We start from the raw sequence: 70132 nt of genomic DNA on the forward strand, positions 1-70132 counted from the left end.
GGTGCACTTGTGCAGACACTCTCAAGAATCAAAAAAGATGTCTTTTGACTTCAGAGCCTGGGTGAAACACTTTCGTGGACACAAACGTGAAAAGAAAAGGTGGAGACCTCTAAGGCCCTACAGCTGAGGAGGCAGTCCATGTTAGACTAGCTATGGGCAAGCATCTTCCAGTTAGTGAGATGAGATGTCCATCTGTTGAAAAGGTCTGGGATCTGTGGCACCAGTCTGAGCTTTCTGTGGAAGAAAATCCACACATGACTGTGCTGGTGCTCACCTGCAAAAGATATCGTAGTGGACACCTGCGATGACTCCCAAGGAGCAGGGGAGGCTCAGCATCAGGCCAAGGCCCCAGTCTTTCATTTACAGAAGGCCTCAAAGATTACTGCATCATGGATGAATGCTGGAGAACTGTCAAACTTGATGAGGGGATCAAAAAGCCCCCACGGCTCAGAGGCCTGCTTAGTGCTTTGTAGGAACATGTCTTATTGGACCTGATTTCAGTCTCTAAATTCTGAAGCTTTTGTGTGTGTATGTGTGTGTGTGTGTAATTTGAATATTTGCGTCAGATTAGGTATTTGCATTTTCTCTCCGGAGTCGGACTTTTCTATAGCCTGACCTGTGATGGAGTCATTGGATTTCTTACAAATAACTTATTTGATTTTTGAAGAACCTGTTTTCTGTAATTGTGCCTCATCAGTTTTCTCTTAATTTTCAAGTCCTCTTGTTTTTACTTTTCTTTTCCCCTTAGAATCAACTTCTGGTGACAAATTGTGCTCCTTCCTTTTCTATAGTAACTACTCATAATGACAACCCACTACAGTATTCTTGCCTGGAGAATTCCAGGGACAGAAGATCCTGGCGGGCTATGGTCCACAGGGTCGCAGAGTTGGACACGACTGAACAACTAACATTTCACTTTCACTCATAATCTGACCCTATTCCAAGCACCCCCTTATTAAGTGGTGGTTTTTAAAATAATCTTCTACTTAAGCAGTGATGAGTGCCTTCATATCTTCCTCTTTATGAAAGCTCCAAAAATAAAATAGTAATGATTAACTCCAGAACACATTAAAGAATCTGCTCCACTGCCTCAGGCAGGGTAGCCATTTCAGTTACCGTCTTGCCAGTCTGCTCAGGGGCTCTGACTGAAAACTAATTTTCCTCGGGGTCCTGAGGGCCACCTTTAGCAATCTTGGGGCTTCTCAGCCTAAGAGAGAATCGGTTGAGCAACCCCAGGTCAACTTGCTAATCCCTCTCTAAACCCTGCCCTCGGAGCCGCCTTTATAGGTTTCCGGTGTTCTCGGTTCCCTCTTTCTTCATTCTCAGCAAGAAATAACTCTGTTTTCTTCTGTTGCCCTGGCCTTCAATCCAGGGGTCCTTTGGGCTCAATATTTGGGGGACTCTCCCAGTCAGTATCTATTGCGGCTCAAAAGGGCCCCACTAACCATCCTAGAGAGCTCGCCCCCTGCTCGTAGCTCCCCTCCCAGCAGCGCCCCGGCTCCGTACGCCCCTGCCCCGCCCTACTACTAGCTAGCCAATCCCTGGCTCCGCTCTGGGAGCGTCACAATGGCGCCCCCGCGGCTCCGCCCCCGGACGCCCGCCTTGGAGACCCCGCCCCTCCGCGGTCTTTGCGTCTTTCCGGCTCCGTCTGGGAAGTGAGACCGCGTCGCGTCTTGTTGGGAGAAGCAGGTGGGATTCTGAGGGGAAGCCGGCCAGCGGTTACACCGGGAGCCGGGAGCGGGGCGGGGGCGTGAGTTCCTGGGGCTCTTGTTCCTGGGAACTTGGACGTGGGGCCGAGGAGGGGTAGGGCACTCCGAGAGCTTTAGGGCTTCCGGAAGCGCCGAGTGCGCACAACGGGCGGGGGTTGTGGACTCGGGCCTGCCGCGTGCCTGAACCCGCCCCTCGGGGCCCCCTCCCGGGGCGCGCTGCCAGGGGTTTCCATGGTGATGGTAAACAAGCCTCAACTGCCTCAGCCACAACTGCCAAGTCCCTAGCGTTCCACCCTCCTCTAGGTACTTAGAGGGACGACCAAGGTGCCGGATGTGAAGAAAAGCGGGGGCGTGGAGACTCGGAGCCCGAGGTGAGGGGTGGGACAGGCAGCGTCCGAGGCTCGCACACCAGGGACCGGCTGGGGACTGGGCCACTTGGCATTGAGGGCCGAGGAACTGAGATTTGGGGGTCAGCGGAGGCGGGATCTGGGGTGAAGGCCCTCACACCCGGGACCGATTGGGGTCTGGGCCTACGGGGGGAGTTGTGAACCGCGGGGCTGAGGTTTGGAGTCGGAGGAAATGGGCCGTGTATTCGGGGACCGACAGGGTACTGAAAGGGGACCCGGCCCACTGAGGGTGGGGACCGCGGGACTGAGATTTGGGCTTGGGGGAGGTGGATTTGAGGTCAGGGGCCTTATATTCCCGGCACTAGACCGCGGGGCTGAGGTTTGGACTTGGGGAAGTAGAGAGCCTCGTGCGGACTCCAGAGGGAGCAGAGCCCTAGCGCCCCTGGCAGGAGTAGGGTGGGAAGACCAGGCAACCGCTCGAGGAGGGTCATTTTAAAATGAAAGCGGTACTTGCACGTGGCTGAACGCGTCCGCGAGTTGAACTAGACGGGTTGGGACCTGACTCCTCCCCCCTCCCACGTTCCCGCTCGCCGAGCCTCGACTTTGGAGCGTTGCCGCCTTTTCTTCCTGTCCGTGCGGCGTGTGTGCCCTAAGCCCCGTCTGCATTCGTCTCCTGCTCTTGAGGTATCCTGCCTGTATTTTGGTTGAAACTCTGGTTCTCGTTGTCTTGGCTTGGTGACCACACTTCTGCTGAGCTATCTTAATTTGGCCGTTTCTTTTTTTTGTTCTGTACTACTTTTCTTTTGAATGTACTTTGTGCCCGTTCTTGCCTGCGCCCGAGAAACTTCTGGACGCAGCTCGCGCTGCGCCTCCACCTCCCTGTTCCCGCGTGGCTCACGGAAGGCGGCGCTGGGCGACCCGGGGCGGGGCTCTGCGAGTCGCGGGGACCCGACCGGCCTTGGACCCCGGTCTTTTACCTGAATGGTTGGAGGGGCCGTGGGCCTCTCCCCTTGAATATGTACTCTAAAGGGGCTCTCAGAGGTTCCCAACAAATAACCCCAGGCCCTAGAGAGCCGCCCCACCCCCACCCCCACTTCGCCGGGCACCAGCGAGTCCCGCGTCCTTTGGGATGCCCTCGGCAGTTTTCTAACCCTGGATGTCCTAAGACGAACCACCATGCTTCACAACTGTTTTCGAGGTTGAGGGGAGAGGGCCTGTCTGCCACTGCGGAGGGTGTTCGAAGGGAGAGCGGCCCGCGAGCCGCCATACTCTGAGGGGGGCGGTGCGGCCGCGGCGGCTTCCGGAAACCGCCGGCTGGGAGGCCGGGGGCGGGCGGGGGGGGCCTCGGGTGGTCCGACCCTTGTGGAACTCTTAGGGTTGAAGGCGGCAAATCTTTTAGAAACATCTTCGAAACTATTGATTTTACTGTAATTGTCAGTATTTCGGTCACGTTTTTAAAAGTTGACTGTTTCTGAATTTCTAGTAAAAATGAAAATAATTTGGGGTTCTCCGGTCAGATAAAAACCTGTTAGGGCCTATCAGTGAAAAGTGATGTTTTCAGTGCTAATTTTTAGGCAATTTTTCTTTTTTCATTTTAATTCCTGCACTTAATGAATATTGAGAGAGATCGTTTTATTACAGGTGTTAAGCAGATTCATCCTTTGCCTTGAGGATCTCATCTTCCTGTGTGCATTCTCTGTAAGTTGATTCGGTTTTTTATTTCCGTTTTACGGTGTCTCTGTTTTTTAATGGTTTATTTTAGTAACGTTCTTTTTGTATTATTTGCTTTTTGTTGCTTTTCTCTTTAACTGGCAAGTGACTGGTTTTCACTTGAGTACTGTTGTTACAGAGCTCCCTTTAAACATAAAATATCTGAAAAATGTGAGTTGATTTGAGGAGAGTTAGTCCTTGTTGTGACCGAAACTGAGGGAGAGTGTGGAGACAAGGGGTGCGTGCCCTTTGGAGTCGGTGCCTGGAGAGACTACAGAAACGGGAGGGGGCCACCTTCCACAGAGCTGACTTTACCACCAACCTGCCTTCTCCAATCTGAGTTCTGGTTCTCAGATTCTTTGTAGAAACACATTAAGTGACCCTTAACTGGATCCACACACAGAGCTAGGTGTTTTTCCACATTTTCTAATCGCATGCTCATGACCAGTTTGCAGGAAAGTATTACTGTGTTGTCATCATAGAGATGTGTCTTAAGGGATATAGGTGGGACTGGGACGCAGGTCTGCTTGACGGCTTCAGTCTTCTACCAGGGCCCCTGCCCCTAATTAGCTGCCACAAAGGTTCTTGAGGAGGACAGAAAACGGGGCAGAGGAGAGCCAGGCTCATCCAAGACCAGCCTGGCTTATTTTACAACAAATCCCGGGCATAGTAAGATTTTTATTCATAACTTTGTATTTCTAAAGACTTTTAAAATATAACCGCAATACCATTACCACACCTAAAAAAATAATAATTCTTTGATATCATCTAATACTCAGTGTTCACATGTACCTGATTGTGTAATATTTTTATGTAGCTGGTTGGTTTGATTTGGAATCCAAACAAGTTCATTATATATTTGTTAGATAACTATCCTTTAAGTTTATGTTTTTTTTTTTTTAATTGTTTGGCTGTGCTGGGGTGCTGCATGCAGGATCTAGTTTTCTTACCAGTGATGGAACCTGGTCCCCCTGCATTGGTAGCACCACGTCTTAGCCACTGGACCACTAAGGAAGTTCCCTCTTAAGTTATATTTTAAGCTAGAACAGCACTGTCCAATAGAAATACAATGCAAGTCACATAATTTAACATTTTCTGATGAAAAGAAACATACAGTTCACTTTAGTAATTTAGTTTAATGTGATATATATGTACCTTAAATAGATCCAAAATATCACTTCATCGTGTAATAAATTTTCATGCTTTTTTCCTGAACTAAACTTTCAGAATCCAGTGCGTGCTTATTTTATAGCACATCTCAATTTGCACCAGCCACAGTTCAATTGTGACAAAGAGGCTCCCTTATTAGTGAGGATCTAAAGGTTTTCTATTCTTAAAGTTTCTTCTTATGTAGAAGTCAGGTTTTGTGTCTCATGTAGAATTCTTTTCCCACACTCTGGGTTTTTCTGACTACATTCCCATGGAGTTAGTTGTTTGAGTCTCTGTCCTCTGCATTTCCTTTTAAAATGTTAGTTAACCTCTATACGCTGTTCTGATTCCCTTGAAATTTTTAAAAATATTGCATTGGAGGTGTTTTGTACTCCTGCCAGGGGCACATACTGGTTGGTGTCCCTTGTGATGTTAGCAGCTATTGATTGTTCTCTAGATGCATTGTTAATTATTTCCATATCTGTGATATTTTAATTCAGTATTCCTCATTTATTAGCAGGAGTACTCCTATAAGGAAGAAATTTTCTTTATTATTTGATTACTCTAAGATGTACTTTTATAAAAGGTTAAGGTTTTGATTTCTTATTTATATTTATCAATACTAGTGTAATGAACTGAATCTTTAGTATGTGCCAAAATCAGTAATTTTTCTGGTATCATTATGAAGTCATGGATTTTATCATAGAGGATGTGTTTTAATCCATTGTAGCTTTTATTCTCTTTGATGCTCACATTATTCAATTTTTGGCTAATGGGAGTGCCCTTAAGATTGGTTCCTGAGTTTCTTGACTCAACTTCATGGTCTTTGGCTTATTGAGTTTAAGATATAATACTTTCTTAAGTGGATCCATCAAAGTTCATTCAACTGGACCTCTGCTACTGCTAAGTCGCTTCAGTCGTGTCAGACTCTGTGCAACCCCATAGACGGCAGCCCACCAGGCTCCCCCGTCCCTGGGATCCTCCAGGCAAGAACACTGGAGTGGATTGCCATTTCCTTCTCCAATGCATGAAAGTGAAAAGTGAAAGTGAAGTCGCTCAGTCGTGTCTGACTTTTCGAGACCCCATGGACTGCAGCCTACCAGGCTCCTCCGTCCATGGAATTTTCAGGCAAGAGTACTGGAGTGGGATGCCATTGCCTAGTGATGGGCAATTGGGTTGTTAGTCTTTTCCTATTAGAAATAGTGCTGCAGTGCTTCATTTACGATTCTAATTTATCTTACATGGTGATGAGCATCTTTTCATGTTTAAGGGCATTTCTTTTTCTATCAATTGTCAATATATCTAGCCTTTAAAAATTTTTTTGGACTGTTAGACTTGTGTTTCTCTTTTTAGAAGCTCTCTATATGTTTAAAGATATTAACACTCTTGGGAATAAATTGCAGATGTCTTTCCCATTTTATCAGTGATATTTTTGCATAGCTTATGCTATTTTTAGCCATGCATAAGATGTTTAGGTTGGGTTTTTGTTTTTTTTTTTTTGATGTGTGTATATTTGTAACCCTATATGTGAGTCATGATCAGGCATGTTCTCTACTTCCAGTGTGGAGGAATTTTGTAATTTAGGATATTTCTTAGCATTTCTTAGAAATACGAAAAATCCTTAGCTAACTCCTATTTTACCTTCATTAAGATGCTAATGTGACATCATCAGTGATTAACTTGGAAATGATGAATTACAGTGGGATTCTTGGAATAAATCCAACTTGATCATGACATATTAAGTAGCCTTGTGTATTGTTGGATTTGGTTGTCTTATGTTTATGTAGGAATTTTTCATGTGAGTTCTGGAGTGAAATTAGCCTGTGAAACTGGATAAACTAATTCTAAAACTCTTGAAAAAATCAATTCCAAGTTTATTGTAGATTAAAATGTTTAAAAATGTAGATGAAAACAACAGAGCCTTTAAGTTTAAAAACTGTCCATATGGCCTTGGGCCAAGAGAAAGATTTCTGAAATAACACAAAAATCGATATTCATTTAAGAGAAAAATGACAAGAATGAAAAAATTCTAAACTATTATGTTTCTCTTACAGTATGCCTTTTCAAAAGTCCTGACTATATAAATATTAGAAATTCCTACCACATTCTCTCCTTTTAAGTTTATCTGCATGCAGGGATGATCCACAATTCACATCTCCAGTCTTCATCTTCACCCTAATTGAGGTCTTTTCTGCATTACTACAAATATTTGGTTAGAATAGTGCTGTCCAATAGAATTATGATATAAATGCTTTTTTTTTTCCATTTTTATATAATTCACATACCATACAGTTCACCTTTTTAAAGAGTATGATTCAGAGGGTGTTTTTTTAATTCGCAAAGTTGTAAAAAGCCATCACCACTAATTCCAGTATATTTTTGTTTGGTTAAAGTATAGTTGATTTCTAATATATTAATTTCAGGTGTAAGCACAGTGATTCAGTTATTCATGTGTATATTCTTTTTCCTTCAAGGTGATTACAAAATACTGAGTATAGTTCCCTCTGCTATGTAGTTAGGTCCTTGTTTATCTATTTCATGTTATGTGTATGTTAATTCCAACCTCCTGATTTACACCCCCTCCTTTTGCTATAAGTTTATTTTCTGTCTGTGAGCCTTCTTTCTGCTTTGTAAGTAAGTGTGTTTTGTTTTTAGCGTCTACCTATAAGCAGTATCATATTTGTCTTTGGTTTCACTTAGTATGATAGTCTCTAGGTCTATCTATGTGGCAGCAAATGGCCCGGTACATATTATGTTGAAACATTCCTAGAGTAAATTCCAGTTCATTATGGTGTATAACCCTTTTTATAGGTTGCTAGATTCATTTTATTAGTATTTTGTTGGAATTTTGCATTTATGCTCTTAGGGGTTATCTTGTGATATCTGTCTGGTTTTGCCATCTACAAGTGTATTAATTTGCTAGGGCTGCCATAAGAAAGTCCTGCAGACTTGGTGGCTTAAATAGAAATTTATTGTGCCATAATACTGAAGGCTAGAAGTCCTGCATTATGATATCAGCAGGTTTGGTTCCCTCTTGAGAAGCTTGAGGAATATATGAAGGATATGTTCCAGACCTCTCTGGTTTTTAGGTGGGTGTCTTCCCTCTGCTTTCTGTGTCCAAATTGCCCCTTCTTCATTTTGGAATACAGACGACATTAATTATGTCATTTTTAATTTAGCTATCTCTATAAATATATCCAAGTCTGGTCACATTCTGAGGTACTGGGGGTATCTTTAACATAAGAATTTTGGGGGCATGATGTTCAGCCCATAACAGACATAATTAATACTGGTCTTGTAGAATGAATTGAGAAATTTTTTAATAGTTTATTTTAATATATTGTGATTAGTTCAAAACATCCAAAATATTACTTTAGTACATAATGAAAAAATTGAAAGTGAAGTTGTTCAGTCGTGTCTGATTCATTGTGACCCCATGGACTGTAGCCTGCCAGGCTCCTCTGTCCATGGGATTTTCCAGGCAAGAATACTGGAGTGGATTGCCGTTTGCTTCTCCAGGGGAATCTTCTCAACTCAGGGATCAAACCCGGGTCTCCCACATTGCAGAAATATTTAATAAGTATTTTAATTATTATTTTTTTCTTTTTTGGCTGCACTGCAAGACTTCTGAGATCTTAATTTTCCAACTAGTGATTGAACCCTCAGCAAGTGAGCAAGCAAGTGGGATCCTAACCACTGGACCACCGGGGAATTCCCTGCAATTCTTTTTTTTTTTTTTTTTTTAAATCAAATACATATTTAATTAAGAAACTAATAATGCAATATTACCCAAACAAAATGTAAGCACATGTTCAATTACCATGTTCCATATTTCAGAGAAGAGGCATTAAGGATTTATGCTGTAAGTTTATTTACAAACATATCTAGGATGCTGAATTCAAGGGATTGATCCTTTTAAGAGACTGCACCTCTTAATATGCTCCTCTTCCTATCTGTCTCATGGATTACTTTTTCAGCAGTTGGTGTCTTACTATAAAGAAAGGTGCAGCAAATCCAGACCCAAAGAACAAAGTCATCATAGCTAGTAATCTCCACTTGTTTTCCACTGAAAATGGTATATTCTTCCCTGGACCCTCCTCATAGTGGCTCCGACGAACCACTGAGGTTGTGAACCTCCGGATGCTCTGTCCCAACATAGCGCTGTTGGACGCTCTACAAAAGATCCAGAGACCGGAGGCGGAAGAAATGGCGGCTGCAAACCTACCGCTCCTTGCCTCACGACCTTGCTCCTCTAACTGCAAGGATCGAAAGGGAAGATGGGAAAAATCCCCTGCAATTCTTTGTATATGTACTAAATTTTATCACTTGGGGCACATCTCAATTTGTTCTTGGCACATTTCAAGCTCTATGGGCTACTCTTTTTTTTTTTTTTTGCTACTCTATTTTTATCCTTTGTACCTAACCTGTTCTTTTTTTCAAAGCAGTTTTCCTTTGTACTTTAAATTTAGTTTACCAGCATATGCTTGATTTTTGTGTTTTTAAAGTATCTGTGGGGAACTACACAACAGTGTTTATCTTAAGCCAGGAAGGTTTCCTTCTATTCTTTATCTGTTCTCCTGCCTCCGTTTTGTCTTTTTATTCTCGAATGCCTACCATTCACTTGTTTCTCCTGTCCTGTCTCTTATTATATGAGTCCTCTGAATTTCATCTCTTCCCCCTTGTTTTTTTTTTTTTTCCTCCTTTGTTTTGAGCTTATTTCTTCTACTTGGTTTTCCAAGCCACTAACCTTTCTTTCATTATTAACTATAAATCAAAACTCAGTTTTTAGCACTGGAAAATGTTTCATTCTGTAATCAGGTCTGTTAAAATATTTACTAAAGTTTAGTGCAGTATTTCTTTTTCCTAGAAAACTGTTGTGTGCTGTTGTCCGGCTTGTATTACTGTTGCTAGAGCCCCTCTCAAGTACATAGTCCTGTTCCTTTGCTGCTCTTGGCTCTGTTCTCCACTCCCCTGGCATAGTGTGCTTGTGGTCCTGAGCAGTGAACATTGAGCACCAGGAGCTATAACTGCCTCCATTCTTATGGCAGCTGCAGGTGATCTGACAAGGTGTCAGCTCTCCCCCTGGTCCCACGAGGAAGTTCCAGGCCTCCTGAATGGACTGGGCATTTGTTAATACAGGTGACAGATACTTCCCTCTGTTGAGAACAGATTTTTAGCACTAGAGATCTAGTGTTTCTATTTTATGAACTGCCACACCTGATATTTTTTCTGTTCTAACTTTAGACATTAATTCTTGAGTCACCAACAAAATGCAGTCAATATCATGGAACGACTTCTTGTTTTATGTTGGCTAAAAAATTGTTCCGTGTGTTCATTTCAAAACAGACATTATAGATATGATTATTTCAACACAAACTTTATAGATATGATTTACCTAACAGTATATTACAGTTTTTGCTTTTTAGTTAACACAGCTTTTGAGAAATGAACACTGGGGAAAACAGTGTATTATTCCCCCAGGCTTAGCTACAGTAAGGTAAAGAGCCTAATAGTCTAAAGATAATGGAAAACAGCCTTCCTGTTGCTTTCAGATTATGACATATCTTCTTTGACATATGAAAATATAATGGCAAACATTTAAAGTGTCAATGTATTTTAATCCTTCATCTATAGCTTTTCTCTTTTTTAATTGAAGTTAATTTACAATATTGTGTTAGTTTCTGGTGTATAGAAAAGTGATTCAGCTGTCTATATATACCTTTTCATATTCCTTCCTGTTATAATTTATTACAGAATATTGAGTGTACTTCCTTGTGCTGTACAGTAGGACCTTATTATTTCATATTAGTTTGTATCTTAAACATTTTTCTTATTTTTGAATTTAGTAAGAACTAAATATAGTGATTAAAAGGATTCACTACAAATTAAAAATATTTTTACAAAGCATATCCTAACAAATGACTACATTTTAAAGTCTTACCTGTATACCAGGGTAAAAACGTTTTAACATTTCCACCCCTGTTCATGCAGCTTCTGATGTGTTTAAATGTCACTTCCTCAGAATCCCTATATGAGTTAGCCCCCATTTTCTAATTTGGGGTTATTTCAGAATTTGTCATCACATGTTTATTCTTTATTGATTCCTAGTCCACTGTTCTGTGGACTTAGCACAGTACCTGCATTTTGTTAGTGCACAATATTTCTGGGTTAATGAATGACTTGAGATTGAGTAAATTTTATCCTGCTGCATATCACTCAAATCCTTTGACACGCTTGAGTTTCCACCACAATGTTTTTGTTGCAGAGTATCATCAGTTCTTCCAAAATTTGACTTATTTCTTCCCATCTAGTTTCCATGCATCTGTTCCCATCATTCATCTTCCAGAGAGCAGCTAGACTGTTCTGTTGGAAAGCAAAACTCGTTTCCATTGGTCTTAGAATAAATAAAGTCTAAAATACGGTATCAGGCCTTCAGGGCCTTGGGGGAATCTTGCTCTGCTTCCCTCATTGATCTCAGTCCTGGCTGCAGGCGTTTTTGGGTGTTTTCTGTCCCAATACTTTCCCCTGTGTATTCTGTACATGTTGTTCCTTCACTGGGCAGGAACCCTATCGTGACTGATCAATTATTAACACTAAGCTAGCCAGTGTCATCAACCAGTTAAGCCAAGAAAGCATATATAACGTTACTAAACTGAAACAAATACATTGAAAAAAGTGAGGAAACGGATGTCAGTCGTGTAGATTACCAAGAATATGTTTTGACAAGGTTTTTAGGAAGTGAGAAAAGTGAAATAAATGCTCAGGAAGCAGTCAGGGTACTCATTTCTGTAGATAACTCTTTCCCAAAACAAGCCAATTTCATGGCTTAATTTTTCTTCAGAATATTATTTCTTGAATGTATGAGTTTTTAGTGTCTTTGTCATTTCCGTGGGATAGCTGCATTTTAAATCCTATCACCCAGCTTCAATAGCTACCAGTTGTGGACAGTTTTTCTTTACATCCCCCATTTTTTGAGGCAGATCCCATCCCATCCATCACACCATTTCACCCACAAATATTTAAAAATGTATCTCTAAAAGCTAATGCCTTTCGTTTTAGGATAACTAATTTCGTTACTTAAGTAAATATAATACTTTAATATCAAATTTCTAGTCGATGTTCAGGTATTTCCTAAATTGTCCTATAAATGTTTACCAATTTGTTTGAATCAAGATCCATATATTTCCCATATATCGTGAATCCCTGATAATTCTTGTTATTTTTATTGAAGTGCTCCCTTGAAGCTATTTTGTTGAAGGACCGGCTATTGTGCTTGTCTAGTTTCCCAGGGTCTTTGCAGACTGCATTATTACATTCTCACTTAGTATGGTTCCTTTTCCCTATAAATTCTGTAATTAGATTCTTAGACTTTTCAAGATAAAAACTTTATTACTAAAAGTATTAAACATACACAAAAGTAAAGACAACAGTATAAAACTCCATGTACCCATCCCTCAGCTTCAGTAATTACTGAATCATGGCCCATGTACTGACTCCCACCACTCAAGATTATTTAGAAACAGATTCTAGATAATCATACGAATCTCTAACGACTTAAACACAGCAACAAAGCTACAACTAAAATTTTATAGTTTCTTCATATAAATTCAAGTCACTGCTAACATTACTGCAATTGCCTTATAATTGTTTTCCAGTTCATTTGAATTAATATTCAGGTGTTCATAAAATGTAATTGCTTGCTAGGTTGTAAAGTTAAAGAATTGCGAGTTTTAAAATTAATCCTTTTAAACTGAAAAAAGTTGTATGACTGCTCAAACCTACAAAACAAGGTACTGTATATACAAAGAGGATTCTGCCTTTTGTACATTAGTTTTCATTCGGAATTCTTTCCTGCCTTAAAGAGTTTGTTTGTTGTTGGGTTTTTTTTATTTTACGGTTTCTCCTTCCTTAAGAGTGGTGACGGCTAACTCCTCCCCTCCTCTCCGCCTGTACTCTGGACTTTTCTCTACCCTGGCACCTCTCCTGAGAGCTCACTCAGAACGGTCTTCCTCGTTGCTTTCCTTCCCTCCTCCCACTTCCTGCCTTGGCCGACCGCGCGGGCCGCACCTGCAGGGCGCGTTTCCATTGGTGACATCTTGGCGGGCCCGCCAGTGGCACTTCCTCCTTTACACCCCGTGACCCACGTCCGGCTCGCCGCCCTCCCAGTCACGCGGCCTCTGCCTCCGGGACGCAGCCCCGTGCGCCGGCCTTCCGCACTCCAGGCCCCGGACCCGTCGTGGTGAGCCGCCGCGAGCGGACGACCCCCGCCCGCACTTCCCCCAGCCCCCGTGGGTCCCTGGAACTCCCCTACCTCCTCCCGCGCAGCCGCCCCCTACCCCCAGGAACTCTTTCTGCCCCCTCTCGCTGCCCCAGGAACTCCCCCTCCCCCACCTACCCTGCGTCCCCAAGGAAGTCCCCCCGACCCGACCCGACCCGAGAGCTCCGCCCCCAGCCCCGGGAGCCGCCCGCCCCCCTCGGGTACCGGGAACTCTTCCTCACGGCTCCACGGAGCCCCTGGGATTCGGGAGCTCCGCCTTCCCTCCCCCGCGGCTCCGGGAAGCCCGGGCCTGAGAACTCTTGCCCACTTCGCTGCGAACACTTTCGCCTCTATCCGCGGCCTGAAAACTCTGCCACCCTAGTGAGTCCCCGCTGTCCTGGGAGCCCCCCCCGCCCCACCTCGGGCCCCGGGAGCCTACGTCGCGTGACCTTCCCCTCCCCCCAGCTCGCGCGGCCCGGGAAGCCTCTCCCTCCCCCACCCGTAGTTCGCCCCGCCCCGGAAGCTCCCGCTGACCCCGCCCAGGCCCGTGGATGGGGCCCCCTGTCGTCGGGCCTTCCTGTAGGGCTTTGCCGACCGAAGGCTGTCGGATCGGCGGTTGGAGGCCGAGCGAACCCCTTCACGTCCCAGTGCCCCCGCCAGGAGCCTAGCGTCCGGGACTGATACCGCGCTTCCCGCCGAAATCGCTCAGACGCGCCCCTGGCGGCCCGCGGCCGCGAGCTTGAGAGCGCACTTTGAAGCCTGGTACGAAGCGTTTGCCCCCAGCCAGTTGAGTTTCAATTTCAGGTTGATAACAAAAGGAGGTGCACCTGGCCTTTCCGCGGAATCTTCTGCGTTTTTAAGCTTCGGGTGGAGTTGGGGGTCCTTTGGCTGTAAACTGCGCTTGCTGGTTGAAAATAGAAATCGGTCCTGCTCTCTTCAGCGGTAAGTTTTAGGGCAGAGTCAACTGCGTAATCCTGAGGCGGCGTCTCCCGTGGACTGTGATTTAAGAGGTAGAACTTTCTGATTAATTAAGACAACCTACCAGTCTGTGCGTGCTGCCAGCTGTAGGTTAAAATTCATTTACAAGTAAGGGCGAAAATGCTTTTCAGGCCCCATTGGGACGCGGATAAAGCAGGGTGAAGCCAGGGAGCTGCTGAGTTCCAGTCCCTGAATAGAAACGGTGGGGGCGCAGTTTGAGCCGCCCTGTGTACTTCGTAGATAAACCTAATCAGTCGGGCGCTGGAGGTGCGCCCTTTTTATCTCGATGGGTCTACCTGGATCTCAACTAAATCTTGCCTAACCAGTATAGTAGAGTGAGGTCGAACTCGTTCTGGAATACCTCCTGGGAGCAGTTAGATATGTTGAATCTCGGCCCCGGCCCAGATCTATTGTTTTAGAATCTGCCTTTTAACAAGATCCTTGGGTGGTCCGTGTGCTCACTTACGTCATAGACCACTTGCGGGCAGGGGGGTGGAGTTGTGCAAAATGAGTCTACAGGTGCTGGACCCAAGAGGAGTGTTTTGTAACACTTGGCCCCAGTGGTGTCGACGGGCTGTCGGGGAGCCGGGTGGGAGACCAGTGTATATCCTTAACGCTTGAACATGTGTGCGCCATAGTTCAGCCACGTGGGAATCGGTTTCCTCATGTCTGACCGCCCCCGGGTTTGCGTGTCCGAGCAGGGGCTTTTGGTCTGCGGACCACACTGGAATGAGCATGTAGCAGAGTGATAAACCCAGGCAAAGAATTCGGACCACTAAGATGACCGGGCTCTCTACCCTTTAGATTCTACTCTTTTCTGAGGGTAGAGGAGAGGGACAGTTGAAGCTTCTTGAAAACCCTCGTCTAGAGAATTTGAAACTGTTAACTTCTTAAATTGTAGTACTTTATGTAGATTTTCCTCCCCAAAGTAGTATCTCATGTAAGAGAGGGTGCTAATAAGGCAAGACAGGTACTGTGTCTATGGCAACAGGCTCAGAGAAACTGACTTTTCTCAATTCTGTGGTTCTAAAACTAAGAATGTTCTTTAGTTCTCAAACGAATTCGCTGGACATACCAAAGTTTTCTGCTACAGCTTTATTCTGTGGCTGTGGTTGATGGTAGATTGATGTTTTTCCTATTTTAAAACATTTCAACACTACCTCCCCTCATTCTCAGTTAAAAGAGCAATGTTATATAAATACAAGTCTCAAGAAATGAAATTATTAAAAACAGGGAAGGAAAATCTTTTTAATATCTCCACCCAGACCTCCAGGGATGTTTGCAAATTGTAAATACTGTTAGGACAGTTTATAGCAAACTACTTTTGCCTGGAGCAAGTCTCTGTGAATACGGCCTGGTCTCCAGTGCCGATCAGCGGGTGCAACTCCTCTCCCCCCTGCTCGGCCTGCCTTCTGCTTCCGGGAACCGCTCCTCGACCCAGCCCCGCCCAAAAGGTGCGCCTCCCACTCTAGGTATTTAAATTTTCTTAACCACGGTTAGGGGTTTCTGTACAGAACGCGCCTTCTGAGTAAATCTTTCAGGGCAAGTGGGATGGTTCCAGGCTGTTATTCTCTGTATTACCCTATGAAAAAGGTAAACCTATCCAAAGCTGTTGGGGTGGGACGGGCGTGTACTTTCTTTAAGGCAACCTGGTGCTTGCCACGGCTCCGGAGAGGAGCTCAGAGCCGGTCCCAGTCAGGGGATTGCTGCCTCTTCTCGCTCCGGGAGTGCTGGGACATTAAGGTAAAATTTCCTTGTCGCTCTTTTTTAGGACGATTCGTTACCTACCTGGAGTGTCTTTGACTGTGGGCATCCCCCGGTGTTCTTTAAGGTGAGCTATTTTAAGAAAATTAATTTCTCAGTTTATAATTGATTTCTTGATACAGATAACTTCCTGAGTGAAAACTTTTTTTCACTAGCTGTAAATCTAACGTTGAGCAGAAAGCCAGCTTATTTTCACAAGTTTTAGTTAATGTACTGAAAGTCTGCGAAGAATCCAAATGTAGAGGATTCTGAGGTCAACAGAAAGGATATTGCTCTGTGTTTTAGAAGTACATATGTGTTTTGGGAAAGTGCTTTTTTCGCTTTATAATTTCTGTTTTGGGCACTTTAATTCTTACATGACATATTTGTTTTTTTATGCTTCCTGTCCCCCCCCCCCCCCCCTTCTGCTTGTCTTTTTTAACCTAACCAGAAGGTGGTGTTGGCCCCACGTGGCTGTCAGTTAATCTCTTGCTAATCTTGGGCCTGCTGTGCTGGGGGTGGGACTACAGTGACCTACAGAATAGATAAGTCTGTTGCCACTAGCCTTTCAATGCAGTTGCAAAGAGTTTTAAACAAATTATGGATTGTTTCCCTAGAATGCTCTGGGATCATAGAACTATAGATTTAATTTGTGGGGGGGGAGAAAGTCTTGTGGAAAAGTTGGTAAATTTAAGCTGAGACCGTAAGGATTAGTGGGATTTAGCTAGACAGATTGGGTGGGCTATCTTCAGACAGATAATTACTACGTGTGTCAATTCCAGTGGAACAGAGAGCCTGCCACATTTCGGCACAGAGAAATACGGGAATAAAGGTTTGTTTGCTTTCTAATGCAAGTGTGTTTCAGGTCAAAGTTTCAAGGCCTGAGCACCCCCTTGGCCCTATGATTTGTGTTCCAGACAGTGGGGAGCCACTGAGGTGTTGAAACACAAGTGACATAAAATTGCTCTTAAAACAGCTACAGGTTGGGCTGGTAGCAAGGATTGGAAAAGTTGTAGATGTGAATGTCTTGGAAAGGGCTTGTTGGTATTGGAAGTAGAAAGGGATGAAGGCGATGCACAAAGATGATGATGATGATTTGATATTCAAATCATAACGTCAAGCAGGTCTAAGGACCAAAGTAAGATATGAGAAACCTCTATACTTGTTGGAATCAAGAGTTGCTGAATAGAATTTAGGCATGGATTAGGAATAGGATTAGGGTGGAGAATGGGATCACCCCCCCAAAGAAATGATGAGCTCATTAGATTTAAGGGCTTATAAGTTGTTCAAAGATTGCTTCAGTTTCATTCTAGAGCCTTTGGATGACAGGTAAGGCCATTTATGCCGCACCCAGGGTACTGTAGAAGAGTTTCAGAAAAAAGCAGTGTAACCTGTGGAATGGAGTTTGTCTAGGCCAGTCTTGCCCTCGGGGAGTCTTAAGTCTAGGAGCCTGTGTGTCCTGAACCCAGAATTGGCCCTGGACATACAAGGATCAGGTAAGGTTGCCTGAAAAAAGGGGGCCAGTGATTATGTATTGTTAAACCTTGGGGAAGGACTTAAAGAGGCAGAGTACCTAAGGAATTAACAGGAAAACCAAGAGCCAAGAGGAGAAAGGATTTCCAGAGAGAATGGTTAAATCCTGAGGGCACAGAAGAGATGGAGATAAGAAAATGTTTCTTTTCTTGCCATAGAGATCCTTGGCAGAGTGAGATGTGCCCTAGTTTAATGGTGGGGTAGGGTAGGGCATGTAAGAAGTCTTTCTGAAGATGAGATTTCACTGAAAGGGAAAACAAAACCAAGTAGCTGGAGGCAAAGTTGGTATCAGAAAAGATACCTTAGGGGATACCTTATATCTTATAAAGATACCTTAGGGGATGATTAGAAATGAGAAAATCTCCTTAATTGATGGGGAAAAGTGTTCAGTGAAGTTTGTGTGAAGATGAAGATTGCTTGGGGTGGGTGGAGTTGACCAGGGCAGAGCCACAGATAAGAGCTCAGCTACAGAAGAAGCAACTCCCTTGTTTATAAAGTTCTAAAACTTGCTCTGATTTGCTTCACCAGGTCTCTGTTAAACCGATTTACTTTACTTTTCTTACCATTCATGCTTTCTAGTTTTAATCGTGGGGTTTTTAGAAATCTGTCCATGTTTTGCTCTAATCGTGTAAATATGCCATGCCATTTTAGATAGTTTTAGGATTGATCTGAGGTAAGATTCTGTTTTATCTTTTTCTGTGTGATAACGTGCCTAAATTTTTTTGAAAAGGCATCTTTACCACTGACTTAATAGCTACATCTGTTACACTTGTTATCAAATGACAATTCCATAAAACTTGTATATACTTGTGCCTGTTCTGAATATATTTTTGGCCCTATCTGTATTTTTATTGTCCGTGTTATTCATGTATTGCTATCTGACTCAGCTCCCGCTCTTCAGAATGCTGCCCTTCGACATGGATTTAACCTTTACTCTTTTTTAGCTTGGACTCTAGGTGTCAGATGCCACTTGCACTTCATGGCACTTTGTCAGGAGGGGCACCTGTCATGCCTCTTGTACAATGAAGAGTCCATTCCATTTCTAGTCCCTCAGTGAAACACAGTGATGTGTGTGTTACGTTGAACAACGTAATGTGTTTTATTTTGGTTTTTTGGGGGGGGGAGGGGGGTCATGCTGTGCTGCTTATGGGACTAGGGATTGAACCCAAGCCATGGCAGTGTGAAACTGAGAGGCATATAATTTGATTTCTATGTTTGCATCTCATATAACTGATACTCTGCTGATGTACTTACCTGTTTTAGATATGTCTTAATTTGACCTTGCACTTGATTGGGGTTTTGAATAGACAGTAGGACTTGCCACCTACTCTCTTGCGTTTTAGTGATGCAGTAATACAATCTGTTTTCCTTTAGTTTCATATTCTTGTTATACGTATTAAATGAAAATTTATGTAAAGTAGTTTTTGCTTTCTTTTCAGCCACAAAAGCTGCACCCAAGCTTGTTTGACGTCTGCTCTGTCGAGTGTCCATGATGTTGGGCCCTGAGGGAGGTGAAGGCTTTGTGGTCAAGCTCCGTGGCCTGCCCTGGTCCTGCTCTGTTGAGGATGTGCAGAATTTCCTCTCCGACTGCACGATCCATGACGGGGTCGCAGGTGTTCACTTTATCTACACTAGAGAAGGCAGGCAGAGTGGTGAGGCTTTTGTCGAACTTGAATCAGAAGATGACGTAAAATTGGCCCTTAAAAAAGACAGGGAAAGCATGGGACATCGGTACATTGAAGTGTTCAAGTCCCACAGAACCGAGATGGATTGGGTGTTGAAGCACAGTGGTCCAAACAGTGCTGACACTGCCAATGATGGTTTCGTACGACTTCGAGGACTCCCGTTTGGATGCACCAAGGAAGAGATCATTCAGTTTTTCTCAGGGTTGGAAATCGTGCCAAACGGGATCACATTGCCTGTGGACCCCGAGGGCAAGATTACAGGGGAAGCCTTTGTGCAGTTTGCCTCACAGGAGTTAGCAGAGAAGGCTCTAGGGAAGCACAAGGAGAGAATAGGGCACAGGTATATTGAGGTGTTCAAGAGCAGTCAGGAAGAAGTTAGGTCATACTCGGATCCCCCACTGAAGTTCATGTCAGTGCAGCGGCCAGGGCCCTATGACCGCCCTGGCACAGCCAGGAGGTATATTGGCATTGTCAAGCAGGCAGGTCTGGAGAGGATGAGGTCTGGTGCCTACAGTGCAGGCTATGGGGGGTATGAGGAGTACAGCGGCCTCAGTGATGGCTACGGCTTCACCACCGACCTGTTTGGGAGAGACCTCAGTTACTGTCTCTCTGGAATGTACGACCACAGGTATGGAGATGGTGAGTTCACTGTCCAGAGCACCACTGGACACTGCGTCCACATGAGAGGTCTGCCCTACAAAGCCACAGAGAACGACATTTACAACTTCTTCTCCCCGCTCAACCCTGTGAGAGTCCACATTGAGATCGGCCCTGATGGAAGAGTGACGGGCGAAGCTGATGTTGAGTTTGCCACTCATGAAGAAGCCGTGGCGGCCATGTCCAAAGACAGGGCCAATATGCAACATCGATACATAGAACTTTTCTTAAATTCCACAACAGGGGCCAGCAACGGGGCATATAGCAGCCAGATGATGCAAGGCATGGGGGTGTCAACCCAGTCCACTTACAGTGGCCTTGAGAGCCAGTCTGTGAGCGGCTGTTACGGGGCTGGCTATGGTGGCCAGAACAGCATGGGTGGATATGACTAGTTTTGTTAGTAGCTTTTGAGTTATTTCAGTCAAATTTTCACAGGCAGCCAACAAGCAGTGAAAAGCAGTTATTACTCTAGAGGAAGCTATGGGACCCAATTTGCACCATGAGTTTGTGAAATCTGGATTAAAAAATTACCTCTTCAGTGTTTTCTCATGCAAACTTTCTTCTAGCATGTGATATTGAGTAAACTAAAACTTTTCAGCTTTTCTCAATTAACATTTTGGTAGTGTACTTCTGGAGTGATGTTATCTGAGTTTAAAGTAGTTTTAAGTATGTTAAATGTGGATCTTTTACACCACATCATCGTGAATACATTGGGGAGGCGTGCTTTTTTGGAAAACTCAAGGTGCTAGATCCCTAATTCAAAGAGGACATTTCTCATGTTTGTTCATTCTAGTTTATTTTCATTTAAAATCTCTTAGGTTAAGTTTAAGCTTTTTAAAAGTTAGTTTTGAAAATTGAGACACATTACTAATACTGTAGGAATTGGTGAGGCCTTGACTTAAAAACTTTCTTTGTACTGTGATTTCCTTTCGGGTGTATTTTGCTAAGTGAAACTTGTTAAATTTTTTTGTTAACTAAATTTTTTTCTTAAAATAAAAAGACTTTTTCACAATGACTGGCACAGACTATATACTCACCAACAAATAGCAAAATGACTTGGGTGGTTGAATTTAATACTGCTGTGTTAAACAGTGTGAATTTTAAATTTAGCACTATGATTTCCCTTGTGTTCTTATAACAAGGCTAAATTAAAAACTTTAAAAACATTAAACACACGAGTGGAGATGGTGACTAGAAACTAGAATAGAAACATAGAGTTCCAGTTTTCCTGTGACTTTTTTTCTGTTCATCGGCCATTTGTAATATCCTGATGTTTCCTTTATACCAGGGTGGCACCTATTCATAGCTAGAGGTCTTTAGTTTTTGGTGCTACATACATTGAGTCATTAACCACAATTTATGGTTTTATATAAGATGTGCTGTTTGGAACAGTCTCCCATATTTATTATTTTGATAGGACACACTCAGGTTACAGTTATTGGTTATTGCAGGATATGCATATTCTGAAGTTTGAGACCTACATCCAAATTGTTGGTAGAAAATTGTTGATCTAGCAGTGGGAACAGCATTACAATCACATTAAACACTATCAAGACTTTAACATGAGAGAATTTCACTTCGTGGGTGTTCATTTTCCCACTTTAGAGTCCAATCAGTGTAGCCCAGATCTAATAAGTCTGTAGGTAGACGAGAGGGAGTCTTGGGCCTTTCCTAACTGTGTTGGACTTCATGGCCCCACCCTGTCATTCTTCCCACCAGTGGTCTGCTGACTCAGATGGCAAAGATACAGTGGCAGCATCACCCAGGAATGCCAGAGCTAGGATGCAATGAAAAGGCTAAGATTTAATTAGAGCAGTGAAGTTTCAGGGAGTATATTTATTCCCTGTAGATCTTGGCAAATTTAAAAGTTCAAATATGGAAGGAGTGGGCTTCCCTGGTGGCTCAGATGGTAAAGAATCCACCTGCAATGTGGAAGACCTGGGTTTGATCTCTGGGTTGGGAAGGCCCCATAGAGGAGGGCATGGCAACTCACCTGAAGAATTCCCATGGACGGAGTCTGGTGGGCTCCAGGCCATGGGGTCACAGAGACACAACTGACTTAATAAGCACAGCACATGGAGTGGGCTCTAAGAACCTGGGGTAGGAAATCAGGAATGTGCTGGATGACTAAATCCCACTGCAGCTGCAGTGGTTACCTGCCTCTTCCTAGACTTGGTCACCTCACCTGAGGTGTGTGGTTGATACAAAGGAAATTTGTGTATCAAAGTCTGCGCCAGGAATGAGGTAAAATGCTGGTAAGCCAAATCCAGCCTGCCCTGAAAATGGTTTCCATTTTGATGAATCAGTTTGATGGCAGGGGACCCAAGTTATGTCTCAAAATCTATTCCTAATAGACCTGCAGTACAAAATACTGCACTTATTTTCTAGTTTTGTCAAAAATTGTGAAAACTTCAAATGGGCCTTGGCCTTCAAATTTTTATTACACAACCTCGTGAAGGAAACTACACAAGTATTAGGACTGAGTGTGTAAGTTGTAAGCACTTCTGGAGCCCTTTTAATACAGAATTGAAGCTTGGAGACTGACTTATAAGACTGACCTATAGGAGGGAGAGATCCTGAGTGTTGAGAAGGATGGATATGCAATTCCAGAAGAGGAGAGGAAGTGGAAGCAATTGGATGAATGGGCAGCAAAGCCTGAAAGGCAGTTAAGGAGCCTGGACCCTGCTATATCTGTGGTGAGGCTAACACCTATGTGTCAGGGTCCTGCAGGTGCAGTTCTGAGGTGTCTGTCAGCTTTTGCTCCCAGCATTTGCTTCTCTTTGATTATGTGAGCAAAAAGCAGATTGAAAAATCAGAGTCTTCTATTTTCAGAACAGAGCCAGGTCTCAGGCCCAGAGACCATCAAATGAAGTGGGGGAAGGGCCTGGCAGCATTGTGACAATGTGTGTGTAGTAAAGATTAAATCTCTTAACATGTTGCATTGATAGTCTGAGTTAATACTGATCCCAGGCATCCAAAATGCCAACTTCTCTTATAGTGGGAGCATAAGAAGGCCAGGTGATATGGATTCACAGGCCCAAGTTCATGTCACTGGATTAAACAGGTGAAGACACCTCAGGTTATCTCCATGAGTGAGTAGGAAGGGGTATCTTTGGCAACTAATAGGTTTTCCCCCACCTGGAAACACGCTTGCGTCCTTGTAAGTCTTGGTGGTAGGTAAGGCCAAGAGGAACCTCTCAGAAAGCACTCCCCATCCAAGACAGTGAACAGAGGTTCTGTGATGTCTGCAACGTGTGGGGTTAGAGCCATACTCCAAGGCTTGAAGGGGTTAAGCCTAGCCCTTTTTATTTGCATGTCTGGTCCCCAGAAAGCAGATGGATTCTGGCAGATGGAAGCAAACACAGAACTGAACCATACATTAGCAAACAACCAGGAACTTAACTACACGGTTGCCCCAGTTGCAGCTCAGTGCTTAATGTGATGTTTGCTGGAAAGGTAAAGCCTCTGGAACTTGGGAAGCCCCTGACCCTAGTGAATACATTCTGAGTTAGCATCAAGCAAAAGATTTTTTTCTAATGACCTTGTAACCTGGACATTCTTGTCTGTCTTCTGGCTGGTAACTCCTGCCCTCTGGAGACTGATCACCTTGCCACATCCACTGTATTGATGATATGCTCATTGGTCTTGGCAAGGAGGAAGCAGTGAGTACTTGGGATGCCTTAGAAAGACACCTGTGTGCTAGCGAGTGGAAGAGTTCAGGGCTCTGCTGTGTCAAGGACGTTTTTAGGGTCTAGTATAATTGTCCTGGGCAGCAACTGGCAAACTAGGGCCCGTGACCCAAGTCTGGACCTGTTTTGTAAATAGTTGTTTTACTGGTACACAGCCATCTGCATTCATTTATTTTGTATAGGCTGCTCTTATGTTACCTCTGCCAAGAGATGAGTAGTTTCATCAGACCATGTGGCCCACAAAGCCTAGCAGATTTTACTCTGAGCCTTTATAGGAAGTATTTGCTGACTTCAGGCCTTGGGCAAAATGGACATTTCCTCCAATGGAAAAGTAAAGACACTGCCTCACCAAGAAGCATAGTTTTTGGCAGGACCTTTTGGATTTTGAAGAAATCCTACTTGACTTGAAAACAATGCTGCTACCCAACTACCAGGTGACTAGCAGGCTGCAGGGACAGCCTTTGCCCTGCTGCAAAGGACAGAGCAGGCTTCACCATCCAGGAATCACTGTTCTAGATGGTTTTGTGTGCTATCTCTGATGTCTCACTACATGGTGACTGCTCAGCCACTTGCGTGATGGGAATGAACACTTCCTCTGTAGCAGGGAGCCATTTACCATTCAAAAAACTACTGGAGCTACTGTGCTCACCCTGCACTAAGATCCCTCTCTTGCTGAGTGTTGGCATATGCATCTAATCCTGAGGCTTTTTTAATGGTTTTTAGACTTTGTGTAAAAATTCTTGGACATATTTTGTTAGACTTATTTCTAGGTATTTTATATTTTAAATGGTGCCTTTTTCTTTTGCTGAAAGTTTTGTTCCTGGGACTAGAAATAGCAGGATTAAAAAATATATATATATATTTTTTTAATGTTGACTTTTGTGATCTTGCTAAAATCACTTATGCTGATTTAAATGTAGATTCTTTGGATTTTCTTCTTTTCTTTATTTGGTTGTGAAGGGTCTTAGTTGCAGCATGTGGGATCTAGTTCTCTGACCAGGGATCCAGCCCAGGCCCTTGCATTGTTAGTGCAGAGTCTTTGCCACTGGATCATTACAGAGGTCCTGATTCTTTGAATTTTCTATGTACAAAGTCCTGCCATTTACAAATAATGGCAGTTTGAATAATTTCTTTCTAATCCTTAGGTACTTTTTTTCTTTTCTTAGCCTTGTTGCTTACATAGGTACGTTCATTTTTTTATCATTAGAAAACATGGTGATGAACAAAGTTGGGATCAGGGGGCATCTTACTGCCAATTTCAGAGAAAGCTTTCAATAATATTTCTCTATTAAAAGATTGATTTTTGTTGTTGTTGGATACTATTAGAATTTGCAGTTACTTCAGGTTTAGTATTAATTTATTTTTTAATCACTGGTAAATTGGATTTTATTTAATACTCTTTCCTTATATGTCTTTATTCCTTTTATCTATCTTCCAGTCATTCTCTTCAGCTAAGTCTAATTGGCTGTTAAACATCAGTTACTGTGAGTTGTAAAGTTTCCATGTAACTTTTTTACATAATGTAGAAAAATTAATTTTTTCACAGTTTTGGTGGTGAGAAGTAGGAATTAAGGCGTTGGCAAAGCCCTTCTCACTCTGAGGAAGAATCCTTGCCTCTTCCAGCCTAGGCGACTGCTGGCAGTTCTTGGTGTTCCTTGGCCTCTTTGTTCTTCCCTCTCTCCGTGTCCAAATTTTCCTCAAACTCATGTCTGTCGCATCGGTGATGCCATCTAACTATCTCATCCTCTGTCATCCCCATCTCCTGCCTTCAATCTTTCCCAGCATCAGAGTCTTTTCCAGTGACTCAGTTCTTTGCATCAGGTGGCCAAAGTATTGGAGCTTCAGCTTCAGCTGAAGGGGTTTTTTGTAAGATAATACTCCTTTGATGGCTGGGTTGAGACTTGAGTGATAAACCCCTTTATAGGATCTGGCAGAGGATCTAACCATTGGCCAACCAAGATAACGGGATCATGCTCCCTCATGTTAGCTGTTAGCCCTCACTTCTTACCCTGAGCTTTATAGTATTTACATGTAGCTCAGATGGTAAAGAATCTTCCTGCAATGGAAGAGACACAGGTTCAATCCCTGGATTGGGAAGATCCCCTAGAGAACAGAGTAGCAACCCGCTCCAGTATTCTTACCTGGAAAATTCCATGGGCAGAGGAGCCTTTTGGGCTACAGTCCATGGAGTCGCAGATTCAGACACAACTGAAGGACTAACACACAGAAATTGAGGGTAAAAGACTGCTACCTTCTGTGGAACAGAAATACCAATGTTTTCAAATGACTAGTCTTAGAATAAACCGTATTAATTCTCTTTAAGTTAGTAGGCCCTCCCTTATTTTAAGAGGACTGCCTGGGACTACTCAGCAATACAAAGTAATGACCTACTGGTTCATGCAACAACCTGGAGCTCCAGAGAATTAGAGAATACTGTCATTATATATCAAAACATACCCTTTATTATTTCTGAGTGCTGAGTAAGAAATTGGTTTCTCTTCTGAGGTATCTCTGTACTATTCAGTTTTCTGGATAATCATGAAAAATGCTTGCAATCAGAAAATCAGATTGTTTAAATAAAGTGTGTGTGTATATGTATAATATATATAGTCCCCCGGCAGGTACAGAACCTGGATTCTCTTTCAGATAGTGAATACCAGAAAGGCAGTGTAACCTAGTCCTTCAGAAACGGCTCAGTGAGTAAGATGACCTGTGAGAACCTTGGTGTCCTCTTAAGAACAGAGGGCGTAATATGAAATCCCCATCACATAGGTTGTTAGGAAGTGTTTATAACGGTGCCCATAATGACCCAAGTGTTCAGTTAAGTGGAAATGACCCTTCGCTTTCTCTGGTTCTTTCCTGGGCAGCCCTCATCTAGGAGATGACAAAAGGCAGGAATGGTGACATAAACCCAGCCTCCTCCCAATCCCCAACCCCCTGTTGCCTCGGTCGGTGGGTGGGGTTGGGGGGGGGGTGTGTGTGGAAGGGGCTTGAGGGAGAGGTCTCTAAGGCACAGCGAGTAATTCCACACAGTGAAGCCTGGGCAGAGACGCCTCTCGTCCTATGACTGACTGACCTTCGCCACTTGCTACTCCCTCCTTCCTACTGGGAGGGAAAAAGGAGAGCTAGCTTCTCTTGGGAATCAGCACCAGGCGCCAGCCACACCAGGCTAACATCAACTCTGTCCTGCATGGCCCTCTCCCCCAACCTTCTCATCGCAGTCAGTGACTTTTCCCACCCACTATCAACCCAGGCTCCCAGATGTTCTCCATGAACCCTGTGCCTCAGCCTTGGACAGGTAGAATCAACCTAAACCACCAGGTGGGACCCTGTAATTGGTCAAAGCCAGGTTCACTGACTAGGCCATGAGGGAGCTGCACAGCAAGGGTGTATGGGGATATAGTGCCTTTCAGTGGATTATGGGGCGTGAGAAAAACTGGAGTTTGTTTAGGTGAAATTAGGCTGTTTGGCGGGGTGAAAGCAGATTAAAACTGTGTAACTGGTCTCCACCGCGAATCGGAGCTGGGGAATCAAAACGTTAAGATGGTAGGGAACACTGCGTCCAGAAACGCCTCTTCCGGAGCTGGGCGCCCCGGTGGCAATCGAGGTTGAATCTCTTGCCAGAGTGACTCAGGTTCCCCTGGCAGCGATGGGCTTTCCTTCATAATGACTGAATTTCAGACAGAAGAACACCTCACCCTTTGCGATGGTAGAGACCTAATTTTCTCAGAGAACGGTTGCCGGTCACCCAGAAGAGGGCGTTCTGACAATACTGCGTCCGCGTCTGCCACTCTAGCCCCGTGTGAGGCCACAGACTTGCTTTTTTTTCTTTTTTAGGCGGAGCTAATTTTACTCTCCAATGCAGTTATTCACATCAGCAGCCTCCCGTGTTCAGGGAGCAGCCCCCTCCCCAAGACGGAAAGGCGGGGCCGGAAACCGCCTTTGGGCAGATGATGCTGCGTGTTGCGTCAGGGCTGCGCCCTCCCCTGGGCGCGCCTGTTCCCTGCCTTCTTCCTGGTCTCGCTCCCTGCGCAGCTGCCGGTGTCTTATAATTCCTACTCAGGATTTGGCAGGGGTTCTCGCCTATGTACCAGTCACGGTGACTTTCCTCTGGCCCTCAAAAAAGCAAAAGGCCAAAGTTCCTTCTACCAGGAAAGATGTTTGCGCGACTGGCCCCTCTCCACTTTGACCTTTGAGGATTCATCTCAGATATTATGTCACTTCATGACTTGACCATATCACCCATCGCTAACCAGGCACTCGCGCCGCTGCAGCACACTCATTTTACTTTTTTCATGATATCTATCCGACTCCTAATGGCATAGCCGTCCACGCCCATAGCACCCTGCTAGGGCTCCCCTACTCACCTTGGACAGTGAATGGCTCCAATTTCAGCCAGGTATTCCGAGTTCCACTCAGGTTCTTGGAGTAATGGCTGTAGCTCTGGGCCAGCCTTCGAACCATCCTCTCACCCTGCTTATATATCCTGATCAAGGGCCCTAAACAGATCTATGACCCTCATTTTTAGACCTCACGACCTGGGAGGGCTGAAGACCAGAAGGCAGGCTCCTCAGCCTCTAGAATCTCTTGTGCTGGCCTCCTAACCCCAGCCCACAGGTCTTGGACACAGTATACTTTCCAGAGGATCTGGTACCAACACCCTGGAAATGGATGGAAGGTTTGGAGCAGGACACCAGTAGAGGTGGGGCTTCCCAGGTGGTTCAGTGCCTGCCAAAGCAAAAGCCACAAGAGACTTGGGTTGGATCACTGGGTTGGCAAGATCCCCAGGAGGAGGAAATGGTAACCCACTCCAGATATTCTTGCCCGAAAAATCCCTTGGACAGAGGAGCCTGGCGGGCTACAGTCCACTTCAGACACAATAGCATATGCTCCACGCTGCCAGTAGAGGTGGCTTGAAGCAACATTAAGGCAGGTGGCTGCCCCGTCAGCCCAGATTCAGACCCAGGTTGTGAGCCACTGCCTGGCAGGGACAGGGCAGACCACTGCTGCCCTGACCTGTCTCCACCCCAGGGTCTCTGCCAGGAGCAGGGGCTGGGCAGGGTAGGCCTCAGCTCCTTCCACCTTAGGGTATGGAGGTCGGCAAGAGGGGTGAGGCTCCAGACGAACAGGCTGCCAAGTGGAAGAGCCATTTCCACAGACCTATGCCATGCATGCTGGGGCCTCTCAATGAGGTATTCCAGGAATGGACTTAGGACATCCTGAGACCCAGAGTGGCATGTATGGTTTTGGGTTCTGAAATGCACTCTGCAGGGCTTCTTGGGACGTTGCTCATAGTAGGGTCTCACAGGACATTACCCGGAGTAAGAGGAAGGGTCCATGGATTGCTCTAAGGGTTACAATAGTTTTACTGGGCTGAGTCTGTGAAGGAAGAACTGCATTTCCTGGATTGTGTGAACACTCACTGGGTGAGCTGGGGTCTTAGCAGAGGGCAAACCACTGAGGATCATTCTGGGTTACAGGAAGTCATGGGGATCTGGGTCACAGGGACTTCAAGGTCTTCAGGAAAGGTGTGGAAATTGTAATGTTCTTTGATATAATGTTGAGGTGTCTTGTGTGGTGCATGGATGAGGCAGGAGATCAATTATCAATTATCAGGAGGCCCTCAAAGGGAGGGGGGTGCTGGGAATGGGCTTCAGGACAAACATGCGGCCACAAGGTGCATCAGCCATCCATGGGACATCCCCCGCCCCACCCCGGCTGAGGAGCCTGGACTTTCCTGAGCAAGACTTTATCGTCTCGTCCCAAACTACCCATCCCCAACCAGACCCACAGAAGGTCATAAGTCCATCAGAGGGGGAGATAAATTTAATTTAGAAATAATCTCTGGACAGCCTTTTGATCAGAAGAGAGCCTCAGGGCCCACCAACAGAGAGAAAAGCCATCCTGAGGGGTAAGGCCCCCAAAGGGAAGGGGACAGCATGGGAGCCAGTGCAGGGAGGGTCATGAAACCAATCCTGTGCTCAGCAGGTACTGGCAGAGCCTGTGGAGAGAATGTGGGGTCAGGTCTTCACAAACTCCATATACACATCCTCAGCCTCAGGCATCCCCAAGGCTGACTGGTTCAGGACAGTCCTGCCTTACACACAGCACAACATGTATTAATCCTCAAATTATACAGCTCTACTGCCTGAGTGCCAGGAAGGCTCTCAAGTCCATCTCACCTGGAGTGAGGAGTGGTACAGCTTTCTCAGGTAAGGAGCTGCGAAAGGAACATACCAGATTAGCATCCTCGAACTTTCTGTCCTTTTCCCCCACCAAGATTCCTGGTACCAATTTAAACAGTACAAAGGGTCAGAGGTTTCTCTGACAGAGGCCCCCTCAGGGTTGATTATCTGTGAATAACAAATTCTACTGCAAACCCAGGGACAGCCAGGACTCTGTCCTCCTTTTCCAAATTGTAGGACATTATGCCCAAATTGCTCTGCTCAGCTCAAAGGACACACAATAGGAGTCTCACCCGTGCTTCTGCTTGTTCTTGCATTTGCATTTGCCACCTGTGAAGGAAGACACAGCCAGTACAAAGAGCCCGGAAAGCCTGGGCCACCCTCCTCCCATCCGCTCCCCGCCTCCACCCGACCCTGCTAGTCCCACTGCTCACTCAGGGCAAACAAGAGTCCAGCGATGCACATGAGGCCCGCACAGATCATCCCGCCCAGCTGCAGGCCTTCCCAGTCTAAAGGAATGGAGAGTGGGCTAGCATCAGCCTGGCTCCACCCCACTCATTCAACAGATAGTTATGCGCACCTGCTTATACAGACGCACTTACATTCCAGGCAACAAGCAGGACAAACTCATAAATACATCATGTTATATCTGGTGGGAACAAGTACTAGGAAGAAAAATCAAGCAGAAATGCACAGAAAAAGAAGAGGCTTTGAAGAATGATCAAGGAAGGCTTTGCTGAAAGGTGACATTTGAGCTGAGACCCGGGGAAGATGAGGGTGTGTGGGGGACAGTGGCAGGCAGAAGGAGAGGACACCTCCTTGCAGGGATTGTAGGGCAGCAAGGAGCTGGTCCTGGGGAAGGCAAGAGAAGAGAGAGTGAATGGAAGAAAGGAGATCAGCCAGCTGCCTCCAGCCACTTTCCCAGGAGTCTTCCTAAACATTCTGCAGGCCCCTTACCTCCTTGCTGGAGGGAAGTTCCCCCAAAGACGACGTTACATGTTGGCCTGTCGTTCTTTTGATCCACCATGCTGATTCTTTAATTCCCAGTCTCATCCTCATTCTGCCCCTCCTTGCCCACTCCCTCAAGCCCCCGTCTGTCTACACTGGGCTCCACATCACCCCTTACCAACTCTAGCAAAGGGGTCTAGCATAGGCAAGGGTAGGGGTCAGGGGCAAGGGATATCAGCTCTTACCATAGTAGAAGGGACTGTCTTTATCTGCAGGAAAGGAAAAAAAAAAATTAACAACCGGAACCAGGAGGCAAGATGTGGGGTCTTAGAGAGAAAACTTGGGGGCAGGGCCAGCAGAGCAGTTTAGGGCCTCACTCACCAATCACGTCATTGGCTTCCAAGACAGGCAGTCCTGGGTGAGAGAAGCAGAGGGACTGTGTGTTAATTCATGATACTGGTCTCAAAATGAATCAGCAGGCAGGACATCAGCCCAGAGGCAAAAGATCAACCAGCCCTGCTTGGGGCACCAGAGTGGGGGGTGGAGGGGGACCCTGAGGTCACTGGTTCCCCTCCTCATACCTTTTCAACCCAAACAGACCTAGGATTTTGTCTCCTATTTTCTGGCCTTTGTGCCCCGCTCCCCCATTCCAGCCCGTCCTGCTATTTCTCAGGCTTCTTGTTATTCTTTCTTATATTCAAAATGGGATGGTGTGTTGGTATCTTTACCCTCTCCTGAAAAGCTTCCTACCCAGATCCTGGCTAATGGTCTGCCTCCTAAAGAAGCTGGGAACACTGGTCTCTTCTTGCTAACAGGTGATTACAGTTTCCCAAAATTCCATGATTCAGGATAATGTTGGGAACATCTACCTCACTGTAATCAGGTTGGCCAAAAAGTTCGTTCGGGTTATAAGATCTACGGAAAATCCAAACAAACCTTTTGGCCAACTCAACACTTCCTTTATGTTTATCTTTAAGTTAATAGTCTAAATGAAAACCCATTTATTCAACATCAGGCGCTCTTTATGAGATGCTGTCCTGGTTTTCACAGCCTTGGTAGGTGAGTGAGTGGCAGCAGGGTCGCCTCTGGGAGGACTCACCAGCCAACAGGAGGAGAAGGGCCCGGGTCACTCCCTCCATGACACAGCGGCACGCAGGACCGGTCTGCAGGAGAAGAGGGCAGGCTGGGGTCAGACAGTCCCAACCAGCTCCACACTCACAGAGGCCAGTGGCACAAATCTCAAGGCTGCTTGTGGGGTAGACATGAGAAAGTTACTAATTTCTGTGTCCTTTCTAGAGTTAATAATAGTAGTACCTCTAATACTTACAGCGATGCCTGCACATATTGGGTTGCCCAAGAAATTTGTTCAGGTTTTTCTGTATCATCTGATGGAAAAACTCGAACAAACTTTCTGGCCAACCCAATAGTAAGTGCCATATGAGGTTCTGTTAAAATCTGGTAATCAGATGCCTGACACACCTTCAGGAGGAGGGCTACTGCTCTAAATCAGGCTTTGGTGCCTGCCTTCCTGACCCCCAGCTCAAAGGACTTGAGGTATTGTTTTCAAAGATCTGGGCCTGGGGCACTACCAGGCTGAAGTCCAAGACAGCCTCCAGCTAGGGCATGCCCAGACTTCCCAGGGAGTGCAGTGGTAAAGAACCCTCCTGCCAATGCAGAAGATGTGGATTTGATCCCTTGGTTGGGAAGATCTCCTGGAGAAGGAAATGGCAATCCACTCCAGTATTCTTGCCTGGGAAATCCCATGGACTGAGGAGCCTGGGAAGCTACAGTCCATGTGGTCGCAAAGAGTCAGACACGACTGAGTGCGCACACACAGGGCAAGCCCAGAACTCCTCTGAGTGAGCAGTGGGACAGGGTAAGTGGAAGAGTTGGGGGCAGATGCTGGGTGCAGGCAAATGCCTCCCACTCCAGCCCCGGCCAAGGACCATGCTCCAGGTAGCCTCGAATTCTACTCTCAGAGTACAGACTGCTGTTAGCAGAAAAGTGCCTGGTGGCTGGGACATGGCCCATTCTTTCTCCTTAGGGTGGGAACTATTTCTGTCTTCATTTATTAGTCCCTAGGGTGGCTGTGTCCTTGAGATAAGACGCTCCCAGCTTTCTGCCTATTATTAGCCTCAGGCAGGCATAGGGATTGTCAGTGTTCCAAATTGCAACCCCAGTTATTACATGTTGGGCCCAGCTAGCCGGAGAATTCCTCTCTCAGCACTTAATAGCTGTGTGAGTCAGCTAGGTTACTTAACCTGTCTGTGCTTCAGTGCCCCATAAAAATGAGGATAATAAGAACAACCTCCTAAGGTTGTGTTTGAATTGAATGAGTTACTATATGTTGAGCCTAAGAATAGTGCCAAGCACATAATAAGTACTGAAACATGTTACAGTAAGTAAATACACAAGTACATGGATCCTTTTGCAGTAGGAAGTCAGAACTATTAAGCTGCTCCTTCAGAACATGGGGGTCTTTTGGCTTTGAGCAATTTGTAAACCGGGCCCTCCATTGGCCTCTGTTTCTCCCTGCCCCTTCTATCACCCTGGAACTCCTGGATCATGAGGGGCGCAACTCCCCATTATTCTTTAGCCAAAGACTGCTTCCTGTTTCCTCCAGCCCCCAGTCCACCTTCCGCATGATGGTGCTCACAGGGCAGGCAGCTTCCAGTCCTCCAAACCCCCAAACACATCTGTTACTGGGAATACTTAGGCAGGTACCATACCCTTCCTCAGACTGGTACCCCAGACCACCGCTCCACCTCCACCCCTCTGCCTAGGAGTCCTGAAGTCCTAGCAGAAACCTGCTCACCTGAGAGGCTTCTCCTGAGCTCACCTGAGAGCCGGCTGGGTGCAGAGAGCTGGTTTGAGGAGGCTTCTAGGGCTGCGTCCAGCCCAGGTGGGTTCCGGTTTTTTAAGCCCGCGGCCCCGCCTGCCCAGGGCAACAATACTATCAGGCAGAAGGAACTGGTCAGATTCCTTGAGAATCTGGAAGGATTCCTGCAGCTCCCTCTCCCCAGTGTGCTCTTAAAGGAGACTGCCACACCCGGCGGACAGTGGAGTGAGAGACCTAGGCCCGCTGAGTCTAAGGCAATGGTGGGGAGCGGGCTGGGCCCCAGACCCTTCTCATGAGGAGAAGGTGGGCTTTCTGCTTCTTTAGTTCACCTGGACCCTAAAAGAGAGGTCCAGAAAGGTGCTGGAGGGAACCAGGATGTTTCTGGGTACTTATACCAAAAGTAGGGGTTCCAGGACTTCTGTAGGGGAGTGTCCCAGAAACATGGTGTCAACGAGAGTCAGGGTCTGGCCTTGAGGCTCCATTTGCTCAGTGGTCTCATTGCTTTTCCTTGGACTGGTTTCATCGAGGTGAAGAAATGGGGTTGATGGGCACCCCTTAAGATGGCCCACCCTCTGACCAGCCCTGAGAACCACTTAGCTGTGGGTGGAGGCAGGCAGAAGCTGGAATCAGAACCACCCCCCAGGTCCTCAGTTCCTGCCTACTGCCTGGGGGCAGGGGTGTAAGATAGGGTGGTGGGGCCAGGTGGGGGGCAGGAGGAGGACCACCAGCCCCAAGATGAGGAATGGGCCACCTCCCTCTGTGGACCCTATGCCTGGCCAAATTCTCTTCCTGTCCCTCACCCCCCACGTGCCTTCTACCTGTGCTCTTGACCTTGGATGACTCCAGGCCTATCTATTATCCTGTCCCCCCTCCCTAATTCCTCTCTCTTCACCCTCTTCTCCAATGCATGGTGACCAACAGGACTGTTGCCTCCCTATTCCCTCCCAATGCCCAGTCATGGATACTGATAGATTTTGATTGAATTGTTGAGTCATTGAGGACAGGAAGCCATCAGTGGATCACAGTGCTAAGGGTCAGAGGGCAGGACAGAGCCCTGAAAGACAGGGGTGGAGAGGATTCCGAGAGGATCTTCCTAGTGCAAACATGTGGCACCTCCTCATGAAAACCTTCCATGGTGCTTCCTATTCTTGATTCAGTTTGTACAGAGTTTAAATTAGGGCCTCTGGGGCCAGAAAGAGCTGGCCCCAGCTTGCCAGTAGCTCACTGAGTGATCTCAATCAGCTCCTTCATTCCAAGCCTCAGTTCCCTCTCCTCTAAACTGCAGAAACAACAGGACTTACCTGAGGTTTGGGGTGGAGATGTTGCAGGGGCAAGGGGCTGACCCATGGCTGGTCCTCAATTTGTGGAATGAATGCCTCCCAGGCCCCATGTAAGGAGAGTCTGTGAAACTCAAGATTCAGAAAAATCATTAATAGTGCATGCCTTGAAGTCAACCCCAGGCTCTGTTAGTTACTTGCTATATGCACTTGAACAACTTACCTCTTCCAGCCTGTTTGCTCATCCATGAAGTGGGAACTATGACCGAGCTGACTCTGAGTATGTGCTGTGATGATGACATCTGATTATGCTGCTCAGTTCACAGGAGCTATTTGTGTAGCTGGGAATGGCCCTTGTATACACACAGTGAGCCCTGCAGCATGAGAGAAACTGTGGTCCAGAGAAGATAAAAGTCTTGCTCAAGGTCACATTGCATGCCATGGTAGCAGAGTGGAAACTCAGCTCAAGTTTTCCCACTCCACATGTGAGAAATAAACAGCAAGAAAGCAAGCATTTGTAGGAAGAGGACTGTTTAAGTCCCAAGTGCTTGGAAAGATCTCCAGGAAGTATGAAAAAGGCCTCAGATCCACTTCTCCAGAAGGTTCTAGCACTTTTACTCCATCCTGAAGCTGCTGCCCACTTGAAGGATCCTCCATTCCCATCCCTATCACCATGAGATATTATCACCTTTAACAGGTAGAAGGAAAACTTCACCTGTGTCAGGTGTTACTGCCACTGGTTGAAGGTAGAGGACAGGTTGAGCCCAGGACAGAACCAGGGAGAGGGAGCCCAGCTACCTGTGTGTAACTTCTGTGAGCACACAGTGAGTTACCACCTCATCTCCCGCTTTTGCCAGAGTTCAGTGTAGGTGCATTAAGACTGAGTGTTGCTTCTGTCCCCTCCGAGAGGCCCCAAAGGCTGGCCACACACTCAGTGGTGGGCAACAATGCTTTCCACACTGGAAGCAGCATAAATCAGTTCCCAAGCTAATGAATTTAGCTTCTTAGATATATTAAACTCAGTGATTATAAGTGATCACGAAGGTGCATGTAGAAAACTTTACAAGCTTTGTATATTAAGAATTGTCCCTGGTGGTCCACTGGCTAAGATTCCAAGCTCCCAATGCAAGGGGCCCAGGTTCGATCCCTGGTTGGGGAACTAAGATCTCCCAGTTCAGTTCAGTTCAGTTCAGTCACTCAGTCATGTCCGATTCTTTGTAACCCCATGAATTGCAGCACGCCAGGCCTACCTGTCCGTCACCAACTCCCGGAGTTCACTCAAACTCGAATCCATTGAGTCAGTGATGCCATCCAGCCATCTCATCCTCTGTCGTCCCCTTCTCCTCCTGCCCCCAATCCCTCCCAGCATCAGAGTCTTTTCCAATGAGTCAACTGTTCGCATGAGGTGGCCAAAGTACTGGAGTTTCAGCTTTAGCATCACTCCTTCCAATGAACACGCAGGGCTGATCTCCTTCAGAGTGGACTGGTTGGATCTCCTTGCAGTCCAATGGACTCTCAAGAGTCTTCTCCAACACCATAGTTCAAAAGCATCAATTCTTCGGTGCTCAGCCTTCTTCACAGTCCAACTCTCACATCCATACATGACCACTGGAAAAACCATAGCCTTGACTAGACGGACCTTTGTTGGCAAAGTAATGTCTCTGCTTTTGAATATGCTATCTAGGTTGGTCATAACTTTCTTTCCAAGGAGTAAACATCTTTTAATTTCATGGCTGCAATCACCATCTGCAGTGATTTTGGAGCCCCCAAAAATAAAGTCTGACACTGTTTCCCCATCTATTTCCCATGAAGTGATGGGACCAGATGCCATTATCTTCGTTTTCTGAATGTTGAGCTTTAAGCCAACTTTTTCACTCTCCTCTTTCACTTTCATCAAGAGGCTTTTGAGTTCCTCTTCACTTTCTGCCATAAGGGTGGTGTCATCTGCATATCTGAGGTTATTGCTATTTCTCCCGGCAATCTTGACTCCAGCTTGTGCTTCTTCCAGCCCAGCGTTTCTCATGATGAACTCTGCATATAAGTTAAATAAGCAGGGTGACAATATACAGGCTTGATGTACTCCTTTTCCTATTTGGAACCAGTCTGTTGTTTCATGTCCAGTTCTAACTGTTGCTTCCTGACCTGCATATAGGTTTCTCAAGAGGCAGGTCAGGTGGTCTGGTATTCCCATCTCTTGAAGAATTTTCTACAGTTTATTGTGATCCACACAGTCAAAGGCTTTGGCATAGTCAATAAAGCAGAAATAGATGTTTTTCTGGAACTCTCTTGCTTTTTCCATGATCCAGCGGATGTTGGCAATTTGATCTCTGGTTCCTCTGCCTTTTCTAAAACCAGCTTGAACATCTGGAAGTTCACGGTTCACATATTGCTGAAGCCTGGCTTGGAGAATTTTGAGCATTACTTTACTAGCGTGTGAGATGAGTGCAATTGTGCGGTAGTTTGAGCATTCTTTTGCATTGCCTTTCTTTGGGATTGGAATGAAAACTGACCTTTTCCAGTCCTGTGGCCAGGTCCAAACAAATGAGACACTTTTTTTTTTTTTTTATGAGGTTTGGGAGAAATTTGGAAAAGATCTACCAAACCTCATGCAAAAAAAAAAAAAAAAAAAGGTGCCTCATTTGTTTGTAGTATTTAGGATGAACAGTTGCTCTCTCAAGATGTGATTCCTGAGGGGCTGGACTGGCAGTGAAGGCTGTTTTCAGGAAGTCATTTTCAAGGAGATCTGGCCACTTGCCCAGCTTCTTGGGCATGCATTCCTTATCAGAATTTCTGGAATCATCCATTTGGGCCTGATTTCTTATCTACCAGATGGGGAGCTTGGTGAGAGGAACTGACACCTACAGGGAAATCAAATCTCTGATGATGAAAGGTTCAGAGGAGTGGGTGATGGAGAGCCAGCCTCAGTCAGATGGATGCAGATGAGAGCCTAGAGGTATCAGAAGTCAAAAGAGAGAATGTAGCAAGATCCAGCTCTGAACTCTCCCTTCCCCTTCAGGACTTCAGTGCTGCAAATGATACAAAGGACCTTGTGTGAAACAAGGGAAGTCTGTTGCCAAGAGTGGCCACCTGAAAATCAGCACTCACACCAGGACTCTCTCTTCTACTCATGTCAATCACTGCCAAAGCTCTTCATACTCCCAACTTATACTTTTCCCCTTCCCAAAGCATTACCAGTTAGTTACTCTGTGGAGAACATAGATGCATCCTCAAAGTCATTAATTTTTCTGAAGAAAGATACTAAAACAGGAATTAGCTAAGGTTGGCCAGAGATAAAAGGGAAGTGGCTAGTATTAATGCCTGGCGCAGAGTGGAAGTGTTTTTTTCCTGCCTTCGAAGATAGACTGAATGTCACAGGCGTCAGTAGAAAGCTGAGATTGTCTATTTTGATGAATCTGGTAGAGGAGAGAAAAAACCTCATTCATGACAGAACAAGGACAAAGGAAATCTCTGAGGCTTCTCCTGGTTGTCAGAAATACTGTACTCCCACCTGGACCCCTTCTGTGCTGTCTCCCTCAGGAGACCCCTGTTCTTATTCCCGTCTCTTTAGCATCTGGGTATGTATTTAACTTCATTGGCTGATATGTTCCGCAGGTCCCTTTCTGTGTGCTCAGGATGCTGGGCTCCTTGCCCACAGACCTGGGTCTCACTTTGAGGACCGTGTGGAGGGAGGAAGCCTGACTTCGCTCGCCTGCCTACCAGTGCGAGAGCAGGAGGCGAATGGGTGTAAGACAAGGAGGTGAATGAGTGCAGGGAAAGCCATTTGAAGGGAAGCGGCAGTTTGAGGGCTTTTCCCTGGATCTAGGTCTAGGCTGACTCCTGCGCATTTGGGAGGCGGCAGGATGGGCCCGTCACGTTGCGCGATCTAAGAGCCTTCCAGACGAGGGGATACTGAAACGATGTGGGGGAGTGTCTCAAGAATGGGGATATGGAGGTCTCTGCGACAGTCAGTGACTGCCTGGCTCTCTTCGGGCAACTTCGGCCAAAAAGACGTCATTGACTTTTAGGATGTCCTTCCAAGAAGCCATCCGTACCCACTACACCTCGTGCAGGGGGCCGAGAAAAGAGCCACCCGGAGCGGGACTATGATGACTTCCAGCCAATCGGCACCAAGGAAAGGGAGTTGAGGCGGGGCCTTGGGCAAGCCGCTTGTGAGGCGCAGGCGCGGGCCCAGGCCGTGTGGGCGGGGCTTTTCTGGCGTGGAAGCAGTCCCGCTCATCCCGGTGCGGATTGGCCCTACGTGGGTTCTCGAGAGTGGCTGTCAAGCAGCCGTCCTATTACGCATGCGCAGTTTTCCTTTCACCGCTGCGTCAGCCTGTAACGGTCGGGGTTCTGGTTGTTTCTGGGGCCTTTGTTCACCCGTTTATCCGTTTCTGCCGCGAGATGGCCGTAGTCTTCCGGACTTGGGTCCTTAGAGGCTGTGAGGGATAGCTGAGGTGAAGAGACAGAGCATCGGATGAGCTCAGGAGGCCAAGGAGGAGGGGGAAGAGCCGTGGAGGCGGACCGCAGGGAGTGAGGCCAGAAAGCCGGCAGTGGACCTTGGGAGGGAGGACTTAAAGCAGGGGAGAGATATTGTTAGATTTGCATTTGAGAAGGCCCTTCGAAGAGTGAGGATGAAAACCTGTGCGAGAGGAGAGAAGCGCAAGGGTTCCCAAAACAGATACCGGGAGATGTCATTTCTCATCGACCCTTCATTCCGCTTCTGTTAGAGCTCCTCCAGGGGTCTCTCGTCCAACTGCTGCTCATGTCTCTCAACCGTACTCCTCAGCCCTCGACCGTATTATTGAAGTACCTCCTGGACACACTGCCCAGTCAACCACTTCTGAAATAAACCTTTCCATTGTGTCACCTGCCCCATAGCCAACCCTGTCTCATTTCAGAATTCCCTGAAAAGTCACTCCTTTATCCACCTGGTCACACAGGCCACCACTGAGCACACCATAATGGGGATTATCTATTGATATGTGTCACCCCCTCAGATGATGACCTTCGTAAGGGTAAGGGAACTAGCACCCCTCACTCTGGGTGTATCCACAGTGGCAGCCTTGGTGAGTGCTTGCTACCTGGCAGGCTGCTTTCCTCATGTTAATTCATGTCATCATCGCAACCTTTCCAGAGAAGGCTCTCACCTTGTTTCAGGATGAGGAAACTAGGTGAAGAGAGATTAAGAGAAGCATGCTGGGAAGTTGCTGTATAACACAGAGACCTCAGCGTTCTGACAACCTAGAGGGGTGGGCTGGGGTCAGGGGTGGGAGAGAAGTTCACAGGGGAGGGGACGTATGTATACGTATGGCTGATTGAAGTTGTTTATGGCAGAAGCCAACACAATATTATAAAGCAATTATTTTCCAATTAAAAATAAATTTTAAAAAAATAAAAAAGAAGCATCCAACCTCACAACTGGAAATGACAGCTCCAGAACCAGTTCTTTTAACCACCACTCTCCACGTTAAACTGCATGTGATTTTATTTTGAATGTGATTTAAAAAACAGCTTTGATTTCACATACCAAACAATTCTCCCATTTAAATTGTACAATTTCAGTGTTTTTTAGATTGTATATTGGAGAGATATATATGTGTGTGTGAGTGTGTGTATTTCTCTTTGGTGTGCATGCATATGTGAATTTTAGGCTGATGCCTATCTGTTTAGATATTTTGTGTCCATAAATATGTATTTTCACTAACATGCCAATTGTGGGAAAGTTGGTATTACTATATATGTACTGGGCTTCCCAGGTGTCACTAGTGGTAAAGAATCTGCCTGCCAGTGCAGGAGATGTGGGTTAGATCCCTGGACTGGGAAAATCCCCTGGAGGAGGGCATGGCAACCGCCCCAGTATTCTTGCCTGGAGAATCCCGTGGACAGAGTAGTCTGCCCAGCTATAGTCCATAGGGTCACAAAGAGTTTCAGACATGACTGAAGCAACTTAGCATGCATGTACATACACGTACTATGTGTATTGTGCTTTTTTTAAAAAAACTGAAGTATGTGCTTATTTATGTATTTATTTTTGGCCTCGCCACACAGCATGTGGGATCTTAGTTCCCCAACCAAGGATTGATCCCGTGTCCCTTGCATTGGAAAGGTAGTCTTAACCACACTGGATAACCAGGGAAGTCCCTACGATGTTTTTTAAATTTAATGTTATAATTTGATCTTACATCTTTCAAAGTATTTTCATTCTAATATAATTACTTGATATGTATTCACTGATTCAATGTCTGTCTTGAATTTTACTACTGTTCTGGCACTTTTTCCAGGAACTGAGGGTTCCAACTGGGTAATGCAAAGCTTCTGCCTTGAACAGCTGACATGATGAGGATGAGTAGGAAAGAGAAAAAAGCTGGTATAATATTTCAAGTATTGATTGACATTGATGAGTGTGGTGAAGACACATAAAGCAGCTGAGTTATATAGTGATGGAGGAGAGAGACTGCCTTCTTAGAAGGTTAGAGTTGGCCAGTGTTCGAAATACAGATTTAAAAATATTTGTGTTGACATAGTCGTAAATTTCCCTTGGCCCATTTCACCCTTGTTAAACTGGGCCAATGAGGTCAAATACATACCCAGATTGCAGATTAGAGCATAATTTATGAAAAGGGTCTCTTATCTAGATCAAGTTGCTCTCATTCCAAAAAATGTCTCCTTCAAACTTGTTTATCCACATCTTTGTATAAGTTAGTTATAATAAGATTAAGTGTCTGATAAAGAGCATTACTTACTTATTTGGCAATAATAGAATAAAAGAATGTTTTTACTGGCATTGAATGTTACTGTTGAAAAGCTGAAAACATTAGCTCAACAGACCAAAGACACTAGGCTTGGAAGGGGTTTTAACTCTGTGTTTGTTAGCGTTGAATATGACTGTGAATGTCAGTAGTTTCTAGAACCTTGCCTGGAGGATAAAGAATGCATTGAATTTGTGGCCACCTGGATTCAATGCAATCTGGATTCAAAAGCAATCAAAGCTTGACAAAGCCTTTGTTGTCTCCACTACAGTAGCTCATCTAAAAGTCCCCTAAGGTTCTGCAGTTATATGTTAGGCAGTGTTACCAATAAACAAAGAGAGCTACTGTTCTGTTCTACTCCAGTCAGACGACCCAACAGGATGACAAGTTCCTCCCAGAAATGTTTACCAAATTAAAATGACTACTGAAGTTGAAGATTAGTAAACAATAGGAAATCATATTTTAAAAGTTGTGTAGCACTTTTTCCTCCTGTAGAAAGTCTTGTAGTTTCATGGATAAAGTCCTTAAGTTCTTAATATACTAGTAAAATATTCATATATTAACTTCTAATGATCAACAGTGGCATTTTCCATAGTGAGGGTCTGAAGCCATCCCTGCTCCCTGGTCCGCGCTTTCATTGCACGCAGCACTTGGAGAATCAATTTTGCCACTAGAACTGGGTGGAGTTTGCTGTATTCTACTTTTTCATCCATGGTGACTAAGACCTTCAAAGCTCCTAGGCTTGGGCAGAGTGGGGTGCACAGGATCTCAGTTTGATTTCTAAATTGGCATACCTGCCTTGGGAAACAAGAGTCATTGCTTCTGAGAACTGGAATAGTGCAAACGTGGTGCCCAGCAGCAATGCCCCACGTAAGGCCCTCAGAGCACAAACATACCAGCCCCAGAAGAGAGGCAAGGGCAGATCTTGGAAGTGGGAGCTGAAACCAGCTCAGTGCTGAAAGTTCTAGGAAAAAGAACACAAAGTATGAACATAATATGTTTGTGTGAAAGTTCATATGTATTTAGAATAACAGAACAATTGCTTTTTTTTTTTTTTACTGCATGGCTGTGGGATCTTATTTCTTGGACTAGGGATTGAACCTGGGCCCAGGGCAGTGAAAGCACTGAGTCTTAACCACTGGACTTCCAGGGTTAATATTGCAAAGTGTGTGCCCATTTTACAGATTAGAAATGGAAGTTTGGAAGGATTAAATGAATTCTCCAAGGCCAGACTGACTCCAAAGTCCCAAGTTTTAACTCTGTTCAGTGCCACACTTTGCAGTATTAACTGAATCCTCACGACAATGTTATAAAGTGGATCCTATTAGTATTCTGTCTTATATTTGGAGAAGTGGAAGCAAGGAGAGCCAGATGGTAAGTGGTAGGATCAGAATTAGAATCCAGGGGACTTCCCTGGCAGTCCTGTGGTTAAGACTCTGCGCTTTCATTGCAGGGGGGTGCAAGTTCCACCCCTGACTGAGAAACTAAAATCCTGTGTGCTGCGTGGCATGGCCAAAAAAGTTAAAAAGAAAGAATTAGAATCCAGAAGGTCATAATCTAGGCTTCTAGGCCATAGACAGTGGCCTCAGGGTGAGACTAGTTGGGGAAGGTGAGAAGAGAATGCAGGAGAACTGAAGTTGGAGTTGACATTTCCTACCTTCCCAAGTCCCTCCGCTGTTAACTCACCCCACATTCTCCAGGAGCTTGCTAAGTGCCAGCAAGGAGGTGGTCCTGGAACACAACACAAAAATAAGCAGACTGCATGGGGCAGATGAAGCCATGAGGTCTCCACGGTGGGTTAAAACAGATCCTGTTTTCCATCAGCCAGTCAGGGATCTTTAGCAAGCCAGGAGAGATCCCTGGACCCTCCAAATTCACAGCTGTTTATGCCTCAGCAAAACAGAGTCAGTTGGGAAGAAACCCATAGTCAGTTTTGTTTTCTCCAGGCAAAGTGCTACAGAATTTTTTTTTTTTTTTTAACTTTTCAGCCCAACCACACAACTTGTGGAATCTTAGTTTCCTGACCGAGGATGGAACCTGTGCCCCCTGCAGTGGAAGCACAGATCCTTAACCACTGGACTGCCAGGGAAGTCCCTACTGGCATTTTAAAAATATTTATTTATTTATTTGGCTGTTCTGGGTCTTGGTTGTGGCATGCGGAACCTTCAGTTGTAGCATATGGGATTTAGTTCCCTGGTCCCCAGGCCCCCTGTGCTGGGAGCATGGAGTTTTAGCCACTGGACCATCAGGGAAGTCCCTACAGAGATTTTTATGTATAAGAAAATATACATTATGTATATGAAGGAGACCTGAGAAATACACTCACCAGGAGAAAGAGAAGGGCAAAGAGACAATGGCTGCCGGGTTTCTGAAGCTGTGAATCTGGACCTGCCACAGCAGAGGTGGCGCCTCAGCCTGTCCCAGGGAAAGCCCTGAAATAAGCTAATTTGTACCAACGAGTCTCAGAAAGGACTAGGAATTAGAGTGCCAGGACCTTCTGAAAGGTGTATTTGGATGGGGCTGGAGGACTACCTGGAAGTCCGTGGGAACAACGGGGCTTTTCCTGTTTGGCAGGCCCTCCCACCTGCCGGCAGCCTTCTGTGAGTCTGCGTCTCCTAATGTTGCTTGGTGTTGCTTTCTGAATTTGTCTGAGACTTTCTTTCTGTCTCTCTCTCTCATCCCTCTGGGTCTCTTAAGTTGTTGGCATCTTTATTTCTTTATCTTTGCTATATCCACGTATCTCTCAATGCCTCCCTGCCTTAGTTTCTCTGTGACATTACTGTCCCTCCAGGCCAGGCCCAGAAACTGCCCCCTCAGGCCACAGCCCCACCAGGCATGAAGCCAGTGGTCAGGTCCTCATTTCACTTACCCAGGGCCTTTTCTGTGGCCTGGCCTCTGAGTCAGGCAAAAAACGGTGTGGGATCCCAAGGTGGTTTTCATCTGGGGAGACAGGGAGGAGTCCACCCAGAATAGCCACTAGGTGGCAGTCAAGGACTGCTTCAGCATTGGTTCTTCCTCTATGGGTCAGTGCTCCCACTGGTACTCTTGATACAGGACTTGACAGGACTGTCCTTGGCTTGACCTGGCTGAAGTTTTTAGTGGGAAAAGCTTGTCTTCATAACATTCAGGTGCCTTAACAACTAAACTTAACTAACCATTAAGTATCTGATTATATGTTTATTGAATCACTCTATACACCTTGTTTATCAAGAAATGTGAAAAATATATTTTCCTATGTATATAGTGTCAACTTAGACATATTTATCTAACTACTGGATATGCAAATGGCTATCTTTACCAGTCTACAGAGATAAATCTGTATATTGACTATGCATGGGCCTCCCTGGTGGCACAGTGGTAAAGAATCCACCTGTCAATGCAGGAGACATAAGGGATGTGGGTTCAATCCCTGGGTTGGGAAAATCCCCTGGAGGAGGAAATAGCAACCCACTTCAGTATACTTGCCTAGGAAATACCATGGACAGAGGAGCCTGGCGGGCTAGTCCATGGGGTTGCAAAGAGTCGAACACGACTGAATGACTGAGCGTGCACATACTGTGCACATGTATACCATTTCTCCACTTAGAATTAATTTAAGCACTATTCTACACCTCTTCATTTTTAAAAATATTTATGTAACCACTATATTTGTCTAACCACATAATTTTTATTACAGTAGTCTTCATTTCTGTCCATAGGGAGATAGATGTAATACATTTCTTGTATAGATGGCAGATTCTTTCTCTGTTTTATGAAATGTTTTATATACTGCATGCTTCATATCGCTGACATGTGTGTGCATTTCCAGTGCTCTTCATGAGAACCTATTCCGTCCAGGCTGTTGTTGTTGATCATTATGAACCTGCGTCTTTGAGGCCTTCAAAGCCCTGGCAGTCCAGTGGCTAAGACTCCGCACTCCCAATGCAGCCTAAATTATCATCCTATATCACATGTCTTTATTTAGCACTTATGTATGCATGTCCCCATTGTGTTCCATGTTCTTACCAAAGGTCCCTGTCCTCCCTGCCCTTCTTATGCAGGATAGACTCTTAGATGATGTGGCCTTTGGTGGCAGCAGCTCAGCAGGCCAGCGTATCATCCGCATGGCTCATGGCAGCTCCAAGGACACCACATGCAGTCGAATAACACCCCTTCCAAAGCTTACCTGTACTTCTCACTTTTCACTGCCCTATCCTTTTCTTTGGGAAGGTTTTCTCTCATGGTGGGAGGAGGAGCGGTGTCCCAAGGCAGGTTACAAAGGTCACACATCATCTGGGGGCTGTCGGAGAACATAATTCACCACTCCAAAACGTCTCTCTGGTATGTGGATTATTTCCAGCTGAAAATAGTCAAGGACCGAAAGACTCCAGAAGAAACTTTGGCCCTGCCCTTCACCTCCCCAGTCCACGTTCAGCCTGTTCTAGCATGAACAGGAATTCAGGGTGAGGTAGACCAACAAAAATGAGAGTTCATGGGGAACAGGTCAATAACCATCTCAGGACTTTCCTGGCGGTCCAGTGGCTAAGACTCCACACTCCCAATGCAGGGAGCCTGGGTTAGATTCCTGCTTATGGAACTACATCCCACATGCTGCAACTAAAGATCCTGCGTGCCTGTATTTGCCTCACAGTTATGGGGGTCAGGAGTCCAGGTGTGCCAGGCAGCGTTCTCTGGCAGGGTCCCAGGGGCCAAGTCAAGGTGTGGGCCAGCTAGTTTCTTATCTGGAGGCTCTGAGCAGGAATATTTCTAAGCCCAGTTGAGTTATTGGCAGAATCCAGTTCTTTGGGTTTATAGGACTTGCAACGCAGGGGCAGGGAGAGGTCCTTGAGGGTAGTGGTCAGTGGAGCCCCAGAGCCCATCTCTCTCCCAGGAGCCTCAGCCCCTAAGCCCCACCCACACACAGCAGACCACCGTGGTCTCCATGGTAAACAAACCCCAGCTTTCATCTGGCTACCCTTTTCATCTCTTAAGTATAACCCAGGGAGATGGAATTGGAGGTGAGATGAGGTCTGGTGCCCAGGGCAGCAGGCACTGGGAGGACAGGGTGGGGCTAAGAGCCTAGACGGAAATGGAGGGATATGGGGAGGGGGCCTTGAGGGTCTGGGTCCCAGAGCAGAGTTTAGAGCTCAGATCAGTACACCCTGGTCCTTCACTGATGTCACTGCCTGCATCCACCTTGGCCTCCTTCCTTCTCTGGGTCTTTGATCGTTACGTTCTGCCCCCTAGTATTCCATGCCTGTCCATGGATTAATAGCCCAGGGAGAGGGACCTCTACAACCACCCTGATGATTTACACATGACTGAGCTTGGAACTGACCTTGGCACTGCCGTTCATGCTCCTACTCCATGTGTGTTAGTTGTTCAGTCGTGTCCAACTCTTCTGGACCCCGTGGACCGTAGCCTGCCAAGCCCTCCAGACTCCCCTGGCCATGGAACTTTTCAGGCAAGAATACTGGAGTGGGTTGCCATTTCTGCTGTTGGCCAATTCACTCTCCCAAGACATCTTCCTTGCCCTGACTCTCCGAGAAAACTTGGTTTCATTTTGACTAACTTGACAGAAGCAGTCAGGAGGGAACCTCTGGGCTGCCCTCCAGGGTGAACTCTTCTGCTCTTCCAAGTGACCTCATTGCCTCTCCTTGCTCAAGGACATGTTCCTCCACTTCTGCACTTCCTCTGTCCTCCACTGAAACATTCCCATCCGTAGGAAAGCATGACCCCACTGGTCTTTCTTGACCTAGCAGATATTTCATGGAGGATAATTTCTTTCTCTTTGAAGTATTCATAGTTTTTTCCTTGGCCTCCAGCACCACTGTCCCATGGTTCTCTTACCCGACTGGCTGGTCCTTCTTGGACTCCTTTGCTGGTTGCTGCTCACCATCCTGACCTTTTAAAGTTGAAATGCCCAGGGATCAGTCTTTGGAATTCTTCTCTAAAACATCCAGTACCTGGGGGTCCTTATCCTTCCTCACTGAAAGATCATGATTCCAAATTTATCTTCTTGGACCAAGGATAAAATCCATGTCCCCTGCATTGGCAGGCAGATTCTTATCCAGTGGGCCACCAGGGAAGTCCCACACACAGCTCTTTGCAGAGCTCATTGCCCCCTCTTCCCCTCCAGCCTCCACTGGCCTCTTCAGCATGGCCTCTCTCCCAGCTCCTGTAACAGAGTCTATTAGATACTGCCAGGCCCTCAAGCTGCGACTGGGATTCTTCTTCCCTTTCTGAAAAATGTCCTAGGCATGTCTGTTCCCATCACACCACTCCCTTTCTGTCCGCCCCCAGCCCCAGCGTTCCTGGGAGCCACTTTGTCAAGGCTGTTCCTGGCCCTTTCATCTCTTTTTTTTTTTGGCTGCGCAACGCAGTTTGCAGATTAGTTCCCTGACCAGGGATCGAACTTAGGGCCGCTGCAATAGAAGGTTGAAGTCCTAACCACTGGGCTGCCAGGGAAGTCCTGGCCTTCTTCATTCTTGACCTCCTGAAGCCTCACAATGGGCAGAGTAGCTTGGCATCTAGGGTCATGGGTTCAGGTGCCAACTCGGGTTCAGGTCCTGACCCAAGCACTTCCAAGCTGCATTGTTTTGGGCCCGTTACTTCCCTTGGGAGGAGATTCCTTTCCTGAGAGAGGGAGATGAGGGCACATCACCCTCCTCAGGATGAGCTGAGGTGGAGGTGCCTGGCAGCTGGCACTCAATACGTGAGTGTTTTACTGGAGGACTTTGTCTCCTGCCTGACAGCCTCACTGCTGGGCCTCCGATGGCCTGACTTTGGCTTAGTCCCAGAATTTCTGGTGGCTCCTTCCCTGAGAAAATACAGCAGGATCTATTTTTTTTTAAGTATTTATTTGTCTTGGGTCTTAGTTGAGGCATGCACACTCTTAATTGCAGCGTGTGGGATTTAGTTCCTTGTTCAGTCGCCAAGTTGTGTCCGATTCTTTGCAACCCCGTGAACTGCAGTACACCAGGCTTCCCTGTCTTTTCACTGTCACCCAGAGTTCGCTCACATTCATGTCCATTCAGTTGGTGATGCCAATCCAAACATCTCGTCCTGTGTTGTCGCCTTCTCCTCCTGCCCTCAATCTTTCCCAGCATCAGGGGCTTTTACAATGAGTCTGCTTGTCCTATCAGGTGGCCAAAGTATTGGAGCTTCAGCTTCAGCATCAGTCCTTCCAGTGAATATTCAGGTTCTTTGACTAGGGATTGAACCTGGGTTCCCTGCATTTAGAATGCAGAGTCTTAGCCACTGGACTACCAGGGATGTCCCTAGTAGGAGCTATTTTTGTACCTTTGCTCAGACTGTAAGGAAACCACCTGCAATGCAGGAGCCGCAGGACACAGGGGTTCGATCCGTGGGTAAGGAAGATCCCCTGGTGGAGAGCATGGCAACCCATTCCATTATTCTTGCCTGGAGAATTCCAGGAACAGAGGAGCCCAGCAGGCTACAGTCTATGGGGTTGCAAAGAGTCGTGTATGACTGAAGTGATTAACATTAATACACTGATCAGTGGAGGCACTGAGAGCCCTGGGCCATGGCCAGGGCCACACAGCTTGATTTCAGATACACACAGCAATAGGTGGCAGCTTGTGGCAAGCAGCATGAGCAGTAGCAGGGAGCAAGATCTTAGTTCCCAGCCTGGGAACTAAAAGCCTTTTACAACTACTAGACCACAGGACCAGTGACGAGGGCCTAGACCCCTAGTTCTTGCCTGCCTTGTCAAGAAAGAATTCAGGCAAGGAGGCAGAAAGTAAAGAGAAAAGTAAGTTTATTAGAAAAGAAAAGTATACATGCAACAATGCATGGGCAAATTCAGAGAGAGAGTTGCACCTTTGGGAAGTTTAAATTCTTTATAAGAGAGAAGTTTTTCAGGTCTTTGTCTTCCTTCAGGCCAATCATTTCATTTTGCTCCCCCTGACTAGTTAATCTCAGGACCCTCCCCTTAGCTGTGCATGCACCCCCTCAGCCAAGATGGATCTTGATATGAAGGCATCCGGGAAAAGTAAGACTCATTATGGCCTGACATTGTCCCCTGACCCTTGACCTTCAAGGACCCTTTCTTCGAATTTGTAGTGTCTCCCTTGTCTTGAGAGGGTAGGGAGGGGAGATCCCTTAATCCGTTACTCAAACAGGGTTTTGTTCTTCATTCTTACCATGACTGTTTATCTTAAGGTGTTTGCAAGAGACAAAGCTTGGCTATTTACCCTGTTTCTACTGTTACTTCCATTTCAGAGGGCAAATAGAAGGTTGATTGTAAATGCCTTACCTGGAATCCACCTATCTCCTATCTCAGGAAATGCAAACAGGAGGCCAGTTGTAAATGTCTAACCTGAAGCCTGTCTCCTGCCTCAAGCTGACAGCAGTAGATCTTATATCAAAAACTGACCCCTTGATTCAAGGGCACCACTTCTCTGCTCTGCTTCTGACTCAATCCAGGTACACAGCCCTCTCTCTAGCCCTCATTTAGCATCCAGGAGCTGTGTAGACATAGCCCGGGCTCCACCCTGCCCCTGGGTCTGGGCCTTCAGGACACATTCGTCCAAAGCCCTGTGGGTGCCCTCCACCAGCCCTGCCTTGGCCTCCCCAGGTGCTGCTCCTCTCACATTCCTTTCTCCCTTGTGCATTCCAGCTTCCTCATTCTGATGCTCCTGGAGGTTGTGAAAGCAGTCTTTTGGGCACCTTGCACAGCCCCAGGAAATTTGTGCTTCTACCCACCTCTGGTCTACCTCCTGCCCTTGCTCTTCTGGTCTTTCTGGCTGAACTGGGTGCAAAACTGTACTGCTGCCTCACCCCCACTCTCCATCCAGTTTCCAGGCTGGCTGCCACCAGTTGTCTCTCAGATCCCTCTGTCCCCTCGTTGCCCTGGGGACTTACCCTCCTCCCACACCTTATCCTTTCCCAGACTTGCTTGGCCGCCCTCCCCTCCACATCAGATGGAGTTTTCTCAAGCGTTGCTCTAACCATGCCTGGTCTCTGCTGGAAACCTCCCGGGGCTTCCTCCTTCCTCCCCAATCACGCCCAGCTCCTCAGCTCCAGCTTCAGCATCTCCCTGCCGGCTTGATCACTCCCTGCCTATTCCACCCCTTCTCCAGCTTCTCCCCAACCCCCAGCGTTTGCTCCAGGCTGTCAGATGCCTCTTCAGACTCACCGTATGCTCAGGCCAACTGTCTGTCCCCTTCCGTCGTCCACATCTCCATTGCTGGCAATCAGCCTGGCCCTCCTGGCATTGGGAATTGGAGGTGGAGGTGTGTCCACCTCCAGTTGTGCAGTGCAGGGTGGAATGTGCTGGAAGGGACATTCACAGGCATGTGGTATGCTGGACCATGGAGCACTGCAGGGCAGGATTGAGGCAGGAGATAGATGGGCTCCAGGCTTGGTATTTACAACTAGCCTCCTGGTTACATTTCCAGGGATAAGAGGCAAGTGGGCTCCAAGGTAGATATTTATGACCAGCCTTCTGCCTACACTTAGAGATAAAACTAGCAAGAACAGGGTAAATAGCTGGATTTTGTTTCCTGTGGATTCTTTAAGTAAACAGGGAGGGACGTGCGTGTGTGCTCAGTTACTCAGTCGTGTCCTACTCTGGGAACTCATGGACTGTAGCCTGTCAGTCTCCTCTGTCCATGGTATTTTCCAGGTGAGAATCCTGGAGTGGGTTGCCATTTCCTACTCTAGGGATCTTCCTGACCCAGGGATTGAACCCATGTCTGACAGAGAGGGGCTAAACCCTGTTTGACTAAAAGATCAGGAGGTTACATATTCCCCGTCACTGGGGCAAGAGATATACTACACATGTGCGGAAAAGTCTCCTGCAGGGGTGTGTCAAAAGGCAGAGGGCGACAGACCATAATGAGTCATGTCAACCTCCTCCTCCCCCAAGCCCTTGGGCTAAAATCCATCTTGGCTGAAAGGTGTGCGTTCACATAGGAGAGGGTCCTGAGGCAAATCAGCCATGGGGTCAAAGCAAGACAACTGGTCAGAAGGAAAGCAAAGATTTGGAAAATTGCCCCTTTTTATTTAAACCTCCCAACGTCTCAACTCTCACGCTGACTCATCAGTGCGTCTGTGTGTACTCTGCTTTTCTACTAAACACTTAACTTGCACACTGCAGCACGCTTTCCTCTCTATCTTCCATCTCCTTGTCAGAATTTTTTCTTTTCAAGGCAGACAAGAACCAGGACCCAAACTCTAGCAACTGGCTCTCACGGTCTAGTGGTTAGAATTTGATACTCTCACCACCACAACTAGGGTTTTGTTTTTTTTTTAACTATTTATTTTTGGCTATGCTGGATCTTCATTGCTGTGCGTGGCCTTTCTCTTGTTGCAGTGAGCAGGGGCTACTCTCTCGTTGTGGTGCGTGGGTTTCTCATTGAGGCGGCTTCCCTTGTTGTGGAGCACCGGCTCTAGCGTGCAGGCCTCAGTAGCTCTGGCTCCCGAGCTCTAGAATACACACTCAGTAGTGGTGGTACATGCGCTTAGTTACTCTGGGGCATGTGGGATCTTCCCAGACTAGCCGTCAAAACTGTCCCCTGCATTGGCAGGTAGATTCCTAACCACTGCACCGCCTGGGAAGCCCTGCAACCAGGGTTTGATCCTTGGTCAGGGAACTAAGATCTCTCTTCAGGTTGCTGCTCACTGCTAGCTACCATTCAAGTAGTGGCTGCTGTTGACTCCCAACTGAGTCCTGCTCCAGGAACTGCCTTTGGCCCAAGGCCACATCCCCTCCCTGGGGGCAGTCCACCTCCAGTGACAGGCAAGGCAATGCACAGGCAAAAAAGCTCCCCTGCCTCAAGGCAGGACATCCCTGACCAGCCAGCCAAGCTCCAGAGCTTCTCTGTGGGCTTGAATGAGGCCTCTGGTGGCCTGGGTCACTCCTCCTCTGCCCATCCTGCTTTAAGCCATGTCTCATGGGTATTGTTCCCAAGAACATTTGCCAATAAACTTCCTGCATGCACATGGCCAGATCAGTCTGCTGGCCAGTTCAGTCTTCTGGCCAGGGATCGTGACCTAAGGCAGTTGGTTCCAGGGTGGGTCAAGGTAGGTGGGACCCTAAATGGGATTATGGAGTTTCATTGCTGAGTGGTTGCCTAGTGAAAACCTCCTGCCCCGATCACTGATGGTGGGTATGTGTTGATGCCATGGCATGCTGAGAATAGGTGAAATTGTTAACACTTTTGCTACTGGTAAATTGGAATGGGAAAAAAAAAAAATGCACTGGGGACACAGTATCTCAGGCTTCTGAGAGGTAACAGGGCAGGACTAATTAAAAGGTCTGGAACTGGATGGCTGCTATTGAGACCACTGACTAGGAAAAGACAGTGAGAAACTAAGTATGACTCATCACCAACAGGTAGTGAAATGTCAGAGTCAGAGGCTTTCCACGCTGTGTTTAAACAGACACTTTTTCCCTGCTGCTAGAGCACTGAAAATGCTGAGAATTGGGCCCAGGGCTTAATTAGACCTAGAGCAAATGAGGAACTCTCAGCCTTAGCAAGTTTCCCTTCCCGCGGTGGGACAGAAGTTCCCTGAGGCTTAGCACGGGGACATCTGAGCAGACAGTTGTACTGTCAGATTTCCAGGAACCCTCTGCACCTGCAGAAGTGCCTTCCCTCCCTCTCAGGATCCCCCCTCCTCTAACCTGGTAATAACACCAAGTACTTGGGCTTCTCTGATAGCTCAGTTGGTAAAGAATCTGCCTGCAACGCAGGAGACCCTGGTTCAATTCCTGGGTCAGGAAGATCTGCTGGAGAAGGGGTAGGCAACCCACTCCAGAATTCTTGGGCTTCCCTTGTGGCTCAGCTGGTAAAGAATCCACCTGCAATATGGGAGATCTGGGTTTGATCCCTGGGTTGGGAAGATCCCCTGGAGAAAGGAAAGGCTACCCACTCAAGTTTTCTGGCCTGGAGAATTTCATGGACTGTATAGTCCATGGGGTCACAAAGAGGTGAACATGACTGAGTGACTTTCACTTTTGGGCAGTGAAAATGCTGAGTTCTAACCACTGGATTACCAGGGAATTCCAAGAAAATGTGGACACTTTTCTTGCTCCATGAGTGTGTCACTGGGGTTACTCAGTTTTCAGCTAGTGACTGGGGTGATCTGGGGCCCATGATGGCTTCATTCATGTGCCTGGTACTTTTGTTATGACCGGAAGCTAGGCTCAGCAAGTTCTCTCTCTATGCAGTTTCATGGGCTCTCAATATGGTATCTTTAGAAAGGTAGCAGAAATTCTTACCTTGCAGCTAAGAACTCCAAGGCTGAGTGTTCTGAGAGACATAAAGTGGAAGCTTCTAAAATCCTGAGCTCCAAATTGGCCTAGCATCACTTCCTCTATATTTTGTTGGTCAAACCAGCTGAAGAGCCTGCCAGATTTAATGTGAGGGGACATAGACCCCACTTCAGCATGGGAGAAGATCCAAAAAATTCATGGCCATCTTTGAACTACCACCGTGGCACAGCAAGAACCCTCTTAGAAAGGAGAGTCCATACTCAGACTAAGTGTCTATTCCAGTAAGATCAAAGTGATTTTTCTTCCATGATGTAAGCTGTCCAGCAGAATCAACTTGGCACTGTGGCCACTTTGCTCATGATCCCATTGGGTGATGACGGGGTGGCTGAGGAAAAAGGCTGAATAGTAACCACAGAAGGGATCATCCTATCCCCTTGATTATTAAAATTCTCCTCTGCTGCAATCACACTTGGGTGAGCATTCACACAAGACACAAATGGTTTGGTTTTTGTTTTGCCTATTCAGAGAAGCAGATCCACGTACTTCTTCCCCAAACTTCACTGTCACCAATATTGCAATTGTGTTCCTTGTTATATTCCTAAACACAGGTTCACTGTCATTCTCCAAGACCTACCTGTCTTTCACATATGCCAAAAGAGTGAGTTGAATGGGTTTGTGGGTGGGAATCACTGCCACTCCAGTATCCTTCAGATCCCTGATGGTGACACTAATCTGAATGGTGATCTTCAGAAATTACTTCAGAACCAATGTGCAGAAGTTTCTGAAAAGTATGATTATCTTTACCCATTGCACCGTAATGACGCTGGCAAACAGCTTTTAGTCTTTTGGGGGAAGGCTGAGAGAAAGATTAACAATATCCGTGGTTGTTTTTGGCTCTCTGCTTCTGAGTTTCACGTGTCCTACAGAAAAAAGTTGCGGGGGTGTGGGGCATCAGGAGCGGCCAGCACGAGGATATTTTTGTTCCTGTGGAGGTCCCTTAAAGTGATAAGGGGCGAACATCTCCCTCTATGACTTTGCCAGGCCCCAGAAATGAGGTTGCTGCTGCTGCTGCTAAGCCACTTCAGTCGTGTCCGACTCTGTGTGACCCCATAGACAGCAGCCCACCAGGCTCCCCCGTCCCTGGGATTCTCCAGGCAAGAACACTGGAGTGGGTTGCCATTTCCTCCAATGCATGAAAGTGAAAAGTGAAAGTGAAGTCGCTCAGTCGTGTCCAACTCTTAGCGACCCCATGGACTGCAGCCTACCAGGCTCCTCTGTCCATGGGATTTTCCAGGCAAGAGTACTGGAGTGGGGTGCCATTGCCTTCTCCAGAAATGAGGTTTCTACCTGTTAAATCCACGGCCCGTCCCTGCCACTACCCACCTGGCGCCTCCAGGCTCTCAGCTCATCCCCAGCCGGCCCCGCCCCGCACCCTACCGACCAATCCAAGGCTCCGATCCGGGAGCGTCACAATGACGGCTTCGCAGCCCCGCCCATGGTGTTCCCATGGTGACAGTAGGTAGCTGGAGTGTATAGAGAAGCTCACTTCCTTAGAGCTAGCAACCTCAGGCAGGGAGACCCGCACAGGTACATTAGGAGCAGGTGAACGGCGGAGACCGCGGGGAAAACAGTTTATTCAGAGGGCCCCTCACCTCCCCCGCAGCCCTCCTTGTTGGTTAGTGAAAATTTTGGATTCACCTAGCGTGTGTTCTGGTTCCCTCATCTTCTCACGGGTACTCTGGCCTCTTCTTGTCTCCGAAACCAAAGCTGTAGTAACATTCGTGGGGTGCTCTGAGCAAAGTGCGCGGAGCCTCCTGAGGACCGGTCTTTTGTGTCAGGGATGGGGCAGCCTGCCTCAGTGTTGACCATATCCGGAGATTTGGGACAGGGGGCGGGGAGAGGGGGCGGGTGTGTGGTTTCGGCGAGTTTTGTTCTGGGTAAATGGTGTATGGAACTGTGGTGCTGCCTGTGACCATGAAGGGCAGGAAGAGCTTCTTGGGAAGTGGACTTAGTTACGGTGGGTAAGAGGCTGAACTAACGAAGCCCAGCACCGGTAATACCCATTTCAGCTTCTCACTCCAACCTTTCTTCCAGTTTACCTTACCTTCGCTCTTCTTTGAAGCCCTTGTCCACTAAAGAAATTATTCACCACCTTAAAGTTGAGGGTTTACTACAGGAGCCTAAGAAGGGATCCCCCTATTGCTGCTCTGGATCCCAATCTACTCTCCCCACATATTGGAGCATGTCACCTTGAACTTTACCCCCACCCCATCCCTGTTCCTGAACTTCCCTGACCTCCTCACTCTGGCCCCTTGCAGTTCTCCTGGCTTTGAAAACTGTTCCTTCTGCATGACTCACCTTCGCTGATCATTATATCTAAACCTGCCCCCTAGTCCAAGAAACTCCCAAATAGGTAATACTACAAAGTGAGGAATACCACTAATAAGCATGTAAGGTAGTGTTCAGCTTCACAGTTCTGGTGGAATTACTAGTCTGGATGTTTCACTTTCCTGCAGTAAGGACCATCAGCCACCATGACATCATGGTGAGAGGCATGGACTTCCTGTCCCTTGACACTGGGCTTGGCAGGGACTTGTTTTGAAACTCTTGTGGCTATGATGTGAGCAGAGACTTTTTCTCCTGTGTTTCTGAAGCACACAGGATGTATGCTGTTTCTGCAGCAGAAGAATGTATGTGAGTTGTCATTGGTCCCAGGAGAATTAGAGACCCAGGGAGCAGACCTGAGCATACCGTGTTGGCTGAAGTCCAGCCACCCCATGGGTGCATAAATGTGGAACAAAGTCTTTTATGTCATGGAAACTTTGTGGCTGTTTGTACACAGTATTCTGGCAATAACCAACCAATATACTTTTACAGGAACTTTTATACTTCAGAGAATTTTTCATCTATGAAACTAGCAGTGATATATAGAGATACAGACTATGTAATGTGTTTGGGGACTTCCCTTGCAGTCCAGTGGTTAAGACTCCATGCGCTTCCAATTCAGGGGGTGTGCATTCGATCCCTGGTTGGGGAACTAAGATCCCACATGCCTCTTGGTGTGGCCAAAAAATAAAATTTAAAAAACCCCAAAACTATGAAATGTGTTTTTGGTAAGGGCTCAGGAAACAGGAATGCCAATTTGTGGCCGTATGTGTTAAAATTATTACACTAACCCATTACTTCTGTTAGTAAAAACTTATTTTAAGAAACACTTAAGGGCCTTCCTGGTAGTCCAGTGGTTAAGAGTCTGCTAATGTAGGAGACGTAGGTTCAATCCCTGGTCTGGGAAAACTCCACATGCCTCAAGGCAACTAAGCCCATGCAGCATGACTACTGAGCCTGCGCGCTAGGGCCTGCACGCTCTAACTACAGACTGTCTGTGCCACAACAACTGAAGCCCAAGTGCCCTAGAGCCCGTGCTCTGCGACAAGAGAAGCTGCTGCAATGAGAAGCACACACACTGCAACCTGAGAAAACACACGCACAGCAACCAAGACCCAGTACAGCCAAGAAAAGGGGGGGCATGCACAGAGAATTATCATTATTATTGACAAGGATATTCACTGAAATGTTATTTCAAATGGTGCACGTGTACTAAGTCCCTTCAGTTGTGTACAACTCTTTGCGACCTATGGACAGGGTTGATAAATATTCCCCTGACAGCCTGACAGGCTCCTCTGTCCATGGAAATCCCAGGCAAGAACACTGGAGTGGGTTGCCATCTCTTATATCTTCTGCATTAGGAGGCAGGTTCTTTACCACCTGCGCTACCCGGAAAGCCCATAAGTGAAAGTGTTAGTCGTTCTGTCTTATCCAGCCCTTTGCAATCCCATGAACTGTAGCCCACCAGGCTCCTCTGTCCATGGAATTCTCCATGCAAGAATACTGGAGTGGGGATTCCCTTCCCCAGGAGATCTTCCCAACCCAAGGATTGAACCTGGGTCTCTTGCACTGCAGGTGGCTTACTGTCTGAGCCACCAGGGAAGTCCATTTCAAAGGGTAGTAAATGTAAATGTTAGTAGGGGAAATTGTTGTTTTATAACCCTCCAGTGATAAGCACTGGAGCACTTCTGACATAGGCCTCAGTTATAGGGAATGTTTATCAATGTGCCAGGCAAATATTAATAGCTCTCTGTGTGAGGACTGGGACCCACTTTCATCCTATGGCCCAGACCTCACTCTCAGGCCTAACAATATGGAGTGAAGCTTGCCCACAGCCATTTGCTTGCCCACCCTGCTCCTGCCCTAAAGAACTGGAGACAAAAACTGAGATAGGAATGTCAGGTTCTTCAGCAGGGAGGGGCCCACAGAGGGCTCCAGCAGGAGGCAGGAGCACAGGACTGCAAGGGGAAGGGCACACCATTGTTTTAGGGAAGCTGCAGAAATGTGCCATAGTGACTTCACGAGTCACTCCTGTATGGTCAAGTGGCCCTGGGTGAAGCACTTGCCTGTGATCTCATTTGGTCTTCAGGTTGGGGCTGAGATGGACAGTGCTCAAGGAACAATCTTCCCTGAGGTCTCTGGATGAAAATGACAGCTAACACCATGGGCACTCATGAGGCTATTCTAAGTTTTTTGAAGATATTAATTCATTGAAGGGTCATAACAAGGCAAGGGAAAGAGGCTGTCTCACCATTATTTTATAGAAAGGCAGCAAGGCCACAGCCAGCTTGTGGCAGAGCTGGGTCATGAACTCAGGAGTCGTCACTCAGGTTCCACGCACCCGGCCCTCTGGCCTAGATCCCAACTGGCTCCTGGGTCCGCCTCACTGGTTTTCAGCCCGACTCTCAAATGTCTTCTTTGCCTTACTGCCTGGCCCTGGGCAAAGGGCAGGCTGAGGGCTGGAAGTAAGTGAATTGTCCTGGCTGGGCACTCTAGGGCCAAAATGTGTGGTTTCCTCTTTTTTGTTAATATTTTTAAAAATTGAGTTATAATTCTCTTGCTGTACTTGCACAATTCAGTGACTTTGATATATTTACAGAGTTGTGTAACTATCACCACAGACATAGAGATTTTTTGGGGGCTACACCCAGCACATAGGACCTTAATTCTCCAACCAGGGATTGAACCTGTACCCCCTATATTGGAAGAACTTAGCTTAGTCTTGGCTGCTGGACCACCAGGGAAGTCTCTATACTGTTTCTTCTCAATGCCAAGGCCCACTTTTAGGCAGGAATGAAGCAGAGGAGAATCCTGGAGGAGTGGCAGCTGCTGACCTCTCCCAGGCATGAGCCAGGCATCCGTCATCTTGTGGGGTGGGGGCTGGGGTAGGCACTCTGGGCTCTCCCTGTCTTTGTTTCCTTCCCCTCCATAGCACAGGCATGTCTACTCATGGAGTTCATCAGGCAGAGTGAGGGCCCTTGCCAGAAGATGTGGTTCTGTGCCCCTGCACCCTGAAGACAAGGCAGTGCCAACACATGACCCAACAATGTGTCCATCTCCGTGGATTCCCGGAACACAGACAGGCCAGTGCCCCAGCCACACAGTCATGATTCACTTGCTTCTGTTCTGAACTCAGAGTCCTAGAAGCTCTCACTCGGTTCCCTGGGACAGCTTTACAGGTGATATTAGCTGATGCTAAGAATCATGTACCCATGGGTCTTTCTTGTAGTGTCCTTTGCTGAGTATACAATCCAGTCCTTCCCATCCTGGCTTTGAGAGGATCCTTTGTTGGACATGCAGTTTCTGGCTCTTAGCTTAAAATGGGTCTTCAGGCAAGCCTGGCAGGAAAGCAGAGGCCATCTGCTGAAGACATAACTGCTTGACCTGGTTAAATTATTACAGTAACCAGCAATATCCGAACAGAACTACTTCACACATGACCTTTCCCAGAGGCCTCAGCACCATGACATAGCCAGACCTTCTGAGTCACCCTGTAAAGCGTACAGATGCTAAAAGTTTTTTTTTTTAATAAAACATTTTATTTATACTCTGTACATTCTGCATATACAAAATTAACCTCCAAAAGGTTGAACTTCATTTTTAGATTTTAGAGCTTTTCCTACCCTGCAGGCTGGATAAATGGGTCAGCAGGTCAGTTCTTTAATGTTGCTTTAATAGAAAATGTGGAGCTAATTAAATGTAAAGGATAACGCTATGCCTCTTATATCTAGGGTCTCTTACATGTGACTACTGTGACAGGTGGCAAGTGAAGGAGCAAAAATTTCTGGGGCTTTTGTTTATTCAGGAGGCATCAAGATAGATTGGGGGTAAAACCACATTGAGAGCACTGGTTTTTTTTTTCCCCTGGAGTTTAGTGTCTGATCATAAGAAAGGCAACACAAAAAAGGCTTGTCTGGACAGACTGACCTCTTGGTTAAGGCAGAATCCTAAATTTTCTGGGAGGAAGACACAGGCAGAAGGTCATGGACAGAGACTGTCAGGGCATGTGAAGCCAGCCCTTTCGAGATATGGCACAAAGGGAGCAAGACTATGAAGAAAAGCAAGGAAATCGTTAAAATTGAGGATCAAAGTGAACCTCTGGGTGGGTCTCAGGGATATGGCCACATCTGGAACCAATGGTCTGCCTCCTTGAATTGCAGCTCAGGCTCAGGTACACGGAGGATCTCTGAGATGATGGTGTGTCCACTTTGCCCTCTGAGACTTCCTTAGTAATACACTGGCCCTGCTTCCTAGTATTCTTTTTTTTTTTTTTAAGTCTTTATTGAATTGTTACAATGTTGCTTCTGTTGTTTATATTCTGGGGTTTTTTTTTTTTTTTTTGGGTAGAGGCATGTGGGATCTGACCTCCCCTACCAGCAATCGAACCCACATCTCCCTCATTGGAAGGCAAAGTTTTTAACCCTGGACAACCAGGGAAGTCCCCCTAGTGCTCTTAAGGCCCTACCTTTATAACCTCTCATCTACATAGTGTGACCTTTATTCTTTCAAGATGAGAAAGACGATTACGTATAAAAACTTGAATCACCACACAATCTGTGCAAGCCTAGAACACAGCACTGACACTCACAGCCCTGATTCCCCCTGACACAAATGTCCCATGCAGATCTAATCCAGGAGAAACTCAATTCCAAGATGAGATAAGGAAAAGAAACCAGCAGAGGATCACTTTGGAGGTCACTACAGGAGAGTTCCCTAAGCAAGAATGCTGGAGTGGGTTGCCATGTCCTTCTTCAGGGGATCTTCCTGACTCAGATCAAATTCATATCTCTTGCATCTCCTGCATTGGCAGGCGGATCCTTTACCACCAAGTCACCCAGGAAGCCCCAAAAAGAAGTCCGGGCAACACAAATGGATGAGGAGGGACTGCTGCCATGAGGCACATATTGTGTTGAGTGACAGTGGCTGATAGGATCCCCTCTGCAAACAGGAGACAAATATGGAGACACAGAGCTGAGGGGGAGACGGCAGGACCTCAGAGATGAACTGTGACCTGGAAGAGCTCAGGGATGGAAAAGCCCAGCTCGGGAGTGATTTCCTCTGAGAGCAGGCAGTGGGCAAAGGAGGAGGGAGTCACTATCTTTTGTGATACAGCCTTAGAGAAATATTTGACTTTTCCAACTATGTGATATATAACTAAGATTTAAAACGTTTACAAAGAGCCTCTTTCCTCACTGGACTCAGTGTCTCAGCCCTCTGGACAGATTGCTTGTAGGAATGATCAGGAGTCTGCCTGCACATCTCCAGGGCCTGGAGGCCTGTTCTAGGACTGCTCTACAATGGAGAAGGCCTTCCTTAGGATGAGCTTTTCTCTCCCCGACCTTGCCTCCCCACTAGCTGGTCCTAGATCTCTGCTTTTTATGGCTCCATGCACCTCTGGACTCCCTCTCATGGGCATCCCACTCATGTTCCCAAGTCTCCTTAAACCCCCAATCCTTGACCTCTCAGATGCTACACAGCCTTGGACCATAGGCTCATAGTTCCTGACCCCAGAGGCCCTCTGCCTCCTGTCAAAAGCACCCTTGGCCACTCCTTCCCCAGGACCTCTGTAGCCCCACTTATTTGTATTCTGCCTCATTGCACATAGACATCTGAGCACTGAATTAGGGATGGGGGTGTGAGGACCTGGACATGATGCAGAAACAAGAGTTTAGGGTTGCATGTCATCACCATGGAAATATCTGTTTCTGTGATCTGGGTGCAGCTTCAGAGAGGTGGGACCAGAAACAGACCAGAAGAGGCACCAGTCCCCTCCAGTCCACAGTGTTTCTCTTACTGAGCTTTACTCGCTCCTAATCTTGCCGGAGTGTTGGGTCCCTGGGAAGCATCAGATTCCTGGGCCTCAGTGAGCAACTGGGGAGCTCTCGGGTTGAGTGGCTGCCCTCTGCAGTGTCAATGTGTGAGGGACGCAGAACAAGTATCGGATAAGGAGCCCATCACAGGACACCTACAGCTGACAAAGAAGCATAAACACCAGCTAAAGGAGATCATCAGAAAACCCTCGGGATTACAGATGTGAGTAAGTGGGGTGAGGACTGTCACTACTCAGCAGAAATGCAAAAAGAGGGCTAGGCGTACCGGAAGACTCCCATGACCCAAGAACTCAACACCTCTGACTCTGGCTTAGTCCTTAAGCTATAGTGAGGGCAGGGCTTTTAATAAAATAACATGTTAAGAAGGACTGAGTGACTTAAATGCTGTTCTGCTTGAAGATCCATGGCCTGGGCCAGTTTCTCGTTGTGCACTGGCAGCCTGTGCCTAACACCATTTTATTCTTGGCGCTCCGCTCTCTTTAAGACATTGAGTGAATCAGCATGAATTGAGCCAGAATTTAGAAATGTCTGCCTAGAAATGTAGCAAGTGCTTGGAAAATGGCCAGATTGTGAACAGAGGGCCAGAGCAAGAGAGTACTCTTGAAAATACCACGTGGCTGGCCTCCAAGAGCCAACTCCCAGAAGATATGTTCATAAAAATCTTTCCAGAAAAGTCACATCTGAGTCAAGAAGGCTCTTCTGGCCAGTGTCCTGAAACTGGAGAAGTCTTTTACAAACCATTGGGTGATGTCCCAAACTGGTTCTCTAGTTTCTAAATGTGTCTGAGAATGAGCCTCAGCCTTAACTAGGGAGTCACCCACAAGTCCTCAAACAGTCAAGTCACATACAGAAGGCCACACATAGAACTGAGAGAGTGCCTGAAAAACTATGGATAGAGGTTCATGACATTGTACAGGAGGCAGTGATCAAGACCATCCCCAAGAAAAAGAAATGCAAAAAGGCAAAATGGTTGCTTGAGGAGGCCTTACAAATAGCTGAGAAAAGAGACGCTAAAGGCAAAGGAAGAAAGGAAAGATATACCCATCTGAATGCAGAGTTCCAAAGAATAGCAAGGAGAGATAGGAAAGCCCTCCTAAGTGATCCATGCAAAGAAATAGAGGAAAACAATAGAATGGGAAAGACTAGAGATCTCTTCAAGAAAATTAGAGATACCAAGGGAACATTTAATACAAAGATGGACACAATAAAGGACAGAAATGATATGGACCTAACAGAAGCAGAAGATATTAAGAAGAGGTGGAAAGAATACACAGAAAAACTATACAAAAAAGATCTTCAATGACCCAGATAACCACAATGGTGTTATCACTCACCTAGAGCCAGACATCCTGGAGTCCAAAGTCAAGTAGGCCTTAGGAAAAATCACTACAAACAAAGATAGTGGAGGTGATGGAATTCCAGCTGAGCTATTTCAAATCCTAAAAAATGATGCTGTGAAAGTGCTGCACTCAATATGCCAGCAAATTTGGAAAACTCAGCAATGGCCACAGGACTAGAAAAGGTCAGTTTTCATTACAGTCCCAAAGAAAGGCAATGCCAAAGATGTTCAAACTACTGCACAATTGTACTTACCTGACATGTTAGCAAAGTAATGCTCAAAATTCTCCAAGTGAGGCTTTAACAGTATGTGAACTGTGAAATTCCAGATGTTCAAGCTGGATTTAGAAAAGGCAGAGGAACCAGAGATCAAATTGCCAACATCCACTGATCATCGAAAAAGCAAGAGAATTCCAGAAAAACATCTATTTCTGCTTTATTGACTATGCCAAAGCTTTTGACTGTATGGATCCCAATAAACTGTGGAAAATTGTGAAAGAGATGGGAATACCAGACCACCTGACTTGCCTCATGAGAAATCTGTATGCAGGTCAAGAAGCAACAGTTAGAACCCCACCAGGCTCCCACGTCCCTGGGATTCTCCAGGCAAGAACACTGGAGTGGGTTGCCATTTCCTTCTCCAATGCAGGAAAGTGAAAAATAAAAGTGAAGTCACTCAGTCATGTCCAACTCTTCGAGACCTCATGGACTGCAGCCTACCAGGCTCCTCCATCCATGGGATTTTCCAGGCAAGAGTACTGGAGTGGGGTGCCATTGCCTTCTCTGCCTTGGTACACTAAAGGCCAAGAATACCTCATTCCCTCCCACTAGTGGCCGCACAGAGAACTTTTGGGTGCTCAAAGGGGCCTTTAAGCTCAGGGGAGCTAAAAGAGCCCCTTGATGAACGTGAAAGAGGAAAGTGAAAAATTTGGCTTAAAGCTCAACATTTCAGAAAACTAAGATCATGGCATCTGGTCCCATCACTTCATGGCAAATAGATGGGGAAACAGTGGAAACAGTGGCTGACTTTGTTTTTTGGGGGCTCCAAAATCACTGCAGATGGTGACTTCAGCCATGAAATTAAAAGACACTTACTCCTTGGAAAGAAAGTTATGACCAACCTAGACAGCATATTAAAAAGCAGAGACATTACTCTGCTGACGAAGGTCTGTCTAGTCAAGGCTATGGTTTTTCCAGTAGTCATGTATGGATGTGAGAGTTGGACTATAAAGAAAGCTGAGCGCCAAAGAACTGATGCTTTTGAACTGTGGTATTGGAGAAGACTCTTGAGAGTCCCTTGGACGGCAAGGAGATCCAACCTGTCCATCCTAAAGGAGATCAGTCCTGGGTGTTCATTGGAAGGACTGATGTTGAAGCTGAAACTGCAATGTTTTGGCCACCTGATGTGAAGAGCTGACTCATTTGAAAAGACCCTGATGTTGGGAAAGATGGAAGGCAGGAGGAGAAGGGGATGACAGAGGATGAGATGGTTAGATGGCATCACTGACTCAATGGACATGAGTTTGGGTAAACTCTGGGAGTTGGTGATGGACAGGGAGGCCTGGTGTGCTGTGGTCCGTGGGGTCGCAAAGAGTCGGACACAACTGAGCAACTAAACTGAACTGAACTGAAAAATCTTTGTGGCTGGCCTTCCACTGAGCAGGAACCTGGCAGGCAGTGGGCCAGGGAGCAGATGGTGCTTATTTGGAGACGGTCTCACTTTCACAAATCTCATAACACACTTCTTTTGCTTTATACCTTCCTAATGACCTATATGCTGTAAATGTCTTTGCTTGACACCTATTTTCTTGACAAATGGTGCCAAAATGTCACAGTGCTATTTAACTATTCCATAGGAATGTTTTGGTTAAAAAAGCAGACCATCAAGTGGTTCCCAGTGACTGGTACTGGATTGTGGCACAGAAGCCTTTTTTTGACTGTGCCTCAAGTCTTGCGAGATCTTAATTCCCTGACCAAGGATTGGATCTGGGCTTTGGTAGTGCAAGTACTGAGTCTCAACCACTGGATCACCAGGGGAGTCCCATGAAAGCCCTCTTGTTCATCCCCACAAACTGGTTGGGAACACGCCGCTTGCTTCCAGGATTATTCCTGACCTTGCTCGGTGCCCATTTTGGTCCATCAGTTTCTCCTCTAGGAAAAAAGATTAGATAATTCAAGTGGGGAAAAAAACTGGGCCTCGAGTTACAAACAGGAACCCCAAACACCCAAGGGGAATTCTGGATTGCTTTCTTCTTTACTCAGTCTTCTTCATTTCATGCTTTACAACAGTCCCAGAAAATGGGGGACTCAGAGACCAGCAGGCAACTCAGACCAAGCGCTCCAGTGCTGTAGATCTCATTATAGAGGTTTCTGAATTGGGTGCGGACGAGGGTGAGGCAGGTGTGGACATAACATTTAAAGGACTGCCCCAGATGCCTGTAATCCAGATAATATTTTAATATAGCCTTTTAAAAATAAAAATTAATGCAAAAATTTCACAATGAATAAAAATATCAACGTTTGAAATAAAGCAGGATCAGTCCCATGCTAAGCCAAATTGGAAGCTAAAGAAAAAAATCAATAATGCTGATTTTCTTTTTATTTAAAAGGTTGATATTTTTCTCATCATGATTTTTTTTTTTTTTTTTGCATTGGTTTGTCACATTCACCTTACTCTAGTTCTGCATAAAATTGGACAGGGGATGGTTCAACACAGAGTGGCCTTAGCTACTCTGTGATCTCTCGAGGGGACCATGTGATGTTTGGGAGGAAAAGGCAGTGCTTACATTCCTGTGCACCTGTCTGGTATCCTTAATATTAATATTACTAAAAAGATGCAGGAAAAAAAAAAGAAGGCAGCGACGAAGGAGGAGGAGGCAGAGGAGGATGAGAAAATTTCAGCATTGGGTGATTTTAGGCAACTTCCATTTTTTTCTACTGCTTAACTTTTCCATTTTTACTGATTTTCTACAATCAACAGTATTACATAATAGAGATTAAAAAAGGAAAATAGAAACAAAAATGATCAAGGGCAGATAAGACCAGAAATGTACTTTTAGCCTTCAAGGTCAACTTCTTGAGTTATTAAGTGAAAACCAAAATTCTGTTACTCTTTTTCAGTTCTCATATAAACAGATTAAAAACTCTAGGATACAAAAGAGAGAGGTACTTCCAGGGTGGTCCAGTGGCTAAGACTCTGCTTTCCCAATGCTGGGGACCTGGGTTTGATCCCTGGTCAGGGAACTAGATCCCACATGCTGCAACTAAGAGTTGGTGCAGCCAAATAAGTATTGAAAAAAAAAAGAGAGAGAGAGAGTGAGAGAGGGAGACAGCTGATAGACAGATAGAAATGAGAGAAAAGAATAAAAAGAGAGATTGGAACTTCCCTGGTGGTCCAGTGGTTAAGACTCCACATTCCCATCACAGTGAATGTTGGGTTGATCCCTTGTTGAGGAACTAAGAACCTGCATGCTTCGAGGCGCAGACAAAAAGAAAATAAAAAGAGAGGTAATAACATTGACATAGTTCACAGGCAATGTGGCCATCTATTAAGAATACCCACCAAATCAAACAACTATTTCTATGTTTTGTCCCAAGCATCATGAGGCTCCTCCTTAATCTGGGTGTCTTCTCCCTGTGGACATGACTTTAGGGAAGGAGGCAGAAATGCCAGACAATGGTAGTTCCCACAGTAGGAGTGCCAGTTTCTGACTCTGGCATCCTAGGGTAGCATGAGAGGAGAAAAGACTTGGGATTTACCCTAGCTGCAAAAGTAAATTTTACTATTTTTACCATTGCTAGTGGTAAAGAATCCACTTGCCAATGCAGAAGACTTAAGAGATCCCAGGGTCGGGAAGACCCCCTGGAGGAGGGCATGGCAACCCACTCCAGTATTCTTCCCTGCAGAATTACATGGACAGAGGAACCTTTAGGGTCACAGTCCATGGGGTGGCAAAGAGTCAGACACGACTGAAGCGACTTAGCACGCAAGCAATACCCTTTCTACCAGTTCAAAAATATTATATGTGCTCACTCTCTCTCTCTCCACACAAACATACATCCCACCTTGACCAAAGTAGTGTAAACTGGAATCAGACAAGTATTTACTAAGTGACATTTCATGTGGTGGGCCGTTGACTGTCTCCTAGGTTTACATCAGAAAGAAAGGTAGGACTTCCCTGGTGGTCCAGTGGTTAAGAATCCACCTTCCAGTGTAGGTGACACAGGTTCAGTCCCTGGCCCAGAAAGGTTCCATATGCCGCTGAGCAACTAAGCCCATGTACCACAGCTACTGAACCCATGTTCCGCAACAAGATAAGCCACCACAACGAGAAACTCACGCACGGCAATGAACAGTAGCACTGGCTTACCACAACCAAGACCCAGCACGGCCAAAAATGAATGAATAGAGAAATAAAATTAATTTTAAAAGTAGAATATATATATATACGAAGCAAAGATAGGTAAGTGTATAGTTGAGTGTCCATCCCAGAGAAGAAAAAATCAAGTGTATATATGGTTGACCCTCCATATCCTTGGGTCCTGAATTAGTAGATTTAACCAGTCGTAATCAATTGGGTGAATCCTCAGAGGCAGAGCTCTCGGATGCAACCGGCTGGCTTACTGCACCATTTTATAAAAGGAACTTGAGCCGCTACACGTTTTGTTATTTGTGGGGTCCTGGGACTGATCCATCGAGGATATCAGGAGACTACTGTTTTTCATAAGAAATAAAGCCAAAAGCCAACAACAGTCAAAGGAAACTCCAATTTACCTCCTCTGGAGTCACTTTCAGGATTTGTTTTGTTGTAACTGGAAATTCAAAGATCCTGGTGATTGTTTCCAGGAACTGAGCCCAGAGAAAGTGAAGGCATTGATACTTAAAGAAATGTTTACATCTTTAGGGATGTATTTCCTTTGATAGGCACTTCTTGCCTTTCTAGGAGGAATTAGAGATAAACTGATGCGACACCAAAAGTTAAGCACTTAGTCCTATGCCTGACACAAGCTGAGATTTCAGTTCTCACAAACTCAGATAGTTCAGCCACGGTTCACAGGACCAGCCTCTCCAGTACACAAGGATGGGAAACCAAGATGGTGCCAGGCAGCCACTGGACTTTAATATTTCATTTCAGAGGCTTTCCTGGTGGCTCAGTGGTAAAGAATCAGCCTGCCAATGCAGGAGACACGGGTTCAATCCCTGATCCAAGAGGATCCCACATGTCTCAGAGCAACTTAAGCCCGTGTGCCACAGCTGTTGAGCCTGCCTGTGCTCTAGAACCCGTGAGCTGCAACTACTGAAGCCCTCGTGTGCCCTAGAGCCTGGATTCGGCAACAAGAGAAGCCCATGGACCACAAGAGAGTAGCCCCAGATCGCCACAACTAGGAAAAAAAGCCCGTGCAGCAGCAAAGATCCAGCACAGCCAAAAATAAATAAAATTAAAAAAAATTTTCATTCCATCCTCTGGGTAAGCAAACCAACATGTGGAAGACTCCCCTGTTGCCAGGAAACGAATGTGACAAAGAAGCCAAGTCATTAACAAGCTAATTTATAATGGAAGCCTAATCATTTGAGTAAATAAGATTGAATGTTTATCTCTCAGGCCAAATACAGATCAAGAAGCAAGAATTATTAAATAAGAGACAAGTTTCATATAAAAGGAAAAAAGAAATTTGGGAATGTCTTAACAGATTAGTTCTTGTAAAAGATGACTGGTTCTCAAGTAAAAAATTATAGGAAGAATAAGACTTAGGTAGAAAGTATTTTCTGTGTCAAATCTGTGAACATGACTTTCTACTTAAATCACCTGGAGGGATTTTTTTTTTTTTTTTTTTGCATCACTTTATTATTATTATTTGGCCACACAGCTTGTGGGATCTTAGTTCCCCAATCAGGGATTGAACCTATGCCCTCAGCAGAGAAAGCACAGAGTCGTAACCACTAGATTGCCAAGGAATCTCACCTGGAGATTTTTAAACATACAGATACTCAGGGTCTCATCTGGAAGTACCTAGTGCAGGGGACCTAGGACTGGTCTGAGAAACTGGTGCTTTTAAGAGTTTTGGAGGGACTTCTCTGGTGGTGCAGTGGTTACGAATCCACCTGCCAATGCAGGGGACACAGGTTGGATCCCTGGTCTGGGAAGATTTCACACGCCACGACTACTGAAACCTGTGGCTCCGGAACAAGAGAAGCCACCATGATGAGAAGCCCATGCACTGCAATGAAGAGTAGCCCTCACTCACTGCAACTAGAGAAAGCCCGTGCGCAGCAACAAAGACACAGCATAGTCAAAAAAAAAAAGCAAAAACCCAAAAAACAGTGTCTTGGAGTCTTTCCATTTAATAATAGTGACTCTAAGTTGGCATTTTCTTTTCTTTCCAAAACCAGATAAGAACAAATATGGTCTTCAACTAAACTAGGGAGAACTGAAGTGCTGAACGAATCAAGTAGGAGAGGAGCCATCCACAGAGCTAGGAGAGGGAACGGAATGGGCTGCAGAAGGAGTGGACATCCTGCAGTGCAAAATGCAGACACCTCTCGTGAGATCAGGAATGAAATGCAGCCACCTTCTCTGCAGGGAAAAAAATGAGTGGGTCCGAATAAGGAACCACACGCTCAAGTCACATAGAAGATAGTTTGGTGGAGAAAAGGAGTGTGGAGAGTTTCCCCCATGTCTCCCACTGTCCACTCCCTGTTGGTGACAATGACAAAAATATGAAAGATGTGAAGGACATAGAACAGTGAGCCATCTCTGAGGGTTGGAGCATTGTCAGCACAGTCACTTTGGAAACCGGTGTGCAGGGTGGGGCAGACTTGGGGCCTGTCCCAAGTCCCAGCAGTTCTTCTCCAAGAAGCATAGCCCTGTGGGACTCTTGGAAAGGAGTCCCAGGGACCAGATG

General features: G+C 46.2%; 3 protein-coding genes across 29 annotated transcripts; 1 reads left to right on the top strand and 2 right to left on the bottom strand.

The window, feature by feature from the left end:
• Positions 1 to 1657: 1657 nt before the first annotated feature.
• HNRNPF (heterogeneous nuclear ribonucleoprotein F) lies at positions 1658 to 20780 on the top strand. Of its 18 annotated transcripts, XM_086382543.1 has the most exons (6): positions 2011 to 2080; positions 3698 to 3754; positions 12989 to 13154; positions 13716 to 13934; positions 15922 to 15981; positions 18866 to 20780. In XM_086382543.1, the coding sequence occupies exon 6, from the start codon at positions 18916 to 18918 to the stop codon at positions 20158 to 20160; it is 1245 nt and encodes a 414-aa protein (XP_086238669.1). In that variant the 5' UTR covers positions 2011 to 2080; positions 3698 to 3754; positions 12989 to 13154; positions 13716 to 13934; positions 15922 to 15981; positions 18866 to 18915; the 3' UTR covers positions 20161 to 20780. The 18 variants fall into 18 exon arrangements, with proteins under 18 accessions (XP_086238665.1, XP_086238674.1, XP_086238659.1 ...); XM_086382539.1 differs by lacking the exons at positions 12989 to 13154; positions 13716 to 13934 and adding an exon at positions 1658 to 1689 and having other exon boundaries at positions 2013 to 2740; XM_086382548.1 differs by lacking the exons at positions 12989 to 13154; positions 13716 to 13934 and adding an exon at positions 1658 to 1689 and having other exon boundaries at positions 2013 to 2080; positions 18848 to 20780.
• LOC147343095 (cytochrome c oxidase subunit 7C, mitochondrial) lies at positions 6397 to 9158 on the bottom strand. Its single transcript, XM_086382563.1, has one exon. It carries the CDS (start codon positions 9070 to 9072, stop codon positions 8881 to 8883), a length of 192 nt encoding a protein of 63 aa, XP_086238689.1. The 5' UTR covers positions 9073 to 9158; the 3' UTR covers positions 6397 to 8880.
• Positions 20781 to 29265: 8485 nt separating the features above from the next.
• FXYD4 (FXYD domain containing ion transport regulator 4) lies at positions 29266 to 38794 on the bottom strand. 10 transcript variants are annotated; one of them, XM_086382558.1, is made up of 10 exons: positions 34930 to 38794; positions 34731 to 34830; positions 33430 to 33525; positions 31690 to 31753; positions 30972 to 31004; positions 30836 to 30859; positions 30077 to 30151; positions 29936 to 29972; positions 29640 to 29677; positions 29266 to 29458 (listed from the first exon to the last, which is right to left on the bottom strand). In XM_086382558.1, exons 4-10 carry the CDS (start codon positions 31727 to 31729, stop codon positions 29439 to 29441), a joined length of 267 nt encoding a protein of 88 aa, XP_086238684.1. In that variant the 5' UTR covers positions 31730 to 31753; positions 33430 to 33525; positions 34731 to 34830; positions 34930 to 38794; the 3' UTR covers positions 29266 to 29438. The 10 variants fall into 10 exon arrangements, with proteins under 10 accessions (XP_086238684.1, XP_086238685.1, XP_086238682.1 ...); XM_086382559.1 differs by having other exon boundaries at positions 34731 to 34838; positions 34930 to 35945; XM_086382556.1 differs by having other exon boundaries at positions 33406 to 33525; positions 34930 to 35800.
• Between the last annotated feature and the right edge of the window lie 31338 nt (positions 38795 to 70132).

The sequence above is a fragment of the Bos grunniens genome, chromosome 28 (genome assembly GCF_055505025.1).
Source record: "Bos grunniens cultivar Pamir isolate PY7600 chromosome 28, Bosgru_T2T1.0, whole genome shotgun sequence".
In the NCBI taxonomy this organism is placed as follows: Eukaryota; Metazoa; Chordata; class Mammalia; order Artiodactyla; family Bovidae; genus Bos; species Bos grunniens.

Coding starts and splice junctions, on each gene's coding strand:
- FXYD4 (XM_086382553.1), bottom strand. CDS start 34,955: ATGGATGAGCAAACAGGCTGGAAGAG. Junction 34,839..34,929: donor GAGCAAACAGGCTGGAAGAG/GTAAGTTGTTCA, acceptor CTGAATCTTGAG/TTTCACAGACTCTCCTTACA. Junction 29,973..30,076: donor TGGACTCTTGTTTGCCCTGA/GTGAGCAGTGGG, acceptor CTTCCTTCACAG/GTGGCAAATGCAAATGCAAG.
- HNRNPF (XM_086382539.1), top strand. CDS start 18,916: ATGATGTTGGGCCCTGAGGGAGGTGAAGGCTTTGTGGTCAAGCTCCGT.
- LOC147343095 (XM_086382563.1), bottom strand. CDS start 9,072: ATGTTGGGACAGAGCATCCGGAGGTTCACAACCTCAGTGGTTCGTCGG.